The sequence below is a fragment of the Rhamphochromis sp. 'chilingali' genome (genome assembly GCF_963969265.1).
Source record: "Rhamphochromis sp. 'chilingali' genome assembly, chromosome: 2".
Taxonomy (NCBI): Eukaryota; Metazoa; Chordata; class Actinopteri; order Cichliformes; family Cichlidae; genus Rhamphochromis; species Rhamphochromis sp. 'chilingali'.
In genome coordinates, this window is record NC_137930.1 from 1,489,821 (window position 1) to 1,561,909 (window position 72,089).

At 41.5% G+C, this 72,089-nt stretch overlaps 1 protein-coding gene and 4 long non-coding RNA genes across 6 annotated transcripts; 1 reads left to right on the top strand and 4 right to left on the bottom strand.

Moving 5' to 3' along the window:
• Window positions 1-5,134: 5,134 nt before the first annotated feature.
• Window positions 5,135-11,238, bottom strand: LOC308392526 (uncharacterized protein). 2 transcript variants are annotated; one of them, XM_080875597.1, is made up of 4 exons: window positions 10,802-11,238; window positions 10,449-10,502; window positions 10,004-10,351; window positions 5,135-9,897 (listed from the first exon to the last, which is right to left on the bottom strand). In XM_080875597.1, exon 4 carries the CDS (start codon window positions 8,206-8,208, stop codon window positions 5,368-5,370), a length of 2,841 nt encoding a protein of 946 aa, XP_080731723.1. In that variant the 5' UTR covers window positions 8,209-9,897; window positions 10,004-10,351; window positions 10,449-10,502; window positions 10,802-11,238; the 3' UTR covers window positions 5,135-5,367. The 2 variants fall into 2 exon arrangements, with proteins under 2 accessions (XP_080731723.1, XP_080731724.1); XM_080875598.1 differs by having other exon boundaries at window positions 10,802-11,176.
• Window positions 11,239-33,794: 22,556 nt separating this feature from the next.
• Window positions 33,795-35,385, bottom strand: LOC308392584. Its single transcript, XR_013970838.1, has 3 exons — window positions 35,043-35,385; window positions 34,846-34,957; window positions 33,795-34,765 (listed from the first exon to the last, which is right to left on the bottom strand). It is a non-coding gene; the product is annotated as an uncharacterized lncRNA (long non-coding RNA).
• A 6,444-nt stretch (window positions 35,386-41,829) lies between these two features.
• On the top strand, window positions 41,830-43,360 carry LOC308393178. Its single transcript, XR_013970939.1, has 4 exons — window positions 41,830-42,017; window positions 42,108-42,176; window positions 42,273-42,335; window positions 42,450-43,360. It is a non-coding gene; the product is annotated as an uncharacterized lncRNA (long non-coding RNA).
• Window positions 43,361-57,930: 14,570 nt separating this feature from the next.
• Window positions 57,931-58,893, bottom strand: LOC308392533. Its single transcript, XR_013970829.1, has 2 exons — window positions 58,296-58,893; window positions 57,931-58,050 (listed from the first exon to the last, which is right to left on the bottom strand). It is a non-coding gene; the product is annotated as an uncharacterized lncRNA (long non-coding RNA).
• A 28-nt stretch (window positions 58,894-58,921) lies between these two features.
• LOC308388292 lies at window positions 58,922-59,762 on the bottom strand. Its single transcript, XR_013970076.1, has 3 exons — window positions 59,535-59,762; window positions 59,326-59,437; window positions 58,922-59,010 (listed from the first exon to the last, which is right to left on the bottom strand). It is a non-coding gene; the product is annotated as an uncharacterized lncRNA (long non-coding RNA).
• Window positions 59,763-72,089: the final 12,327 nt, after the last annotated feature.

Here is a 72,089-nt window from a genome sequence, read left to right on the forward strand (position 1 = left end):
TGCAAAAATTTTAGCAGCACAAACGTAGCACAAACCTTTGATACCACTTTTGTTGGATTTGAAGAAGGTGGGGGGGCCAACTTCACTCACATGTTTAATATTTCTGCTAAGTACTCTTTAAAATACCAGAATAGGGAGGATGGAGCAGGTTTAAGTTTATTAGATTGATCAGTATTGCTGCATCCAAACTACAAAATATTTTGGATGCAGTGTATTTTTTTACATACAGGTATAACATACACAAGGTAGAAAGATTAAAAAAAACTGTTTTATTGATTATAAGATACATAATATTGGATTCATATCAGTATCGGCAGATATCCAAATTTATGACATCAGTGTCGGACAAAGTGGTATCATGCCATCTCTAGGACAGACTTTAACAGGACTGTAATGACGAGAGTACGAATACGAGAAAGATACAAATGTGGGACGATAGTGAGGTTTCTGATATTCATCAATGTAGATAAGCTAATAATGATAGGAGCCCTAAAGAATTAATAAAGGATGTAAATGTAGATCTTTGTCCGCTTTAATAGCAAATAGGGGAGCGGATTATGGATATAATTTAAATTAAAGCTGCAGGCAGCCATGAGAGGGCTACAAACACCAGGTGGCGTTGGACCGTCTGATGTAATGTCACACTGATGCATAGCATGTGTGTAACCAGCAGTTAAAATACCATCCAGCAGTGGCGGTCCTAGCCTGTTTGGCGCCCTGGGCGTACACTCCCTCTGGTGCACGCGCACCAGAGGGCTCTCGCGCTCACTTCTCACGTTTCGAAAAAACATCGGTGCAAATTATACGTCTGTATCAGGATGTCTGGTGTTTTCGTGTTTGTTGTTTTGTTTTCATTTTGTTTTATTTTGCGAGTTGGTTATTAGATGCTGCTCCAGCCACCAGTGAATCCCCCACCGCCCCGCCCTCTCCTGTCTGCGCTGCAAGCAGCAGGCGCACCTCGCAAACGGAGGGCGCCCTTACTCCCAGCAAATGGGCGACAGAAGACCGATCGGTGCCTGTGACATTCCCAGTATGCGCTGGCTGATGTCGGGGCAGCATGAGTACCAGCAATTTGTTTTGTTTGGTTGTTGTCTGTTCATATTATATTTGCAGTTCTAGCTCCTAGTTTCACTCACTGTGTCTTCCCTGTTGCATGTCCATTCAGTCATGTCTCAGTGGGTCTTTGTATTCTGCGTGCTTCTTTTGTCTCGTTATGTCTGATCTGTCCCACCTGTGTTCCCACCAGTTTCCCATCCTCTCGTTATCCTGCCTGTGTATTTAACACATTAAATACACAGGCAGGTTTGTGTGTCTCCTGTTGAAGTTCCCCTCGCTGGTCTTCATGTTCCGCGTTTCCCTGTCTCAGGTTTTTATGTTTCATGTCTCGAGTCCCAGGCGTTCTGTTCCTTTGTGTTATTTCTGTAGCTTTTCTTAGTTAAGTCGCTGCCGTGTTCTGCCTTTCTTTGTATTTTGTCAGTCGTCAGTGCTGCCCTTGGGTCCACACTCTCCCCACGTCTGCATCACCAACATTGACGGTATGAACCAGCCACACCGTGGGGGCGGGGGGCATCATTTATTCAGTTGACAACCTATGTGACCAGTGGCTGAATCAATCCAGGAGGGAGTACTATTGTGCCGTACCAAGCCGGCTATAGCAACTCATTTCTGGCCTCTCTGGCTACTAGACCCACTCCATCCACTCAGACTTTCTTCTCCACCCCCAACTGCAACCGCTTACCTTCCTAGCCCACCAGCCCCGCCTTCGAGGAGGAGGCAGCGCCCCCCCACGACTTCAGAGCAGTCAGCTGTGGTGAGAGACAATTTTCCTGCTCCTTTTGAGACTGAAATGACAGACTGATTTCGTTCTGCTCTTCCTGGGCCTGGAGTTGCAAACCCCGAGTCTGTTAACTCAGCCTGATTCTTCGGGGTCGGTAAAGACGGACTGTAAATTTAAAGACTGTTTCATCTGAGCTGTTCTCGTCAGAATTTAAGACGTGTAGCTGCTAGACTGGCATCTCAAGAGACTTTCACTCCCTCCAAGCGCTTCCCCAGAGGCCGAGCTGCTGACCTCAGGAGGCGGTGCAGCCAGAGGTCTCAGCACCTGCTGGTTCCCTTTCTGTTCCCACTGGTGGAGAGTCCCCTCCAGCCGTCCGCGGCTTCTTCCCCAGCAGGAACACCACCGTCTGTTCCTGCTGGGGAAGGAGCAGAACTGGTCTTGCTTATTTGGTCATGTTTCCAAAAACATGTTTAAGGTTTATGCTAAGACTAGTTTGTCCAGAAAAATAAGTAAATAAATTTGCATTTTCTTGTCTTTGAAGCTCTCATGTTTGTAGATGTAACTAATTAACCCGATACTTTATTACTACCAGTGTTGGTCAAGTTACTTGAAAAAAGTAATCAGTAACTAATTACTGATTACTTCCCCCTAAAAGTAATCCTGTTAATTTACTGATTACTTATTTTCAAAAGTAATTAATTACTTAGTTACTTAGTTACTTTTTAAAAACACGATTTACAACCTGAATAGGTAATAAAGCGATAGATCTTTCAGCCCAATTCTACTTTTTCTGCATAATCCATCATACAAAATGTAATCAAATGGAAAAGTCTCTTTTTAAAACTTGTTTTATCAGTTTTAATCTTTTAACTTTATGCATCAAGCAAAAATTTAATTATATGCAACATTCTCTGACTGGAAGGAATTAGTTTAACATTTAAACCTATTTTCTGCACATTCCAGCACATAAATTTTTTTTTTTGTGTGTTTACACTCAGTCTTTCAAATAGATGCAAGTAAAACACAGCAGAAAATAAATAAAATCAAAGACTCAGCGGTCCTTTTGCTCTATTTTCACCTGTAAAGCAGGAGTTGGGTAGGCGGAGGTTTACCCTGGTGCAGGTGTGCCGCAGCGGTCAGTGGAAGGATACGGCAGTTTCTCTGTGAGTTTCCCATTATATCGCACTCGGTGCTTGTTGGAAGTTTAGGGGTTTTTTTGCTTTAAAAAGAAGTTTTCTTCCCACGCACAGCGGACACTAATGTTTTTGTCACTTTTTATGGAATCAAACTCAAAGTAAGGTCAGTACTTCCACGCTTTAAACGCTGCACGCTCATACTCTCTCTGCACTCGATATATGATCCACTGTTGATCTGCACACAGCTGTTGTCACGACCGTTACTCTTACGTCACTGTCGTGAGACATTCTCGCAAAAATATCACGGTTTTAGTAACGCAGTAACGCAGCCTTCCTGTGGGAAAGTAAAGGTAATCTAATTACCGTTTTTGCAATAGTAATCCCTTACTTTACTCGTTACTTGAAAAAAGTAATCTGATTACAGTAACGCGTTACTGTAACGCGTTACTGCCCATCTCTGATTACTACAGAATGGCATATCTGGGATTAAGGATCCCGAAGTGGAAGAGTTACGACAAGAATCCAACTGTCAACTTTTACAAATAAGCCAAACCGATGTAGGTAAAAGCTAGGACTCTGTATTTTGAATACTAAAGGGAAAAATCATGGAAATTTAATTTTCACAGTGGAGTATAGTTAGACATGTGAAATTATTGCATCTATAGTTGTTTCTAAATTGCTATGATCCAAAATATTTTGTAATTTCAGTATGCATGCCTGGACCCAGGGGTTAGCAGAGATGACCTTTGTGCAAGGGCAACGGGACTGTTGGTACGACAGGTGCAGCTGAAGAGAGGGTTGGCTGCTCGTAGATGCGACTGAGGCCACGACTCAGACAAAGGAGGAGATGCTGACAGAAGTGAACATTTTATAAATGTTTTCATTTCGACTTTTCTTTGACTCTAAGGTCTGTGTGTAACTAGTTAAAATCTTATAAAAAGATGGAAGATTAAGAGGAGGGCTAAAGTCTTTCCACATTAAACGTAAATAAGAAATATTGTGAATAAGAAATACGTTTCTAAGAAATCTGAAGTACTCTTTAGATACAGTGGTATGCTGTTAGCAGGTAGGTCAGGAGACGTGGATGACATGGAGAGTGTTGCAGTGTTTGTGGACGCGGATGTTACAGCTACACCTGATAACAGTTCTGTCAACCTCCCGATGACGGCGGCACCGGGGCAGTACGGAGGTTTTGTCAGTGGAGATGTTGATGTGTTTGAAGGTGAACTTACTGAGCCTACAGAGTGGACTGCAAAAGGTTTGTGCCATGTATGACACGTGTCCTGACACTGACAGCACATGTGCAGTCATTTCTCAGAATGGACAGCATGCACTCTCAGTGCACGCAGTGCTGTGGGTTTGGTCAGTGACAGGGAAGAAGTGTTGTTCTGCTGTTTGTGTACTAGAGACACATGCACCTGCTAAGGTTAAACCAGAAGGGGAAAGCCCAAGGCCAATCTCTTAGGTTGATGTCCGCAGTAGTGCCCTAACAGATCATGAGAAAGCAAAATGAGATTACTGAGATGCTTGTAAAACAACAGGTTGTCACTGCTTCCAGCAATAGAAATTCCTGTTTTTGGTGGTGATCCTTTGCATTTTAGATCCTTTCTTAAGGCGTTTGAGCAAGGAATAGAAACTAAGACTGATAACATGCAGGATAGGCTTTCTTATTTAGAACAGTTTACTACAAGATCAAGCCCAGATATTGTAGACACACCAGCTGCAAAGTAACATCTGTATGAGTGTACTCATACAGATGTTAAAATTCTGAATCTATATAAAATAAACTTTGTTTTTCTGAATGTTTTTAAATAAATGTTTTCACATCTTTATGTCTCAAAAAAAAAGAGGGGTGTGGTAAAGATGGTTTTTTGTTTGCCAAATGTCTGATGGGAAGACGGGAGGGTTAGAAAATTATTTTGACTTAAATGTCACGGCCTCTTATGTTCCAAACACCAAAAAAGTCCAAGAAAAGGCCGTGGGTGGCAACGGGAGGTTTGGAACATAAAGGCCGTGACAGGCTCTTTCAGATGAGAGCAGGCGCTTTGATAGTGTGTTTATTTTTATTTTTTAAATCCGGACCACTTCCGGATGATTAGCTGCTTGAAAAATAACATCGTCCAGTACAATGAGATGACTTTGGTGTGAGGGGAAACAAGGTCTCATCTTGAAATGATTCAGGAATGCCCTCGATGAATTTAATGTTTTTATTTTTCTCCCCCTAAGCTCAGAACACAGAGGTTGAAAGGATGTATAAACCCACACAACATTGTCAATAAGCTTGTTCAAAACATGTACACAGTTTTCCAATACAGATTTCACAAAAAAGGTCTTTCCAGAGCCACTTGGCCCGACAACCATACAGGAAAATGGCACATGAAGTCTGGGGTCAAACTCGATTAAAGCAGGCTGAAACATTTTTTTAAAAAACAAACAAAAACGAATAACAAAAAATCAATAACCAAAGGGTAAAGTCAGACCTCCTGGCAGCAATCTACGCTTGTCATAAACAACACGGAATTTTTTGGGAAATGATGAATTTTGTAGTGAAAAGGCTGATTTATTACGAACGATACTGTGCTGAGGGGCCTCAAGTGTAGACCCTCCTTCACAGTTATCAATGTAATTGTCAACAAGAGTCTTTACAGATTCAAAGTTGACCTTCTCGCAGACATCATGTGTTTGTGTGATTCCTTTTGCTTTCAAAACAACTTTACCTTTTCTGGTCATGTAACCATAACTCTTAGGTCCTGCTGCAACAAACTCTGTAATGAAATCATCCTGGTCTAACTCATTTGTTAGCTCGCCTAAATACCTCCCTGTTTCTAGTTCAGATTGATTTTCTTTAGTGAGATACACTACGCTATCAGTGTCATAGTAAATAGCTCTTTCCTGCAGCTGATCCAAGTAACTGTAGAGTTTCATACGCCCATATGAAGCAGTGAAGGCCGCAATGAAGATGTTATCTGTGGAGTTTGGGAGCGGAGTGCAGAGGTCACCATAACACCATTGAATAAGAGCCACATCATCACTGACAAAAGAGAAATAGCTCACTTTGTATTTTGGAGAGAACATGAGGTTAAAGAATTCCTCGGGGTCACTCACCAGTTTGCTCTGTGTGAGATTATTTCTCTGACCAAATTTTCCCCAAAAAGAGTTTAAACACAGTTTGGCCATTTGTCTTTTAGCAGGGTTTAGTTTTATGTTTTCAGGGTCTAAAGTTATTCCTTGCTTAGCCTGGTAGTCTTTAATGTAAAGCTGTTTAGCCTCCTCAGTTACAGCATCTGATGGGTAGCCTGAAGCTTCTTGTTTTTTGCGCAGGAAATGATGTACATAGTCTGTGAATATTGTGTTACTCTGTCTCTCAAAGTGCCATACCTCTGTGATTCGACCTATTTCATAACCCTTTTCTAATGCGAGGTTAAACTCGGGAGTGGTCCACACCCCTCTCAGTGCTCTATCCTCGTTACTATGGTTACAGGCTCCTTGTTGGTTGTTCATTTCAGCACAAGTGCGACAGAGAGTAAAGAGAAGTTTTCCTGATTTTGTTTTAAATGGTAAGACCGGAAAATAGAGCCGTCGTGGTGGGTAAACGGCGGCTTTGATAAACCCAAAGTAGTTTTTAGGGTGCTGAAAATTTCGAAAGATTATTTGAGGATGACCTAAGGGGTAACTACATGTACTATTTACATATGGATACAGGGATGTGACATCGACATAGTTGATTTTCTCACGGGGCCCGGCACTACAGCGAAGTTGTGCTGGGCTTGTACGGCCTCCACAGAGAGCATGGCGGGGGATCAAAGGCTCTGGTGGATCATAACGTTTGAGAAAGCTGATTACACTCTCATCACTACGTTTTAACTCGGTCCACTCATGCTCCCAGATTATAACAAGAGAGACATTATGCTCAGCTCTCAATCTAGCGAGCCTGTCTTGAGTGGTGCTGTTTAACTCTGCAAAAGAGGAACCTACCAGGGGGTTAACATCGGACTGATTGGAAAAACACTTAATACACCCATGGAAGTAGCAGCCCAAAAATTCCCACACGTATGTTTTACCATTATTTTCGGAATATCCATCTACATAATAACTACCGAGCTGTTTTTCTCCTTGATTGAGCGCATGTCTGATAAAAACACCTTGCGTAAACGAGAGATATTCGAGCCATTGAATTGAGGATGAGGAAAATGATTTTACCTGATTATGGTAATTTAAAGGACAGGGCAGGGCCAGAGAATTGGCAGGCATGAAGTTTGTCAAATACGTTTTAAGACAAGCGCTTGCAAGCGTGTTGCGACTGAAAGGATCTACTCCTGTCTCTTCAATAAACCCGTTTCTAAACAATGTGCAACCCCGAGCTAGAATTTCAACATCATTTTTACAGTATAACAGTGCCTGTTTCATGAAATTGAAGGGGCCAGAGCTGACTGAATCATACCATTTGTAAAATTCCTGTCTAATTTCTGATGTCATGCGCTCGAGACTAAATGCGGAAGGGGGAGGGTACGGCCCAACATAAGTTAGGTTTTGTTTGGAGCTGAAAGAATGAGGAAAAAAACCTTTAACACTATCTGAAAATCCCATCGCTTTCGGGATAGCTGACAATGGCATAGGTAGGAAGCATGACGAGTCTATATAACGTTGATTAAAGTCTGGGTCTGTAAAGCTGATCACTTTGGAACCTTGCATTATCAAGTTTGGTTTTAATCCTCGCCTAACTAACCCGCGAAGGATAATGTACGCATCGAAACCCTTTGCATTATGAGCGATAAAGATTGAGCCCTTGAAGAGGGGGCGTCTAAAATGAGCAAGAAAGTTTTCAACGCAATGCTCGCCCTGAGAGCTCCAAGATTTACCATCTGATGTTTTTGTACACACCAGAAAAGGGCTGTGCTCAGCGTGTTCGTTAACAAAAGTTTCAAAATCATAAAAAATCAACTTGTTATTATGTTTTGTTTCGCGTTGTAAAACCTGCATATAGCACTGATGTGTTTGATGATCACTAGAGATTTCCTGACGACAGATTTGGCATTTTCTCTTTTGGCATTTGTGAGGTTTTTCATGTGCTGCTAAGTAATATAGCCTTGAGCACTTGATACATTTCCTGTAGAGGTCACAGTTGCTGGCAGACCTTTCACGCCTCTCAACGAGTTTTTTTATGGCTCTCAAAACAATAACGAGATCTACAGGTGCGATTACAATCGGTACATACAATAGGGGAGAGGAAATGATCGTTGCAGTCAGGCTGCATACAGACTGAGCAACGAGCAGGGCAGAAATGGGATAACACATGGTTAAAGCCTATGTAACAATGAGTACACAAATACGCTGTGCCCAAAAATCCTTTAAGATTTTTGATAGCGTAGTAATGATTGTCAAATAAAAATAAACACAAGGCTTTTGCGCTATTCACTGTACTAGTCTGAAATTTACAAAGGGTGCGATCATGCTCGTTACGGTAAAATACTATAATTTTACATCCTAGTAACCTTTCAAATGTAATTATTTGATTAAACCCAACAGGCGTTTGATCATTTAGACCAGCTTTTTGTTGAATTTCTCTAGCTAATGTTTGTGCTTGATAGTCATTAAAATCGGGTTGCAGAAGGTGGGCAACACTTGTAGCAAAACACAACTTATTCGAGGGGTTATGGACCACGTATAAAAACCGTGTTTTCTTTTTCACAATTTCGCTGTCGAGTATGTGTTTAAGCAATCTTTTCCCACTGCCATTTGGGGGTGTAACAATCTGAGCTACAACCTCCAACGAGCCATCACACATTACTGACCAGTTTGACTGTACCGCTCTCAAGAATAAATTTTCAAATTCAGATAAATCATGATTATCACGTAAAATCACTGAAACATTATTTTGTAGCTGCTGGCCTATCAATTCTAACTGGATATAATCACCTGGACGTGCGTGAGAGAAAACCCTGTTTGATATTTCACGTGCACTAGACATTACGCTTTGATAATAATGCGCATAGTCGGGTATATCGTTTGGAGGAGGAAAATTCAAAATTTCTCTAATTTCAACGTTATTAAATTTATTTCTAACAACTATAGAGGGTTGTGCTGAATTACAGGCGCAACTCTGGTCTGGATTACCCCCTTGTTGAAAGGAGTGATCATGGTTTACTGGGTTAAGTGGCTCGTTCGCAGAGACAATGTCTGCGGGAGAGCTGAGTGATTGATGAGGATTAGAGTCATTGAAAGTGGTTGACAGCTGTATCGGGGGGCTGCGGCTGAGCGGTTCGTTGGGACACGCATTTTCTGGGGAAAAGACTAGCGAATGCTGGCTTTGAGAATCAATGAAACGATTTTGATTTAGCCTGTTTATTTGACTCAATAACTCTGGCGGTATTTGAACCTCATTTTGTATTTGGGCCAAAGCTTCTAAAGCTCTATTAATTGCTAAAAACGGATCAGAAGAGGAGATGTTTTGTGTCAGACTCATTTGTGAATGAACCGCGTCTGACTCTGTTTGGATCTCATCATGATCCAATCCCAAACTCAAAGAAATATTTTGAAAGGCACTTTCATTGGGTGCTAATCGGGCAAGAGCTAAATTAAGCAATTCTAAAGGATCATTATTATTGATCACCTCAGGTTGCTCACTGTTTTGTGAATATGTAATCTGAGAATGGTGTATATTTTCATTTAACCTAGCTAACGCTGTTTCTAAAGCAAGAAACGGGTCTGTAATATCTTGTTCCTGGTTATCCATTTATTTTATTATTATTGTTTAACAGGAATATATTAAAAGAACAAAAAACCACAAAAGAGAGTATGTTTGAAAAGCAAAATGAAAAAAAAAAAATCAAAAACAAAGTTTTTATAAGATGAGCTGAACTAATTCAGCGAACAGAGAGACCGCGCGAAGAGCGATTGAAGCCAGCTGCCTTCGGGTGCGTGTTCGCGTTGTCCTCGTTGTCCTTGCGATCCTGCGGGTCCTGCTGCTACTCCTTCTGAAACGCCCTGAGAATTTGAGGGTAAGATACAAACAGTAAAGTTAAATAGAAAAGGGTTAGTTTTTATTTTAAAAAAGAAATGAGAAAAAAAGCGAGAACCTAGAGAGACTGACCGTGATTGGGTCTCAAAGGCAGGCGCGGTGCATTTCGTGTGTCTGATGGCGGAGAATAAGAAGCGTTTCTGGGGCTCCGATCGGCCGGAGCATCGGGAGTGAGCTCGGAGAGCAAATCTTGCCTGTCCCCGGCGGACAGGCGCAAGTTTTTCCCAGAGGGTTGCGGGAGAGAACAAGCTCCGACGGGAATGGAACTGGGGCCAGATGAAGCAGGGCGATCTAGCGTAGAGAGCAAATGCTGTCTGTCCCGTGTGGAGAGACGAATATTCTTTTCTGTGGATCGCACAAGCACTGGTGGTGAAGAATTCGGGGAACTCGTACCAATAAAGGTGTCCAAGTCAGAGATATCTAGAAAGTTTGATAAAAATGAAAAAAGAGGGTAAATGTTTTGTTTTTCTTGTACAATTAGCTGTTAAGAAGGGGAACAAGAATGAACCAAACCTACCAATTCGATCGAGAGACTCAAAAAAAGAGGAGTTGAGCAGGTTTATCTCAGAGTCTGAAAAGAAATAACATCGAGTATTTACAAACGGGGAAAAAACAGTAAAAATATAAACATTATATGAACAAGAGTGAGAAAAAATGAGGTACCTGATGAGGCCATGATCGCTGCTATAGTTTAACTTACAAACGCACTTTTTAGCTCTGAGTGTTAGAGGGGAGCTTATATATGTTTTAAAAAGTGTATTCCAAGTGTTACAGAGCCTATTTGCATGGCTTTTTTGAAGATGAAAGGATTGACAGAATGGTAAAAAGGAAAATGCGAAAATGTAGTTAGAGAGCAAGATTAACACTTACCGAGTGATATGCACATAGGGCACGTGAAGGTAGTTGTTGATCCCTGGTTTCATGGCTGTTGAGCTCGCAAGCAGTCTGAGCGGCGCCAGTTGTTGATACCTCTGAAGTCAGATCTCTTCTGGGGGTTCGAAGATAGTCTTAACATCAGCGGGAGATCGTAAAATCAGACCTGGAGCGGATTGGCTAACCGGGGTGCGAAGGGAGCGGTGCAAGGGTTATGTGATTGGCAGCGGGGCGCAGTGAGGCGGAGTTGGTCTAAGGGGGGAATTTTCAAACGAGGTAAGCAGCGCATTAGGGAGCAGAGCGGGGAGCGAACAAGCAGGAAAAAATTGTGCTCTGCAAGAAGTTGTGGATCGGAGATTAAGAGCGAGGTAGAACTTAGAGTGTGGGTTGAATTTTAGAGCTTGCTAGTAAGAGGGAAGTTTTTGAAGAAAAAAGAATAAGGATTTTCCCTGTTATCGAATATAAGGTTTTTGGGAATAGAGGGGTAGCTAACAAGTTATTCTAGGGGTTTTGGAGAAATCGCGGAGAAATTTTTAAAAGGAGTTTTGGCTTTGTTTGGCTGAGCATGAAGGGAGCCGCGGGGCGCTGAATTTGAGAAAAAAGACTAAGGATTTTTTCAGGATTTCCCCTGTTATCGAATATAAGGTTTTGGGAATAGAGGGGGTACCCTAACAAGTTATTGTAGGGTTTTGGAGAAATCGCGGAGGGTTTTTTAAGGAGTTTTCCCTGCTTATGTTTCTAAGGAGGGTTAGGGTTAGGGGATCGCGAGTTTTTTCTGAGTATGAGTTTTATTCTAAATCTACAAATGCATATAAATCTAAATAAAGTTTTCCCCCAAGGCATGCAGCATGTGTTTGTGGCCATACTGAACGTTACAAAAGCACAAGTTTAACTAAACAATTTTAATATGGTTTAATACATTTTTAAACACATGAGCACGGAGCCCGAGAGAGCACGGTCCGGAGACACGGGCGCGCCCCCGCGCGCCCAGACACACAGCCTCGGGCGAGCGAACACACACTGACCCGCCACCAGATGGCGTTTTTTGAGCATAAAAAAAATAAAAATAAAAATTTAATTGCTTAAAGAAATAAAAGAATGCTATTTTGATATATAAGAAACTTTCTAAATAATCAATTATATTTTTATGAATATCATATTTTTATGAATATCATATTTTTATTACTTAATTACTTCCGGACTTCCGGAGCTCATGAATAATTAATGAGCTCCGGAAGTAACCTGTCACTTTTTTTGACGAAAGGGGTATAATATCACTCTCTGTAGCATACTGTCTGAAATATTCGACGGCTGCAATAATTCTTCAAGTGTTATTTTTTTCTTTGTATTCTAATTTCACCGAAGTTTACTAAACTCAACAAACTTAATATTACGTACCGGGACATTTATTCTCTCCTCATTTTCTTTCGCCGAAAATTTTTTCTGACAAACCATCCTACTTTGGCAAAACGTCCTACCGTAAGTAGTTTATGCACATTTCTGCTGTCACAGAGTAATTCCAGGCCAATTTAAGTAGGTATGACGGTTTGCCACCTAACTTTGCCCATCAGAGTATACTTGTAGCTCATATTCATACAGCCAGGATGGTTTACCCTTTAAAGTATGCTTGTAGGTAACATTCACAAAGGTAGCATGGTTTGGCACTTAATTTTACCCGTCAGAGTATGTGTCTAGCTGTTATTAACAAAGGTAGGATGATTTGCCACTGAATCTTAGCTGTTAAAGTATGCTTCTAGCTCAGATTAACAAAAGTAGGACGATTTGCCACTAAATTTTAGCCGTTTAAGTATGCTTGTAGGTGACATTCACAAAGGTAGGATGGTTTGGCACTGAATTTCGTGTTGTGCGCATGCGCAGAAACAACGGGTAGGATGGTTTGCCAGGTAGGATGGATTCCCAGAACACCGTCTTTCGTGCTTGGCTCTCCTACCTTTCCTAAGGTGATGCTCATAGTGCAGAAGCCGATGCTGCATTCACTTACACTCGGATATCTGAGCTTCACTGTGAAAACATGATCGTACATTTGATTGAATTTTATTGTTTTAGCTTCGGGGTGGCACCTGGGGTGGCCAGTCTGGTTGGGGCTGTGGCCCGTGCCCCCCCCCCCGCTGGACATGCCACTGAACTTCACACAATGATGTTAAATCAGTCAGTCTTGTCAGCTTTAACCAGTCAGTCAGTTCCCCATTCTTTTTTAAATTCTCACACACCAGAAACTCACAATCAGCTCACTCATTTAGGCCACAGACACGTTTTATTCAGTTTTCCTTCTTTCCCTTCATCATAAAACACGTGACATGTTGTCATGCACTTCACAAAACAAGTTTGTTCTTATGTGTTCAGTATTGTGTATCTGGGTGCAGGGTTCACTCGCACATCAAAACAGGAAACTCAGTGTTTTAGAGTCTCCAACACATCCCATTCACTTGTGCTAAAATTCAGTCACCTTTCCTTAATCTAATTATGATCAGCTAATTTGCATATCAGCTACCATCCCACCAAGTTGACAGGACAACAGAAATGCATGTTCAAAATGTTATCACAAAAATAGAATTTCCCTCATACAGTAAATTACTTGTGCTGCATCAGACAGAAAGCATCTCCCAATTTACTATATTAACAACTAAATTTATTGTCTGATCACTGGTTGTTCAAACCAGAATCTTTTTCCCCACAAAAGTTAAACTGTTGTCCTGCAGCCTACAGAGTTAATTTGTCAGCATTGGATAAATTCAGCATTTGGTAACAAGCTGATTTTCATTGCATGTGTGTGTGTTATTAGGCAGGTTTAATCGATGTCTGAGGAGCTGCATCTCCAGCAGAACATGTTGTTAAAGCTGCCTTTCCTACACACTTGTTTGCTATTATTTGATCTTTTTTTTTTTTTAAACTAATTTGCTATTAGTCCAATGGTCTTTGCATCACTTTTCATCACACTAAGTGACTTGGACAAGATGACAAGCAGAATCTCATGCTTAAGATGCCGTCTGGTCTTCATGAGTATCATTGTATGTGTATATGCATGTAGGGTTAGCATGGTTAATGCATTTTCTGTATGTTTTTGTGTTCCTCTGTCATCAAATTTTCATTATTCTCATCACTGCTTAAAACAACACACATCTCCCTGTTTTTTTTAAACTGTCCTTTTCTCCAAAACAGAAAGTAGCGTTACAGTTGTTTCAGACTGAGAAACACCAAACACTCTTCATGTTATCATTCATACTTCATCCACACAAATATTTTATTTCTTTTTGTCCACTGGGCAGGTGACCTGCAGAATCATGTCTGCCCCAGCTGGATACCTTTTCACACACACCGTGATGCCAGACACACTCACTTCTGCTTAGCGCACAATTTCACTTCATTCGTCAACGATCCACACACCACGTACTGCCCAATAAATACTTTGCAGTGTATTTCACCCTTGGACTTCTTTTACGTTTGCGGCAGGAAACGCGACTTACCCCAAAACCCAGGCTACGTGTACACAACAGATCACAGAATTCTAGTTTCTAGGTATGTGTCTGTGTGTATGCGTGTGCATGTGTGTGTGTGTTTGGGCGTGCGTTTGTGTGACCTCCTGCTCACCAAAAGGGTCATAAAGGCAGGACGTTTACTAAACAAGAAAACAGAACCCTCACATAGGCTGTGCCTGTAATAAAAGACTACAGCCTCCCCCACCATTCAACAGGCTGGGGAGGGGGTCACAAACAAAGGAATGTCCTTGACCATATGGTTTGAACCAAGACTTACAAGTTTAAGTACAATGATGGCAACATTTAACATTTGACTCCAACACTTACACTACCCCTGATCACCTCCTGTGTGCTTTAGTCTGTGTTTTCATTCGTTCCTTATCTGGGCCCTATTTCAGGAAGCCAGTTTAGAAAACTCAGAGTGAAAAACGATACTCGGGGTTGAGTAACCCCGAACTGTCCAACTCGGAATATTCGGTTTCAGAAAGGCTGATAACAATTAGTTCAGTCAACGCGGAGTTGCTTTAACCCCAAATTAAGCGCGCGCACGAGGATACATAAAGCCCTGATTAGTGGAGCACAGATTAAGCGAGTCACCATGGAGACGGAGGGAAAGAAGGCGCGGTCAATGTATTTTACAGCGCTTGAGGCCAAAATTCTGATGGCAGCATATGCTGATAACATGCAAATTCCGTGGAAAAAAAGTAACACAGCCTCAGCTGCAAAAGAAAGTGAGCATGCATGGCAAAACATAGCCGACAGAGTCAATGCGTGAGTGTTAATTTAAACATTGATCGAGGGATTTCCACCTATTCAACACGTTATTTTATTATATTATTTTATTTTAGCAAGTAAAAATGAAATATAAAAATATAGTCCAAACAGGTAAGGTGTAATTGTATTATGAGCCATAGTGCTTGGTCTGTGTGTCCGATGTAAATCAATTGCAGTTAGAGGCTACATTAATTTCCCCTCTGTAAGCACTTATTGAAATTATCTGAGCACATTACAAGTACATATTTGCTTACTCTGTATGCTCAAATGTGACCCGTTATAGCCAACAGAAAAAAAGCGGAGGCCTGAAAAACAGGTGGGGGTCCTCCACCACCACCACTCACAGAGGCTGAGCACTTGGCTTCCACATTTGTGATAATGTTGGCAGCATCACATATGATCTTCACAGTGCAGAGAACACAAATTAGCATCCATTACTATAATGAAATAATTTGTTAGTTTGAAATGCTACAGGGAACTATGTACCTGTACATTAATGCTGTGGAAAGACTTCCTGTTCACATAGTCTCCTTCATGTACTGAAGGAGCAATGATTGGAATGTGAGTGCCATCTATACAGCCAATCACGCCTGGGAACCGTGAGAATAAATGTAAAATTTAAGTAGTAGTTCAAGTATCACCACATCATGAATTAAGTTTTGTTCATCCTGATACCTGCAATTTTGTGGCATCCCTCTTTGATAAATCTTGTGGGTCTATGACCGGGGAACACCACAGACGAGTACAGGAGACGTTTCAGTGCAACTGTAACATTCCTGACTGCCCGACAGACGGTAGCCTTGGAAACGTGCTCAGCATCACCAATATTATACAGAAAGCTCCCGTTTGCAAGAAACCGAAGTGCGATACAAATAATATGTAATGAACTGTTGAAATCTCCCAATTCTTTGAATCTTTGGGCTGAAGGAGGGACAATACTCGGTGTATCAATGCTCAATCAACAATCATTTATTTCCATACAATTCAACAGTCAGAGCATTACAACGTCCGGACGGGAGAGATGCTACCAGAGGGTCAGGCACATGTCTCAAAATGGTGACGGGTTGCTCAGCTTTTTATAGTCTCTAGTGGCCCCCAGCTAGTCGTAAAAGCCAAAACATCACATTTTTTCTCTGTTACAGCGCCTAAGTTATGACCTCGGCAGTTGTTTCTCTGCTTTCTGTAAGGTGGGGGTGTGGAATGTGGTCTATCTATCTCCCCTGTCTTTAGACACAGAGTCTCCTGCTTACAACCTTCTCTTCATGATTCAACAATTAAGCATGTCAAGAAAACAGTGTAACACATTCCCAGCAGATCAAGGATACAGAGTGATGCACATTTATCTAATGAACTAATATGTGAATATGTTCTGTTAACTCAAAAGTATAATGAGAACTACACTACATACAGCTCACACACTCTATATTAAAGGGTATAATGTGATCTACAGCAGTATTCTAATTCAACTACTTTGATTACATATATAAGGTAACATATAATAACAGAATAATCTAATAATTCCCCCTTTTGATCTCTGAAAGAGATCACTTACAACATGCACTCCAGGGTCGCAAGGTCCAGGTTTTCTTGATCCTGAGGCCCTCTGTCCCCCTTTAACGGGTGGACCATATGTGGGATGACCTCTGTGTTCACGCAGTTCAGATGCAAGCAAAGTTAGATTTACAACCATAACAGCAGTTACAGATGACTCTCCCATCACTCCCCAATTCTCCCACAGCTTTATTTTGGTGCTCCAGTTTTCCACTCCCATTTTAATGCCACCTTATACCTTTCAAATGTACTTAGACTAGAACCTCTGTCTAAGGAGCTTTTAACCTTTATTTTTATTGCTGCAGCTACCAGTGTCTTCCAGTTGGGTGATTCTCAGCTTCTTTCTTCGACCTCCGGGGTTAGACCACCCTTTAGTCATTGCACAGTTCTGGGGATTATTCTGCCCCGATTTCAAACAAGGATCTGTGTATTTTGGGGTCACCGGCGTGTCTGGTGTTCCTGGTTTTCGCCAACCCCTTCATGGTTATTGCTGTGTTTGTGGGATCCATCTTCTCCAGGAGCCCAAACGTCATGACACTTGACCCCAGTTGCTGTCTCGGCTGTCCCTACATCTGTCTCTGCTGTGAAGGGTCCTCACATCTCCGTGTCCCCGTCTGGTGTCTGTTCCTTTCTCTGCAAGAGACAGAAAACCAAAACACCTCTCTCCCTAGCCTTGATAATCTAATATTGTTATCCATTGTTCTTCTAATGATTCAAATTTGGTTTAAAATATTATGTTCAGGACCTATTCTAATCATAATCTATGTGTGTGTAAAAGAAATCAAAAATTAGTGAACCCTTTCTAAGTCTAACACATTATAAGCTTAAGTTTTACCATAGCTAAATTATTAAACACAGAAATAACGTCATAAGATGTTCATAAAACCATTGTTTGATGTTCAAACTCAACTCCCCCTTTTTGACACACTCCCATGTGTCAATTCATTGGAGCTAGACAATTAAAAGAGAAGGTTGGTGACATCATATCTCAGAAAGTATCAGAAATTCTTCTCTCGAGTACCGTTGCTCCAGCCTTGTCATCCCTGAGGATCTTCGATCCCGAAAATGTCCCTTCTCCTCATGTAATAAAGTCTGTCATCCTTCCATGCCCTGGTAACTGGTCCATCCAGAGCTGTAACATTTTGAAATGTACATACAACAAGCCAAACCACACCTTGGTCACACCAACCCTTTTCTGCCCTGAAGATGTCCAACGCCATCTTAGTCTGGACCAGGGTTGTAATAGTTTTGCAATTTTCATCAGTTTTAATCAGTTTTTACCAATTCTTTGCTAGTTTAGTCTAGTTTTTATTTTCTGAAAATCCTTAGTTTCAATTTAGTTTTGTTTGTGTTTTGCAAAAATTAAGTGTAACAAAATCCCAGTTCCATCATATCAGTCATGCTCTTCTGGTTATCCTTGGGTGTTGAGACTAATAACTATTAACTCTTGCCGCACCGTGTGGTCCTAATTTTGGTTGAAGTGAATTGATAACCTTTTGAAGGCGATTGTTTCACACCTTTATTTAGATGTCCCAGTCCTGTTGTCTCGGGATGCATCACGCTGCCTTATCTGGGGTTAGCTGTTTTCTGGGGATGCGGGTTGAGTGGGTGAGCTCTTCAAGGAGGGGGAGTGTGCTCCCCCTGATGAGGTCTTCTAGGTAAGCTAGGTTAACCTTCTTGTGTGAGCTTTTCAAGTGCACTTTAAGGTTAGTGGGACTTTTAGTTTTATAAATGTCCCTCATGACCCCCTGATAACCCAGTATTTCATTTTTGCACACTGTAGTACACATTTTAGTTTTTGCTTGTAGCTCGCATACTCTACTTGCCACTCCTCTAAGTCCTGATGTTTCTTAGAGAGGGCAACAGTACCTTTAAAATTATATCACACGTGTGGGGGTGTGGCCTTGCCAATTGTTTTGCCCACCTTTTCAAAATGGCTGGCGTGCCCACAAGCACATTTCATGGAAAAAGAAAGGTAAGCTTGATATTTACATTTAAAATGTTTTGTTAAACTCAGATTTTTATTTTATTCTTTTTGCAAGTACCCCGCCTCGGTGGCGAGAAACTGTTGGTGTGGTCAAGTGGGTGCTCTGGAAACAAACGCTCAGGACAGAACAGTTATCAGTCATGTACTTCCTACAAATTTTGCATATGTTTTATTCCATATTGATCCTCTGAGTGTAATGGTACATTTTAATTTGAATTTATCCAAACTAAACACAATATTTTCTTTATTTACTTTGCTCTTGTTCTTTTGCAGTACCACATCCTATCAAATGTCCCTGTCGATTATATTCTACATTTAATAACTTACTATTTCAAGTGAGAACCTAAATCACGTGGACCAATGTTTATTATTGCATATCTCTATTCTGAATGTGGCCAGTCATTCATAGGTATTGTTCCATTTTGGCGATTTTCCTCTATAAAATTTAATTGACTTTTTACAGTGGCCTGCTATGGTTAATAATAACATATTCCAGTCATGAGTGATATCAATAGTTATCTCCACTGTAGCATTTGGCATTCCCAATAATATAACATGATACCTTAATCAAAACACAGTTAATATAGCACAGTTTTCTTGATGCAAACATCAGTAACTCAAAATCAGCAACCACAGTGTTAAGTCTGCAGTTCATACTTATGTGAAGCTAGAGTCTCCTCCTCCAGTCTCTCTTATCCTCCTGCTCCTGAAAAAACAAAACAAAACAAAGCGAAGCATCCACCCTTCTCTTGTCGGCTGGGTGAATTGTTTATTGGCATTTACTAATCCTAAAGTGGGTGCAGTCATTGTCTCAGTATCAAGTCAGTCAAAACTTTTAGTCGTCAGTCCATCACAGTCCATACACATTCATACCAGATGTTGCTGATAATGGAGTCTCACGCGCAACCTATTCGAGCCTCCATCACCAGCAAGATGACGTCATCATTTTAAAGGAAAACAATTCCTTGTTGTTTTTTGGGCCGGATTGACTCGGTGCAATCCTTTTAGACTCAGAACTTCTCAGTGTTCCCTATAAGTGAATTTCTCCCAAGCCAATTGCAATCATGGAGAAGCACACTTTGCAACTGTTTTTGTAAGAATATTTCATAGCGCTTTAAATCTCAATCTTTCAGGCCTGGTTTAAAGAGCTGATTGTTAAATCATAAACTCACAAAATATCAACATATCACCACCGGTGGATCACACCTCTCAGATTTTCTTATCTCAGTGCACTGTAACAAAACGAAAACAGACATAACCAACAAAATACTACTAAAATAACACAAACTAGGGCCCGTTGCAGACATGTCCAAGCATAAAACTATCCCTCTCTCGCTTACGAGAAAGAACACAAGCCAAAGCTCACTGATAACATCAAACTATAATAAATAATAAACTTTATTTATAAAGCACACTTAAAAACCAAGGGTATGCCAAGGTGCTTAACAAGTAAAATAGAGTATATGAGGAGGATAATAGAAATAGGACCAAAGCAAGTACTAAATATGCAAACAGATAACTGTCACTAATACATAGGAAAGCAACAGGTACAGAGCAAACAAGAATTTAAATGAGCATAAAAGTGCATGATATAAAATCATAAAAGAAATATTAACTAGAGGGAAAGGCAAGATTGAATAAGTGGGTTTTTAATCATGATTTGAACAGTGCAATGGAATCAGATGCGCGGAGGTCGAGAGGAAGGGTATTCCACAGTACCGGGGCAGCCAGAGCAAACGCACGGTCACCCCGGGACTTCAGTCGAGATCTGGGTCGGGTCAGAAGTAGTTGAGTGGCAGATCTGAGTGTTCTAGCAGGAGTATGTGGTTTGAGAAGTTCACTAAGGTAACTTGGCGCTAATTTATTAATAGTTTTGAAAGTAAGGAGTAATACTTTAAATTGAATACGGTACTTTATGGGCAGCCAATGCAGGCTAGCTAGGACAGGGGTAATATGGCAAAATTTCCTGGTACCAGTCAAAAGGCGGGCTGCTGCATTTTGGACTGTTTGCAGTTTAAGAAGAAGAGAAGAGGGAAGACCATAGTACAAGGAGTTACAATAATCCAACCTGGAGGTCACAAAAGCGTGAATAAGCTTCTCCAGGTCCTCATGCGGAATATAATGCCTAGCCTTAGAGATAAGGCGCAGTTGGTGGAAGCTAGATCTCACTACAGCAGACACTTGCTTATCGAGTTTGAGCGAGCTATCCAGCAGTACACCCAAGTTACTGACATAGTCACAAGAAAAACTAGCAAAGGAACCCAGGGCAGCACAGAGTTGGGCACGAGGGATTTTACTGTTGAACACCACAATCTCAGTCTTCTTATCATTTAAAACGAGGGAATTACTCAGGAACCATTCTTTGACCTCCCGCATGCATTCTTGAAAGTAGTGCAGGGACACAGCAAGGTCGTCAGTAAGTTCAAAATAGATCTGTATGTCATCGGCATAACAGTGGAAGGCGATATTGTATTTTTCAAAGATTGCGCCTAGAGGGAGCAAATACAATGAGAAGAGAATAGGGCCTAAAACTGATCCTTGAGGCACACCACAACAGACCGGAGCGGAGGAAGAGGAGAAGGTGCCTAAGTGAACTGATAAGGATCTATCAGCGAGGTATGATTTAAACCAGTCGAGGGCAGTGCCTCTAATACCCACAGTGTGCTCAAGTCTTAGTAATAAAATGTTATGGTCTACCATATCAAAGGCCGAAGAGAGGTCCAGTAAAACTAGGACCATAGAGCGTCCAGTATCAGTGATTACAAGAATATCATTAAGAAACTAGCGCTAAACAAAACCAAACAATCAACCAGAAATTCACAGGAACATTTTGCTTCCTGCCGGGACAATATTGTGTGGGAATGAGAAGCTCAGGTGCCGTAACACCTTTTGTTCCTCCTTGAATTAAAACTCAATCACAGAAAATGCCGTACTCCAACCTAACCTTACACTATTAATTCATCATTTTCACTCTGTGCCACTGTTCCTCATCAGGTCTGTGTGAAGCACAGCAAAGAACTCAGTCAAGGCCTTGAGCCATAAACAGACATCACGCACAGACATTGTTTTCATAACCAAACTTTTTTAGACCTTATTCCTAAAATCTACATAAATGCCTTCTAGGTGACATATAACACATTCTAAGTAATCAATGGCTCCTCATAAAAATTATGTATTGGGATGTTTGTGTGCAGCATTTTGCATATCAGCATAAGCAAAGCATTCTTCATTGCATCAGCGTGTATGTGTGTGTGCGTGTGTGTGTGTATGTGGATCACTTCTCAGTGAATCAGCATTCCAATGTGTGTGTGTGTGTGTGTGTGTGTGTGTTTGGGCGTGCGTTTGTGTGACCTCCTGGGCCCTGTTTCAGGAAGCCGGTTTAGAAAACTCAGAGTGAAAAACGATACTCAGGGTTGAGTAACCCCGAACTGTCCAACTCGGAATATTCGGTTTCAGAAAGGCTGATAACAATTAGTTCAATCAACGCGGAGTTGCTTTAACCCCAAGTGAAGCGCGCACGAGGATACATAAAGCCCTGATAAGCGGAGCACAGATTAAGCGAGTCACCATGGAGACGGAGGGAAAGAAGGCGCGGTCAATGTATTTTACAGCGCTTGAGGCCGAAATTCTGATGGCAGCATATGCTGATAACATGCAAATTCCGCGGAAAAAAGTAACACAAAAAAGTATCATAAACCAAACCTACGGACGTGTTTCGCTCTCGCGTTGCCAGCGTTCAACTGCACCGTGAAGCCAGCATCTGCTTTTCCTTAAATCAACTTCTATTTCATAGCCGGCAAAAGCCAGGACGTCACTGACACCATAAACAAAATAAACAAACCTCGACTTCAATGTACTGGACTAATGGCCGCGTCTTCAGAAGAAATTCTAACGTATTATTGCTACAGAAGCCAGTATTAGACAAAATTAAATGTGGAAGGTAAAGTGGCTGCAACTGGCTCAACGTAGTATGTTATTAGTATCTCGGTAGAAGCAGTTTATTTAACACACTGGAATTCAGCCTCAACTTATGTTGTTAGTATCTTGCGCCAAAAACCAGACACCGACAAATTTACTGTGAAAATACATGTGACTCAGCGAACAGATTAATTTGGAAAGCCCAATATGCACATTTGGTATTTATAATACAACAGGCTGTGCTTACCTTTTTATTTTAGGCCGGCCTTCTGTTCACCTCGCCTCACGATCTCACCAAAGGTCAAATCTGCACCTCCTCAGCACACCAAAGATCCGGGTCACACGGCACCAAGTTGTTGAAATCTCCCAATTCTTTGAATCTTTGGGCTGAAGGAAGGACAATACTCGGTGTATCAATGCTCAATCAACAATCATTTATTTCCATACAATTCAACAGTCAGAGCATTACAACGTCCGGACGGGAGAGATGCTACCAGAGGGTCAGGCACATGTCTCAAAATGGTGACGGGTTGCTCAGCTTTTTATAGTCTCTAGTGGCCCCCAGCTAGTCGTAAAAGCCAAAACATCACATTTTTTCTCTGTTACAGCGCCTAATTTATGACCTCGGCAGTTGTTTCTCTGCTTTCTGTAAGGTGGGGGTGTGGAATGTGGTCTATCTATCTCCCCTGTCTTAGACACAGAGTCTCCTGCTTACAACCTTCTCTTCATGATTCAACAATTAAGCATGTCAAGAAAACAGTGTAACACATTCCCAGCAGATCAAGGATACAGAGTGATGCACATTTATCTAATGAACTAATATGTGAATATGTTCTGTTAACTCAAAAGTATAATGAGAACTAAACTACATACAGCTCACACACTCTATATTAAAGGGTATAATGTGATCTACAGCAGTATTCTAATTCACCTACTTTGATTACATATATAAGGTAACATATAATAACAGAATAATCTAATAGAACTGAGAGCATGTCCGCGATGTGTCACATGAGCAATATTAGGCCTGAGGATGTTATTCAAATAAATTATAGATTGTGCTGAAAAACGGTAACGTTCACACAGAAAATCATCAGGAAATGATAAAATCAATCAATCAATCAAAATTTATTTATATAGCACATTTTTAAGACCGAAGTACACCAAAGTGCTTTCCATTAAAATCGCAGTACAAATAAAATCACAATAAAATATAAATTACAAATATATAAAATATAAGATAATTACATTATCTAAATACAGAGCCAGATGTAAATTACCCTAATTCGCCTTAAATGCCAGATCAAACAAATACGTTTTTAAACGTGATTTAAAAGACTGAATGGAATCTGACGGGCGAATATGAAGAGGGAGAGTATTCCATGGCCTGGGTGCAGCAACGGCAAAGGCACGGCCTCCTCTGGTCTTCAGCCGAGACCTAGGTTGCACCAAGAGCAGTTGGCCCGATGATCTTAGTGCTCTCTGAGGGCTGTACAGACAGAGGAGATCAGCTAAGTAGTCAGGTGCCATATTGTTCAAAATTTTATAAGTAAACAATAGAATTTTAAAATCAATTCGATATTTGATAGGAAGCCAGTGTAAATTTTTCAGAACAGGGGTGATAGAGTCAAACTTTCTAGTGCCGGTCAAGAGACGTGCTGCGGCATTCTGGACCAGCTGCAGACGCTGCAGAAGAGAAGATTGTAGACCCAAGTAGAGTGAGTTACAATAGTCCAGTCTTGACATAATGAAAGCATGGATGAGTTTCTCCATATCTTTGTGTGGTATGTAGGGTTTAGCCTTAGAGATTAGGCGTAGTTGATGAAAGCTAGTTTTTACCACATTAGAGACCTGTTTGTCAAGTTTGAAGGAACTATCCATGAAAACTCCAAGATTCCTGGCAGTATCAGTAAGGTAGTTAGCAACAGGCCCAAATGTGTCAGTCAATTGTCCCAGAGGCATATTTTGGTCAAAAACAATAATTTCTGTCTTCTTTCCATTTAAAGTAAGATGTAAATGTCCAAACACGCTCTAATCACTCTCTCCCGGCGGAGAGCTCTGCGGAGAATTTGGGCTTCAACATCTACTGGCTCTTCAAGGAAGGAGCACGCCATGTCTGACACTTCCTACAGTCAGGTTTCTGACAAAGAGGCGGAGAAGGTCAGGGTTAGTTGAAGTAAACCTGCTAGGGGGCAGGTTAGCTTCACGGAGTGTGTCGTCATAGTAACTCACTCAGAATTAATCTAAACTCGCTTTGTGAAACCGAAAACCCAGAGTTTTCGTTAACTCAGGATATACTTAGAGTTTGCACTAAACCGGCTTCCTGAAACAGGGCCCAGGTCGTCTGTTGTTTCACACCATGTTTCCAGGTCGCATGTATTCATGTCCAGGTTTGTTCATGTCAGGGTTCTTCATGTTGTGTTTTAGTTCACCCAGTTTAGGTTAAAGTTTAGTTTTGCATCAGTTTGCCTTGCCCCTTTCTTTGTACCCTTCTATCAGCCTTATTGAACTGCTGGAGTGATGATGTCCTATGACATCATCACTCCATAAGCCAATGAGATTATCACATGACAGTTTTGAATGGGGATATTTCTTTTGAACTGTTTTCAATTTAACGTAATATTTAAGTGTTTCTTAGTTTTAGACTAGCTGGTTAGTCTATTTCAACGTTTTAAACCATGTCCCAGGGTTTTTACTTCACCATTGATGGGGTTTTAACAAGCAAATAAAAGACAGAGCTTAACTCTGTAAAGATTAGATGAAAAATACTCAAAGGATAAATTCAATTGGTTTATTATTTTCTTACATAAGTTGAAAAAAGTAAAACAAGTAACTACAGAAACAACAAAAGAAAAGTTAAACAAGCAAATAAGTAAATGAAGGGGGGAAAGGAGGAGGGGAGGAAACCCCAACAACCCCCTCTGAGCAAGCACGAGGCGACAGTGGGGAGGAAAAACTGCCTTTTAACGGGCAGAAACCTCCAGCAGAACCAGGCTCAGGAGGGGACAGTCAACTGCTGGGACTGGTTGGGGGGGGAGGGTGAAAAACGAAAAAAGATGAAGAAGGTGGAGAATATGTGTTAGGGGGGACAGGAGAGGTGCAAGGTAAGATGGATCACAGGTGGAGGAGGACGAGGCTAAATCATCTGAATAAGCGGCAGAACCAGCCTTTTTTCTTCTTTTTCAGGTATTTTTCCATGAGCTCGTTCTCCAGGATAAGGGTTCTCAGCTGATCGTTTGTTTCTGCATTCTGCTGCTCGAGTTGCTGGCATCTTTGCTTCATTTCTTTTAAGGTTGCTTGTTTTTTTCTAAGCTTTTCTTGCTTTTTGTTGTGCATCTCTTCTAACAGCTCATTTTTTCTCTGGATTTCTTGACTCGTACGCTGCAGGTCTTCATGTATTTTCTCTTGTTGTTGCTTTTGTGCCTGCATTTCAATTATTTGGCTCTTCAAGTCACTGGACTTCAACAACATCTCCTTAATGACCGCTGAGTGTTTCCTCTTCATTCCATCAATCCTACACTGCATCTCTGAACATCGTTTTTCCAGTATTTCCTTTTCTCTTTGCAGTTCAGGTGTTTCACAAAGTTCTAGCAATTCTAGATTCCTTCTCTCAAAGTCCTGGATAATACGTTGTTCTTCTTCCTGTTGCTTTCTTTCTTCAAGAAGCTCTTTATTTTTGCGCTTTATTTGACCAAACCTGACTATCAGATTGTTGTACAATTTCCGTGTGGCTTTGAGTTTGTCCTTCATTTGTATTTCCTTTTCTCTTTTCAGTTGAAGTGTTTCCTCATATTCTTTATTATAAAATTCTTGCAATTCTAGATGCCTTCTCTCAAAGTCCTGGATAATACGTTTTTCTTCTTCCTGTTGCTTTTTCTCTTCAAGAAGCTCTTTATTTTTGCGCTTTGTTTCACCACACTTGACTTTCAGATTGTTGTACAATTTCTGCATGGCTTTGAGTTCGTCCTGCATTTGTATTTCCTGTTCAGTCTTCTGTTGGTGGATTTTTTCAATTGTTTTCTCCGCTTCATTGAGCTTTCCTCGAAGCACCTGGTTCTGTTTCTCAATGTTTTGGAGATCCCACTGTATCTCCTCAATATTAGCTTTCTTTCGTTGAAGCTGGGCAGATGTTTCTTTTAATTCAGCACTCTGTGTTCCTGATGAAAGAAAACGAGAAAAAATCTTCTCTCGTCCTTCATCAAACTTCACTCCCGAGCCCTCGTTGATCATTTTTATATCAGGCTGGCGTTGCTGTTTTTCTTCCAGGTCTTTATTTCGTGCTTCCAGTTGTCTGCACTTTTCCTCTAGTTGAAGCTTCTCTTCTTCAATTTGTTTAATTTTGTAATGTAGGTCAGATTTTTCCTTCTGACTTTCCTGTAATGCTCTTTGGACTGATAAGACACCATCCGTGGTAATTTCTCCTGGAGAGATTGGCCGCACAATTTCTCCTGGAGAGATTGGCCGGCCAGAACACAAAGGACAGGGAGCATAATCTTTTTGTCTTTTTTGGCCTTTTTGTGGAGGCATGTTGGAGCCCGTGCACAGTGACTCTGAAAAGGCTTAGAAATATTTCCAAATGTATCTCTGGTCGAACGTTTGAAGGCTGTGAACAAACTGATTAATTGCTGCTTCTGACCCCTATTTATAGACTTCAGATCAAAGGCAACAAAGTCCTTGTGACATCATCACTCCGTAAGCCAATCAGATTGTCACATGACATTTTAGAATGGGGATGTTTTGTTTTAAATTGTTTTCAAATGTAACTTTAGTGTTTCTTAGTTTAAGACCAGTTGGGCTAACACCCCCCCCCCCCCCCCCCACATTTAGTTGATTCACATATTAATTGCCACAAACATGTCAATAATAAATTTTATGATAAATGTTTTTTCATTATCCTACTTTTATAAAAGGAAACATTATTTAAAGCAGCGGTCCCCAACCTTTTCTGCGCCACGGACCGGTTTATGCCCGACAATATTTTCACAGACCGGCCTTTAACCTGCAACCAAATCTGCAGCTCCATACAGCAATGTTACGACTTGGATTATATCTTATAACTCATAACTCTTATGTTAGCTCCCTCAGTAGCATACTGTCTGAAATATTCGACGGCTGCAATAATTCTTCAAGTGTTATTTTTTTCTTTGGTATTCTAATTTCACCGAAGTTTACTAAACTCAACAAACTTAATATTACGTACCGGGACATTTATTCTCTCCTCATTTTCTTTCGCCGAAAATTGTTTTCTGACAAACCATCCTACTTTGGCAAAACGTCCTACCGTAAGTAGTTTATGCACATTTCTGCTGTCACAGAGTAATTCCAGCACCAATTTAAGTAGGTATGACGGTTTGCCACCTAACTTTGCCCATCAGAGTATACTTGTAGCTGTTATTAACAAAAGTAGGACGATTTGCCACTAAATTTTAGCCGTTTAAGTATGCTTGTAGGTGACATTCACAAAGGTAGGATGGTTTGGCACTGAATTTCGTGTTGTGCGCATGCGCAGAAACAACGGGTAGGATGGTTTGCCAGGTAGGATGGATTCCCAGAACACCGTCTTTCGTGCTTGGCTCTCCTACCTTTGCTAAGGTGATGCTCATAGTGCAGAAGCCGATGCTGCATTCACTTACACTCGGATATCTGAGCTTCACTGTGAAAACATGATCGTACATTTGATTGAATTTTATTGTTTTAGCTTCGGGGTGGCACCTGGGGTGGCCAGTCTGGTTGGGGCTGTGGCCCGTGCCCCCCCGCTGGACATGCCACTGAACTTCACACAATGATGTTAAATCAGTCAGTCTTGTCAGCTTTAACCAGTCAGTCAGTTCCCCATTCTTTTTTAAATTCTCACACACCAGAAACTCACAATCAGCTCACTCATTTAGGCCACAGACACGTTTTATTCAGTTTTCCTTCTTTCCCTTCATCATAAAACACGTGACATGTTGTCATGCACTTCACAAAACAAGTTTGTTCTTATGTGTTCAGTATTGTGTATCTGGGTGCAGGGTTCACTCGCACATCAAAACAGGAAACTCAGTGTTTTAGAGTCTCCAACACATCCCATTCACTTGTGCTAAAATTCAGTCACCTTTCCTTAATCTAATTATGATCAGCTAATTTGCATATCAGCTACCATCCCACCAAGTTGACAGGACAACAGAAATGCATGTTCAAAATGTTATCACAAAAATAGAATTTCCCTCATACAGTAAATTACTTGTGCTGCATCAGACAGAAAGCATCTCCCAATTTACTATATTAACAACTAAATTTATTGTCTGATCACTGGTTGTTCAAACCAGAATCTTTTTCCCCACAAAAGTTAAACTGTTGTCCTGCAGCCTACAGAGTTAATTTGTCAGCATTGGATAAATTCAGCATTTGGTAACAAGCTGATTTTCATTGCATGTGTGTGTGTTATTAGGCAGGTTTAATCGATGTCTGAGGAGCTGCATCTCCAGCAGAACATGTTGTTAAAGCTGCCTTTCCTACACACTTGTTTGCTATTATTTGATCTTTTTTTTTTTTTAAACTAATTTGCTATTAGTCCAATGGTCTTTGCATCACTTTTCATCACACTAAGTGACTTGGACAAGATGACAAGCAGAATCTCATGCTTAAGATGCCGTCTGGTCTTCATGAGTATCATTGTATGTGTATATGCATGTAGGGTTAGCATGGTTAATGCATTTTCTGTATGTTTTTGTGTTCCTCTGTCATCAAATTTTCATTATTCTCATCACTGCTTAAAACAACACACATCTCTCTGTTTTTTTTAAACTGTCCTTTTCTCCAAAACAGAAAGTAGCGTTACAGTTGTTTCAGACTGAGAAACACCAAACACTCTTCATGTTATCATTCATACTTCATCCACACAAATATTTTATTTCTTTTTGTCCACTGGGCAGGTGACCTGCAGAATCATGTCTGCCCCAGCTGGATACCTTTTCACACACACCGTGATGCCAGACACACTCACTTCTGCTTAGCGCACAATTTCACTTCATTCGTCAACGATCCACACACCACGTACTGCCCAATAAATACTTTGCAGTGTATTTCACCCTTGGACTTCTTTTACGTTTGCGGCAGGAAACGCGACTTACCCCAAAACCCAGGCTACGTGTACACAACAGATCACAGAATTCTAGTTTCTAGGTATGTGTCTGTGTGTATGCGTGTGCGTGTGTGTGTGTGTTTGGGCGTGCGTGTGCATGTGAGTGTGTGTTTGGGCGTGCGTTTGTGTGACCTCCTGGGCCCTGTTTCAGGAAGCCGGTTTAGAAAACTCAGAGTGAAAAACGATACTCAGGGTTGAGTAACCCCGAACTGTCCAACTCGGAATATTCGGTTTCAGAAAGGCTGATAACAATTAGTTCAATCAACGCGGAGTTGCTTTAACCCCAAGTGAAGCGCGCGGACGAGGATACATAAAGCCCTGATTAGTGGAGCACAGATTAAGCGAGTCACCATGGAGACGGAGGGAAAGAAGGCGTGATCAATGTATTTTACAGCGCTTGAGGCCGAAATTCTGATGGCAGTATATGCTGATAACATGCAAATTCCGCGGAAAAAAGTAACACAGCCTCAGCTGCAAAAGCATGCATGGCAAAACATAGCCGACAGAGTCAATGCGTGAGTGTTAATTTAAACATTGATCGAGGGATTTCCACCCATTTAACACGTTATTTTATCATATGTTATTTTATTTTAGCAAGTAAAAATGAAATATAAAAATATAGTCCAAACAGGTAAGGTGTAATTGTATTATGAGCCATAGTGCTTGGTCTGTTTGTCCCATGTAAATCAATTGCAGTTAGAGGCTACATTAATTTCCCCTCTGTAAGCACTTATTGAAATTATCTGAGCACATTACAAGTACATATTTGCTTACTCTGTATGCTCAAATGTGACCCGTTATAGCCAACAGAAAAAAAGCGGAGGCCCGAAAAACAGGTGGGGGTCGTCCACCACCACCACTCACAGAGGCTGAGCAGTTGGCCCTCAGCCAAAACAGTGGGCGCCCTGTGGCCGAAGGCATCTCTGCGGGGACATCCTCTGAGTTAATAACCCCGCAAGACACAAGTGCCTACATAAGGGGTAAATTCAAAATAATACATGATGTGCATACATCCTTTCTTCACAGTCACCTTTGCAGTGCGACACATTCATTTGATAAACTCTTTACCATAATGAATTATTTTGTAGTGAAGTTATTTTCCGACTGATTTTGCCTTCCCTCAGTCTTGGTTGTCTTTGAGAGCATAATGACAATGAAGTGTAAGGTGCTTGGTATGTTTGTTAATTGCCATTTGGTCCCTTGTAAGTTATAAGTGACCTGTATAAACCTCATATTCTATCAGTTGATGGTGGTGGTGTACTGCATCTGGTGCAGCCTCCTGTTGAGCCAGACCAACATGCAGTTGTGAGTAATACTCCACAGATTATATGAGTTTACAGTAGAACAGCAATGTTGTTTATTTCTTTACTACAGGAAAATAATGAAGAAACATTGACAGCTGTTACAGAGGAGGAAGCAACAGAGACACTTTATGAGGTTTACATCTTTTAATACTTTGTGTACAGGAAACACAGGCGACCAATAAAGCCAGTTGAACAAAACATCTGTTTATTCTTCTTTCAACATGTTGAGGTGATGGGTCAAAAGAAATGATTGTGACATATGGTGTCTCTGACTGCTCTTCCATCTTGTATGTCCGTGGGAGGGTCAGGATGTTCATGGTTTGGATCACTGCTGTTTGGTTCAGAAGGACAGTGTTCTCCTCTAATTGTGGCAATGTTGTGAAGAATCACACATGCCACAATAATGTCACATGCCCTTTCTGGGGTGACCCTGAGTCTTTGCAGGCACTGGAACCGGGCCTTAAGCATTCCGATAGTCATTTCAACTCTGGCTCTTGTCCTGCAATTAGCCAGATTATATCGCTGCTGTGGGCCCGGTTCAGGGTCAGGGTAAGGGGTAAGCAAATAGGGTAAACATGGATACCCCCTATCACCAAGCAAGTAGCCAGTGAACTCTCCTAAGACAGAAGGATACACTTCAGTTCAAATGTCCCTGAAGCAATTGGTCTTTATATATTTTAAAGTATTCTCAACTCACCATGTCCAAATTTTGTGCTCAGTGTACATTCACGGAATATTTGTGAGTCATGGACAGAGCCTGGCCACTTGGCTTCCACATTTGTGATAATGTTGGCAGCATCACATATGATCTTCACAGTGCAGAGAACACAAATTAGCATCCATTACTATAATGAAATAATTTGTTAGTTTGAAATGCTACAGGGAACTATGTACCTGTACATTAATGCTGTGGAAAGACTTCCTGTTCACATAGTCTCCTTCATTTACTGAAGGAGCAATGATTGGAATGTGAGTGCCATCTATACAGCCAATCACGCCTGGGAACCGTGAGAATAAATGTAAAATTTAAGTAGTAGTTCAAGTATCACCACATCATGAATTAAGTTTTGGTCATCCTGATACCTGCAATTTTGTGGCATCCCTCTTTGATAAATCTTGTGGGTCTATGACCGGGGAACACCACAGACGAGTACAGGAGACGTTTCAGTGCAACTGTAACATTCCTGACTGCCCGACAGACGGTAGCCTTGGAAACGTGCTCAGCGTCACCAATATTATACAGAAAGCTCCCGTTTGCAAGAAACTGAGTGCGATACAAATAATATGTAATGAACTGAGAGCATGTCCACGATGTGTCACATGCGTAATATATGGCCTGAGGATGTTATCCACATAACTTATAGATTGTGCTGAAAAACGGTAACGTTCACACAGAAAATCATCAGGAAATGATAAAATGTCCAAACGCGCTCTAATCACTCTCTCCCGGCGGAGAGCTCTGCGGAGAATTTGGGCTTCACGATCTACTGGCTCTTCAAGGAAGGGGCACGCCATGTCCGACACTTCCTACAGTCAGGTTTCCGACAAAGGGGCGGAGACAGTCAGGGTTAGTTGTAGTAAACCTGCTAGGGGGCAGGTTAGCTTCACGGAGTGTGTCGTCATAGTGACTCACTGAGGCTTCATCTGAACTCGCTTTGTGAAACCGAAAACCCAGAGTTTTCGTTAACTCAGGGTATACTTACTCAGAGTTTGCACTAAACCGGCTTCCTGAAACAGGGCCCTGCTCACCAAAAGGGTCATAAAGGCAGGACGTTTACTAAACAAGAAAACAGAACCCTCACATAGGCTGTGCCTGTAATAAAAGACTACAGCCTCCCCCACCATTCAACAGGCTGGGGATGGGGTCACAAACAAAGGAATGTCCTTGACCATATAGTTTGAACCAAGACTTACAAGTTTAAGTACAATGATGGCAACATTTAACATTTGACTCCAACACTTTCACTACCCCTGATCACCTCCTGTGTGCTTTAGTCTGTGTTTTCATTCGTTCCTTATCTGGGCCCTATTTCAGGAAGCCGGTTTAGAAAACTCAGAGTGAAAAACGATACTCGGGGTTGAGTAACCCCGAACTGTCCAACTCGGAATATTCGGTTCCAGAAAGGCTGATAACAATTAGTTCAGTCAACGCGGAGTTGCTTTAACCCCAAGTTAAGCGCGCACGAGGATACATAAAGCCCTGATTAGTGGAGCACAGATTAAGCGAGTCACCATGGAGACGGAGGGAAAGAAGGCGCGGTCAATGTATTTTACAGCGCTTGAGGCCGAAATTCTGATGGCAGCATATGCCGATAACATGCAAATTCCGTGGAAAAAAAGTAACACAGCCTCAGCTGCAAAAGCATGCATGGCAAAACATAGCCGACAGAGTCAATGCATGAGTGTTAATTTAAACATTGATCGAGGGATTTCCACCCATTTAACACGTTATTTTATTTTATTTTATTTTATTTTAGCAAGTAAAAATGAAATATAAAAATATAGTCCAAACAGGTAAGGTGTAATTGTATTATGAGCCATAGTGCTTGGTCTGTTTGTCCGATGTAAATCAATTGCAGTTAGAGGCTACATTAATTTCCCCTCTGTAAGCACTTATTGAAATTATCTGAGCACATTACAAGTACATATTTGCTTACTCTGTATGCTCAAATGTGACCCGTTATAGCCAACAGAAAAAAAGCGGAGGCCTGAAAAACAGGTGGGGGTCGTCCACCACCACCACTCACAGAGGCTGAGCAGTTGGCCCTCAGCCAAAACAGTGGGCGCCCTGTGGCCGAAGGCATCTCTGCGGGGACATCCTCTGAGTTAATAACCCCGCAAGACACAAGTGCCTACATAAGGGGTAAATTCAAAATAATACATGATGTGCATACATCCTTTCTTCACAGTCACCTTTGCAGTGCGACACATTCATTTGATAAACTCTTTACCATAATGAATTATTTTGTAGTGAAGTTATTTTCCGACTGATTTTGCCTTCCCTCAGTCTTGGTTGTCTTTGAGAGCATAATGACAATGAAGTGTAAGGTGCTTGGTATGTTTGTTAATTGCCATTTGGTCCCTTGTAAGTTATAAGTGACCTGTATAAACCTCATATTCTATCAGTTGATGGTGGTGGTGTACTGCATCTGGTGCAGCCTCCTGTTGAGCCAGACCAACATGCAGTTGTGAGTAATACTCCACAGATTATATGAGTTTACAGTAGAACAGCAATGTTGTTTATTTCTTTACTACAGGAAAATAATGAAGAAACATTGACAGCTGTTACAGAGGAGGAAGCAACAGAGACACTTTATGAGGTTTACATCTTTTAATACTTTGTGTACAGGAAACACAGGCGACCAATAAAGCCAGTTGAACAAAACATCTGTTTATTCTTCTTTCAACATGTTGAGGTGATGGGTCAAAAGAAATGATTGTGACATATGGTGTCTCTGACTGCTCTTCCATCTTGTATGTCCGTGGGAGGGTCAGGATGTTCATGGTTTGGATCACTGCTGATGTTTGGTTCAGAAGGACAGTGTTCTCCTCTAATTGTGGCAATGTTGTGAAGAATCACACATGCCACAATAATGTCACATGCCCTTTCTGGGGTGACCCTGAGTCTTTGCAGGCACTGGAACCGGGCCTTAAGCATTCCGATAGTCATTTCAACTCTGGCTCTTGTCCTGCAATTAGCCAGATTATATCGCTGCTGTGGGCCCGGTTCAGGGTCAGGGTAAGGGGTAAGCAAATAGGGTAAACATGGATACCCCCTATCACCAAGCAAGTAGCCAGTGAACTCTCCTAAGACAGAAGGATACACTTCAGTTCAAATGTCCCTGAAGCAATTGGTCTTTATATATTTTAAAGTATTCTCAACTCACCATGTCCAAATTTTGTGCTCAGTGTACATTCACGGAATATTTGTGAGTCATGGACAGAGCCTGGCCACTTGGCTTCCACATTTGTGATAATGTTGGCAGCATCACATATGATCTTCACAGTGCAGAGAACACAAATTAGCATCCATTACTATAATGAAATAATTTGTTAGTTTGAAATGCTACAGGGAACTATGTACCTGTACATTAATGCTGTGGAAAGACTTCCTGTTCACATAGTCTCCTTCATTTACTGAAGGAGCAATGATTGGAATGTGAGTGCCATCTATACAGCCAATCACGCCTGGGAACCGTGAGAATAAATGTAAAATTTAAGTAGTAGTTCAAGTATCACCACATCATGAATTAAGTTTTGGTCATCCTGATACCTGCAATTTTGTGGCATCCCTCTTTGATAAATCTTGTGGGTCTATGACCGGGGAACACCACAGACGAGTACAGGAGACGTTTCAGTGCAACTGTAACATTCCTGACTGCCCGACAGACGGTAGCCTTGGAAACGTGCTCAGCGTCACCAATATTATACAGAAAGCTCCCGTTTGCAAGAAACTGAGTGCGATACAAATAATATGTAATGAACTGAGAGCATGTCCACGATGTGTCACATGCGTAATATATGGCCTGAGGATGTTATCCACATAACTTATAGATTGTGCTGAAAAACGGTAACGTTCACACAGAAAATCATCAGGAAATGATAAAATGTCCAAACGCGCTCTAATCACTCTCTCCCGGCGGAGAGCTCTGCGGAGAATTTGGGCTTCACGATCTACTGGCTCTTCAAGGAAGGGGCACGCCATGTCTGACACTTCCTACAGTCAGGTTTCCGACAAAGGGGCGGAGACAGTCAGGGTTAGTTGTAGTAAACCTGCTAGGGGGCAGGTTAGCTTCACGGAGTGTGTCGTCATAGTGACTCACTGAGGCTTCATCTGAACTCGCTTTGTGAAACCGAAAACCCAGAGTTTTCGTTAACTCAGGGTATACTTACTCAGAGTTTGCACTAAACCGGCTTCCTGAAACAGGGCCCTGCTCACCAAAAGGGTCATAAAGGCAGGACGTTTACTAAACAAGAAAACAGAACCCTCACATAGGCTGTGCCTGTAATAAAAGACTACAGCCTCCCCCACCATTCAACAGGCTGGGGATGGGGTCACAAACAAAGGAATGTCCTTGACCATATAGTTTGAACCAAGACTTACAAGTTTAAGTACAATGATGGCAACATTTAACATTTGACTCCAACACTTTCACTACCCCTGATCACCTCCTGTGTGCTTTAGTCTGTGTTTTCATTCGTTCCTTATCTGGGCCCTATTTCAGGAAGCCGGTTTAGAAAACTCAGAGTGAAAAACGATACTCGGGGTTGAGTAACCCCGAACTGTCCAACTCGGAATATTCGGTTCCAGAAAGGCTGATAACAATTAGTTCAGTCAACGCGGAGTTGCTTTAACCCCAAGTTAAGCGCGCACGAGGATACATAAAGCCCTGATTAGTGGAGCACAGATTAAGCGAGTCACCATGGAGACGGAGGGAAAGAAGGCGCGGTCAATGTATTTTACAGCGCTTGAGGCCGAAATTCTGATGGCAGCATATGCCGATAACATGCAAATTCCGTGGAAAAAAAGTAACACAGCCACAGCTGCAAAAGCATGCATGGCAAAACATAGCCGACAGAGTCAATGCATGAGTGTTAATTTAAACATTGATCGAGGGATTTCCACCCATTTAACACGTTATTTTATTTTATTTTATTTTATTTTAGCAAGTAAAAATGAAATATAAAAATATAGTCCAAACAGGTAAGGTGTAATTGTATTATGAGCCATAGTGCTTGGTCTGTTTGTCCGATGTAAATCAATTGCAGTTAGAGGCTACATTAATTTCCCCTCTGTAAGCACTTATTGAAATTATCTGAGCACATTACAAGTACATATTTGCTTACTCTGTATGCTCAAATGTGACCCGTTATAGCCAACAGAAAAAAAGCGGAGGCCTGAAAAACAGGTGGGGGTCGTCCACCACCACCACTCACAGAGGCTGAGCAGTTGGCTTCCACATTTGTGATAATGTTGGCAGCATCACATATGATCTTCACAGTGCAGAGAACACAAATTAGCATCCATTACTATAATGAAATAATTTGTTAGTTTGAAATGCTACAGGGAACTATGTACCTGCACATTAATGCTGTGGAAAGACTTCCTGTTCACATAGTCTCCTTCATTTACTGAAGGAGCAATGATTGGAATGTGAGTGCCATCTATACAGCCAATCACGCCTGGGAACCGTGAGAATAAATGTAAAATTTAAGTAGTAGTTCAAGTATCACCACATCATGAATTAAGTTTCGTTCATCCTGATACCTGCAATTTTGTGGCATCCCTCTTTGATAAATCTTGTGGGTCTATGACCGGGGAACACCACAAACGAGTACAGGAGACGTTTCAGTGCAACTGTAACATTCCTGACTGCCCGACAGACGGTAGCCTTGGAAACGTGCTCAGCGTCACCAATATTATACAGAAAGCTCCCGTTTGCAAAAAACCGAAGTGCAATACAAATAATATGTAATGAACTGTTGAAATCTCCCAATTCTTTGAATCTTTGGGCTGAAGGAGGGACAATACTCGGTGTATCAATGCTCAATCAACAATCATTTATTTCCATACAATTCAACAGTCAGAGCATTACAACGTCCGGACGGGAGAGATGCTACCAGAGGGTCAGGCACATGTCTCAAAATGGTGACGGGTTGCTCAGCTTTTTATAGTCTCTATTGGCCCCCAGCTAGTCGTAAAAGCCAAAACATCACATTTTTTCTCTGTTACAGCGCCTAAGTTATGACCTCGGCAGTTGTTTCTCTGCTTTCTGTAAGGTGGGGGTGTGGAATGTGGTCTATCTATCTCCCCTGTCTTAGACACAGAGTCTCCTGCTTACAACCTTCTCTTCATGATTCAACAATTAAGCATGTCAAGAAAACAGTGTAACACATTCCCAGCAGATCAAGGATACAGAGTGATGCACATTTATCTAATGAACTAATATGTGAATATGTTCTGTTAACTCAAAAGTATAATGAGAACTAAACTACATACAGCTCACACACTCTATATTAAAGGGTATAATGTGATCTACAGCAGTATTCTAATTCAACTACTTTGATTACATATATAAGGTAACATATAATAACAGAATAATCTAATAATTCCCCCTTTTGATCTCTGAAAGAGATCACTTACAACATGCACTCCAGGGTCGCAAGGTCCAAGTTTTCTTGATCCTGAGGCCCTCTGTCCCCCTTTAACGGGTGGACCATATGTGGGATGACCTCTGTGTTCACGCAGTTCAGATGCAAGCAAAGTTAGATTTACAACCATAACAGCAGTTACAGATGACTCTCCCATCACTCCCCAATTCTCCCACAGCTTTATTTTGGTGCTCCAGTTTTCCACTCCCATTTTAATGCCACCTTATACCTTTCAAATGTACTTAGACTAGAACCTCTGTCTAAGGAGCTTTTAACCTTTATTTTTATTGCTGCAGCTACCAGTGTCTTCCAGTTGGGTGATTCTCAGCTTCTTTCTTCGACCTCCGGGGTTAGACCACCCTTTAGTCATTGCACAGTTCTGGGGATTATTCTGCCCCGATTTCAAACAAGGATCTGTGTATTTTGGGGTCACCGGCGTGTCTGGTGTTCCTGGTTTTCGCCAACCCCTTCATGGTTATTGCTGTGTTTGTGGGATCCATCTTCTCCAGGAGCCCAAACGTCATGACACTTGACCCCAGTTGCTGTCTCGGCTGTCCCTACATCTGTCTCTGCTGTGAAGGGTCCTCACATCTCCGTGTCCCCGTCTGGTGTCTGTTCCTTTCTCTGCAAGAGACAGAAAACCAAAACACCTCTCTCCCTAGCCTTGATAATCTAATATTGTTATCCATTGTTCTTCTAATGATTCAAATTTGGTTTAAAATATTATGTTCAGGACCTATTCTAATCATAATCTATGTGTGTGTAAAAGAAATCAAAAATTAGTGAACCCTTTCTAAGTCTAACACATTATAAGCTTAAGTTTTACCATAGCTAAATTATTAAACACAGAAATAAACTCATAAGATGTTCATAAAACCATTGTTTGATGTTCGGACTCAACTCCCCCTTTTTGACACACTCCCATGTGTCAAGTCATTGGAGCTAGACAATTAAAAGAGAAGGTTGGTGACATCATATCTCAGAAAGTATCAGAAATTCTTCTCTCGAGTACCGTTGCTCCAGCCTTGTCATCCTTGAGGATCTTCGATCCCGAAAATGTCCCTTCTCCTCATGTAATAAAGTCTGCCATCCTTCCATGCCCTGGTAACTGGTCCATCCAGAGCTGTAACATTTTGAAATGTACATACAACAAGCCAAACCACACCTTGGTCACACCAACCCTTTTCTGCCCTGAAGATGTCCAACACCATCTTAGTCTGGACCAGGGTTGTAATAGTTTTGCAATTTTCATCAGTTTTAATCAGTTTTTACCAATTCTTTGCTAGTTTAGTCTAGTTTTTATTTTCTGAAAATCCTTAGTTTCAATTTAGTTTTGTTTGTGTTTTGCAAAAATTAAGTGTAACAAAATCCCAGTTCCATCATATCAGTCATGCTCTTCTGGTTATCCTTGGGTGTTGAGACTAATAACTATTAACTCTTGCCGCACCGTGTGGTCCTAATTTTGGTTGAAGTGAATTGATAACCTTTTGAAGGCGATTGTTTCACACCTTTATTTAGATGTCCCAGTCCTGTTGTCTCGGGATGCATCACGCTGCCTTATCTGGGGTTAGCTGTTTTCTGGGGATGCGGGTTGAGTGGGTGAGCTCTTCAAGGAGGGGGAGTGTGCTCCCCCTGATGAGGTCTTCTAGGTAAGCTAGGTTAGCCTTCTTGTGTGAGCTTTTCAAGTGCACTTTAAGGTTAGTGGGACTTTTAGTTTTATAAATGTCCCTCATGACCCCCTGATGACCCAGTATTTCATTTTTGCACACTGTAGTACACATTTTAGTTTTTGCTTGTAGCTCGCATACTCTACTTGCCACTCCTCTAATTCCTGATGTTTCTTAGAGAGGGCAACAGTACCTTTAAAATTATATCACATGTGTGGGGGTGTGGCCTTGCCAATTGTTTTGCCCACCTTTTCAAAATGGCTGGCGTGCCCACAAGCACATTTCATGGAAAAAGAAAGGTAAGCTTGATATTTACATTTAAAATGTTTTGTTAAACTCAGATTTTTATTTTATTCTTTTTGCAAGTACCCCGCCTCGGTGGCGAGAAACTGTTGGTGTGGTCAAGTGGGTGCTCTGGAAACAAACGCTCAGGACAGAACAGTTATCAGTCATGTACTTCCTACAAATTTTGCATATGTTTTATTCCATATTGATCCTCTGAGTGTAATGGTACATGTACAATGGTACCCAGAACTGTCCAACTCGGAATATTCGGTTCCAGAAAGGCTGATAACAATTAGTTCAGTCAACGCGGAGTTGCTTTAACCCCAAGTTAAGCGCGCACGAGGATACATAAAGCCCTGATTAGTGGAGCACAGATTAAGCGAGTCACCATGGAGACGGAGGGAAAGAAGGCGCGGTCAATGTATTTTACAGCGCTTGAGGCCAGTAGTAATACGATGGCACTAGTCCAAGATGGCGGCCAACCAAACCGATTTGACCAGTTTCGTGTGTGTGTGCGCATGCGCGTTCAGGTGTTGGAATACCACAGGGGATCAGAGGGGTTATATGAGTTTATGTGTTTTTAACGGGGTTTTAATTTAATCAAACCATAGGGTTTTTAATTAAACTATTTTTATCACTTAGGTGTATCGCAACATTCAGTTATGCATGTGTTCTTAAAAGCAATTCTTTGTTTCTTGTTTCATTCTTGGCGGAGTGGAAGCTGTTTTGGTTCACAGTGCGCCTTAACAAAGAGGGTGTGCTCTAGTCAAAAGTGTTGGTAATAGTGTTTTAATCACACTAATTTTCTAAATCTGACAATGTCTCAGCTTGCAGTGAGGCATGCATTTTATTTTATAAATGGCACAAATGGGAATTTCTTCTGAATGGGTGATGTCAGCATGTTCACAAGCGTTTCATTTAATCAAACCCCTAGTTTTAATTTAACTAGTTTTTACACATCTACTGGGGTTTCTTTCCAGGGTTGATGCGATCATTTTATTTAAAAATCGGGATTTCGGAATGTTGAACTAAGAGTGAGACAAAGCCAGCCAGCTAGTTTTTAACACAGTAAATGTCACAAATAGCATTCAGTCCTTTAGAAAATAAATGCTATAAGCAGCCAGTATCGCTCTTTTCAAACTAATCGTCTTTTAAATACACTCATTTTGTGATTCCGGCGTCAACACCTTGCACCGATGCAAGCATTTTATTTATTTAAAAACGGATCAAACGGGCCATTTCTTCTGTAAGGGGTTTCATGGTTTCAGAGTAGTTTTTAACACAACAGATAGTCACAAATAACATTCAGCCCTTTAGAAAATAAACGCTACAGTGATACTTCTAAAACCAGTCGCCCAGACCCGCTCCAACTTTTCAACAGCTGGCTAATTGTTTGAATTTGTTCAGGATTGTAAAAGCCCACCGTGGGTATCACTAGTTGAGAGTACCATGCGAACAAGGGCCCAGCCTATTGTTTAAAGTGGCCGGTATTGGCTCTTTTTGTAATTCCTCGACAAGGTAAATGGGGCAGGTGTACCAGTCGGGTGGCGACCCCGCCTATTGTCTGAAGTATCGGTTCCTTTGTAATTCCTTGAGAAGACAAAAGCCCTGAAGGGTCTCATTTAAATTGATTGGCGACATACCTTTTCTTTTTGGAAACACCACCCTATATAAAAAACAGGCTCAGACCCATTTACGCCTCAAGATTCGCTGCAGAGCACACCATTTTCTTTGCGATCATCAACACTAACATCGTTCTTCGTAAACGGTAAGTAAAACAAAACCTATTATTGGATTTTTAAAAAGTGTTATGTTAACATATTATAGGATATTCAAACTATTTTTTTTCCTAAAACAAAAGCTTAATTTTTAGGAGTTCGGGAGAACGGCCCAGGACCCTTTTCTTCAGAAACGGGCGCTTTTACAGCTGGAACTAGTTCTCTAACAGGCACAAGGTGTGTACAGCATTACTGGATTTTTAAACGTATGTATGTTTTAAACTAGCGATTGTTTTAAATTATGTAATAACGTTTTTGTTTGATTAGTTCCAGGGTTAACAAACTGAGCAGGAAAACATTCAGACCCCGCGACCACAGAGCCCTACCTTACATCAGGTGTGTATACAACGCGATGTATAGTTGTGTATTTTTTTTTTTTAAAGGGGTTTAAACAATTACAAATGTTCTAAACTGACCGTTTTACACCTACAGAGCCACGCCAGAGAACCGTGTGTGTGGAGGAGCAGGACCATCCCGAATAACGCACACTACAAGGTAAGCATAGGCATATATAAATTAGATAAAAAGAGAGAGAGGGAGACACGGTTATTCAGTTTGAAATGGGTACATGTATAAAATGTTTTAACACATGTCTATCTATCTTCACAGACTGCAGAACAGCACCCCTCCTCATAATGATCAGGACACCGTACGATTCCAGACGTTTTTGGAATGTTTAAGCAGTATCGACCTCCCAGAACAACAAAAACCTGGAGCTTTGTGCAACAGTGGAGAGTCAGAACCGATCTTCATCAGCGAACCTGCAACACCTCCGAGTGAGTGGCTACATCGCGATTTCTCTGATGTTTTTGAGTACAGTATATCAGATTTTGATCTAGTTCATATACCCACCACCCCAGAATGTGTCAGAAATAGCGTTGATTCACACATAGATTTCGAAGAAGGCGGCATAACAGACTCTCAAATATCAGCGGCGTATGATGCTTACATAAAGCTTCCAGACGCTCAGCCTGCTGAACAGAGTCATATAGCCTCAATAGCTGATAAATTATGTTTGATTGAAGCTAGACTCAATCAATACCACCAAGAAGCACAGGTACAAAGGCAACAGTTTACCAAACTCATAAACAAAGTGTGTAGTACATTAGACAACATCTGCAGCAAAATTTCAAGTCCCTGACTTTTAAAATCCAGACCATGGACCCTCCAAATAAATTATTTAAACATAATAACGGAACCTCCACTCCTGTTAGATGTTTTGACTTAGAGACTTTTATGCAGTGGGCTGAAGAAACAGATAAAAAATTAGACGATATTATAGCTAGACTTAATAGGGTGCCTGCATCAGCCTCATCCGATACACATCCTTGTCAGACTGTTCCTACGTCTGCTATTGCTGATGGGGCTATTGTTGCTAATAATAGTGATAGTACAGCAGGTGTTGCTCGGGCCGTTGCTGTTACTGATGCTAACCATATAGCTTGTGCTGCTGGTGATTTTGCGTCTGATGCACAATCTAGCCGGGTCACCTCTGCTGCAGCTACTGCAGTTGTTATTGAGCCCGTTGTGCAGTCTGGATCCGGCAGCCGCTCTCAGTCACACATTAGAGAGATACCTAATTTTAATGCTCGCGAATTGCGTGAACGCCTTGATTTTAGGGGTATAAGTCTCGATCATCCAGAACAAGTGCCGGCGCGAGTGCGCGAGTGCTTAGCCAATGTGATAGACAGAGCTGTGGCGGGATCCCAACAGGGCAGTGTTCTAAACGTGGTCCTGCGTGGCCCCTCGCTGGCTTCAGATGTTCAGGCTGTTTTAAACGCTGATGATCGGTATGATCCGGAGCTGTTTCTCGATCAAATTGCACAAGTTATGCAGAGTAATGATGAATCTATCGGTGATGATGAATTAGAGTTTATTGTCACGGTAGCTCAGAACAGTAGTGGCGGGTCTCGCTTAAGACTGGCGCACATACCTTATGATGAGATTCTCTCAAAGAAAGGCAGACATTTATACACACCAAACAACACAAACAACAATTTGTGCTTCTCCCTATGCATAGCACATTCATTAAACTCATCATCCTCTGAGCATGAAAAACTTGCTACAGCTAAACAGATGCATGCTGAAGTAGGTCTATGCAACACACAGCAAGTATCATTCTCTGATGTCGGTAAATTTGAGAAGCACTTCAACATTAAGATTGTAATCTATTACCACACAGAAGGGCGTAAACGCCTGGAATGTTTTTACACACATGAAGAGCCAAACCCTAACACGTTGATGATGTATCTCCATAATCAACATTACCACCTGATTTTAAACCCGACTGCTTTTTTGGGGGGGTCCTATGTGTGTAATTTCTGTTACAGTATATATAATACACCATTACAGCACAGCTGTAAACATAGATGTAACACATGTTACACACTCTGTCAACATCACAGGGGACCCACAGTGAAATGCAGCGACTGTAACCGCATCTGCAAATCACAACACTGTTACCAACAACACAAATTACCTGAATTAAAACACAACATGATCCCCTGTGATAATATGAAACATTGCATGCACTGTGGCACCACATATAGAGAATCCAAGAAATTGCCACACAAATGTGCGCAGCCTGGATGCGAGCACTGCCGCGAACCTAAATTAGCAGGAGACTCCGACCATCAGTGTTTCATACAGCCTGTTGAAAAACAGAAGCCTAACGATAAATACATTTTATATGATTTTGAGACGCGGTACCACAACGGTAAACACGAGGCTAACTTTGTGTGTGCGTCTGATCTGAAGGGCAATAAGTTCACATTTAATACATTAAAGTGTGTGGAGGCGTTTGTGCAGCATTACAGACGCCCAAGGTTTCGTGGGTACACTTTCATAGCACATAATGCATCTGGCTTTGATAACTACATACTCCTCGAGTACTTTGTCAGACAGAGCATAACACCTAGTGTCATAATGAGCGGCAGCCGTGTGATTTTAATGCATGACAGGGACTATGACCAGCGGTGGATTGATTCGTTCAGCTTTTTGCCCATGGGCCTTGCCAAAATACCCTCTGCTTTAGGTTTTCAAGACCTGCAGAAGGGCCATTTCCCACACAGGTTTAATACGAGGGATAATGAGCGTTATGTGGGCCCGTACCCAGACCCCTCCTTCTACGGCTATGAGCACATGTCTGAAAGCGATAAGGTGCGATTCATGGAATGGTACCAGGTTGCCTCACAGAATCCCTTTGATTTTCAGGCTGAACTCAGGCGTTACTGTGTTAACGATGTTGATGTCCTGCGTAAAGCATGCAGCATTTATCGTGACACGCTACTGGGTTGTACTCAAGTTGATCCATTCATGTATACCACCCTGGCTGCATTTAGTATGGGTGTGTATAAAACGCTGTTTCTGCCTAGAGACGTGCTCGCTCTCACGTATGAAGGGGCATACGTTGAGCAGAACAAGACGTTTTCTAACGTCTCTATTGAATGGCTTCAATATGTGTCCCACACCACCAACAAAGTGGTAAAACATGCTCTCAGAGGAGGCGAACAGAGGGTTGGACCGTATTTTGTGGACGGTTTTGACCCCACAAGTAATACAGCTTATGAATTTGCAGGATGTTTTCACCACGGTTGTGTTAAATGCTACCCCGAGAGTGAAGTTAATCCTGTCAGCAAAGCATCCTATGGACTGCTGCATCGCATGTTTTGTGACAAAGTTGATGCACTGAGATCACAACACAGTGTGAGCGTAATAGTGATGTGGGAGTGTGAATGGGCTGCCTTGAAGCAGACAGACCCTGCAGTTGTGGCTTTCATGCATACGTACAGAAAGCCAGAACGCCTGAATCCCCGAGACGCCCTTTTTGGCGGTCGCACAAATGCTCTAAAGCTGTACCACAAGACTGCTTGTGATGAAAAAATATTTTACTACGACTTCACCAGTCTCTATCCCACAGTGCAGTCTAAAAAAGACTATCCTGTAGGACACCCTCAAGTCATTTACACCAACTTTGACAAGCTAGAAAATTATTTCGGCTTTGTTAAATGCACAGTGCTCCCACCTAAGGGTCTTTTTCACCCCGTCCTACCCTACAGATGCCATGGAAAACTGATGTTTCCACTCTGCAGCATGTGTGCTGAAGACCAGAACCAGCATACTGCATGCGGGCACAGTGACAGTGAGCGGGTGTTGAAAGGCACATGGGTCTCATTTGAGCTTGAAAAAGCTGTTGAGAAGGGATACAGGGTTCTTGCTGTTGACGAGGTGTGGCATTTCCCCAATAAGACCGACACATTGTTTAAAGACTATGTGAAAGCCTTCCTAAAACTCAAACAGGAGGCCTCGGGGTATCCTGAACATGTGAACACACCTGACGAACAGCAGAAGTACATAGACGAGTATTATGAGAAGGAGGGAATAATGCTAGACCCATCCAAGATTTGTGTAAATAAAGCTGTTCGTAACTGTAACAAGCTGTTGTTAAACTCGTTATGGGGTCGTTTCAGCATGAGGTCAAACATGGCATCATCTGAGCTCATTACAGACCCTTCCAGATTTAGCCAGCTAATGTTTAGCGACCAGTACGACGTGCGTCAGTTTTGTTTCATCTCTGACGACGTCGCAATGGTGCAGTGGCGCCACGCTGATGGTAGAGCTTCCCGTGTGAAGGACGTTAATGTCTTTGTCGGGGCCATGACCACTGCACACGCCAGACTCATGCTGTATGATTTGCTAGACAACTTGCAGCAGCGCGTGCTGTATTGTGACACGGACAGTGTCATTTTCACGGCACGCCCTGGCGAGTGGATGCCTCCTCTAGGTCCGTTTCTGGGGGATCTCACAAGTGAATTAGATTGTGGAGAGGATGGTGTGGAGGATTACATAGCGGAATTTGTTTCCGGTGGGCCAAAATGTTACGCGTATCACACAGCGCTGGGCAAGACCCAGGTGAAATGTAAAGGCGTAACACTGAATGCATTAAACTCGAAAGTTGTCACCCACGACTCCTTGAAAGGTTTAGTCCGCAAGTTTGTAGCCAATCAGACATCAGACGCACACCTAGTTGCCGTGTCTGATAGCATCAGACGCGATAAAAAGAAGCTTCATTTGAAGAATGAAACCATTGTGAAAAAAGTTAAAGTTGTTTACAATAAGCGCCGTGTGCTCCCAGACTTCACAACCCTTCCTTATGGATTTTAAATTAGAACAGCGGTTTGACGCCCGGTTGCAGCATCCGTTCAGCATGGTGGTCAGCGGTCCCAGTAACTGTGGCAAGACTTTTTTTGTTAAAAACATAATTGAAAACTCTTCCAGGATTATATCATGCAGCATTGATAACATTGTGTATATATACTCATGCTGGCAGACACTATATGACCAGCTTCTTAAGATAAGAAACATAAACTTTGTTAACGGTATACCCGAATCTCTGGCTGATGACACCCTTCTGCCTGCAGAAAAGAACAATTTGTTAATTATAGACGATGTAATGAACGATGCAGCTAACAATTTAGAAGTACAAAATGTGTTCACAAAGTATGTGCATCATAGGAATTTGAGTTGTATACATCTAGTTCAGAATTTGTTTATTCAGGGAAAATCCAGTAGAACCATTTCCTTGAACACTAATTACCTAATATTGTTTAAAAATCCGAGAGATAAATATCAGGTTATGCTTTTAGCCAGGCAAATGTTTCCGGGTAATACTAAATATTTTATAGAAGCGTTTAATGATGCCACATCCACAACATACGGGTATCTTTTAATAGACTATAAAGCCAAGACCCCGGACTATTTAAGACTCAGAACAAATTTACTGTCAGACCGTCCGGTTGTTTACATTCCAAAACAAAAATCAGCAAAGAGGTGAGAGGATGTCATCACGCATGCGGAGGAATCTGTCTCTGTTGGAGATGATATACAGGGCTCCTCCTACTCTACGCAGAGTTATTATTAGTAATTCAAACTTAGATTTTATCAATGCATTGTGTGAGATAGCCTTTAATGTATTGCATGGTAACATTCCACTGACCAATCAGCAGTACAAACAGCTAAAAAAGAAAAAAACAATAATCAGACTGATTGCAGACAAAAAAATAAAATCTTTGAAAAAGAGAAAGACAATCAACCAATCTGGAGGGTTTTTACTGCCGTTATTAGGGGCTGCAATCCCTTTCATAACCAGTCTGATAACAAACAGGTGAAAATGGAACATGTGCAAAAGATGTTTTTGGTACCCCAACACCAGTTGGACTTAATAAAGCAACAGCAGCAGCAGCAGCAAACAGGCACCATCAGACAACAGTCTCAGAACGAGTTGGACAAGGAGATGTTACAAGTGTTACAAGATTCTGACATAGATGTGTATGAGAAGGCTAAAAAATACAGCGATGTTCTCCAAAGATACCTCACCCTTGTGAGACAAGGTGCCCGTGAAAAGAATGTACTGTCTTTATCATTACCTGAACAATTTAACAGGGATGTGCAACCCCAGTCGGCGGACACATTGCCTGTTCATGGTGATGCCGGGGTGAGGGATCTTGTTGCGGAGAATGTTTTAACACACATACCTAAAAGGAGTAGGAGGAATGCAGAACTTATTCTATCAGCGGTGAACCGTTCGCCACACTTGATCTCTTACAATGACAAAGGCGAAATTGTTGTTGATAAACAAACCATCCCTGGTTCACACATTTATGATCTAATTAAAGCCGTCACAACCACACACACACCTTCTGAGGGTTTGAGACCTATCGGCTGGACAGAGTTTTTAAAAGCTTTCTCAGATTTAAACATACCGTTATCAGCCATATCTAACACAGGCATACGTAAGACCGTCGCCATGTATAAAACCGATCACACACTGTCTGAAGACTGCGGTTTTTTAAAACACACACCAAAAAAGAACACCCCCGGTGGACCGCTGCGACATAGTACACTAAAAAAAATAAAGAATAAAAAAAACAAATTAAAGGGGGGTCCTGTAGAGTGGTTGGATTTTTGAATTCAGTTTTTTTTTTCTTATTGCAGAAATTGTTTTTCTGCTAAAAATATTTGCTGTTTGGTGTTTTTCAACTGTTATGTTTTTTTTTCACTTATTGCTGCTAAATTGTTTTGTTTTATTTTCTTTTATTACTGTTAAATATTTTATGTCTTTTATTACTGGTTAATGTTTGATTTCTTTTATTTATGTTTAAACAAAGTATGTTATGAATCTATCTATCTATATATATATATATATATATATATATATATATATATGAGATTTGATAATAAATACCATTGACTCGATTAAATCATGCTCTCATGTTGTTTTTATTATTATTCTCATTAGTACATATCAGTATCCACATTGCACACACACATAATCACTGCATACAGCAACAGGTTGTATGTTGTTGACAAATCGACACACCATAGCATCATTACAAATTAAATCAGACCCATACATGTTAAGCAGGCGGGCATAAGATACACCATTTTGCATATGATATAAAAAAAATACACAATGTTGACTGCATGTGATGGAGAAGTCGTTCTGCACTTGTTTTCCTGAATATAAAACAGTGGAGCAGTTTTTTAGAAGAAACATCTTTATTGCTGGGGGAAAACTGTCTAACGAGTGACCAAAACTATCAAAAAAATAACCGCGTCTGTCTCTCGAAATATAAACAGCAAGCCAATGTTCCCCTGGCATCGTAGAAGGGTGTGTGTTTACAATACACATAGCAGGGAGTCTTTGAAGCCGTTCAGTGGTTAGCTGATCATAGGCTAACACGCCTAGGAAATGTGTGTTTTTATTGATAATGCTGCCGACCGCGGCTGATAGTTCTATAGTGTTCATGACCGTTTTTGTCTCAATAGTAGTCCAAGAGCACTTGTCTCATGTTAGATATTTCAATGACTGAATCAAATACAGAATAACACAAGAGGTTCACTGTACGGGGTAGTGGATTTCTGAAACGGGTTTCCAATCTCACGTTGTCCTTCGTCAGCTTCCAGATTGAAACAGAATAAAGTGTAGCCGTTACCAAAGTCGTCACGTGTTATGGCCAACGATCTGTCCTTTAAATGTCTTCCTGTGGTTTGTATCAGCTGGTAAAATTCTCTGATATAGTGTTTTCTCTGGAAATTTGGCTGGAATGGTTTAGCAGGATAAGCCTGACTATCAGCATATAAAGACATAAATTTTATATCGCAGTTTTCAAAATGAAATGGATTACGCTGGTAGGAGCCTGTGTATGCTTCATTGTCTATGAATGCAATGATGACAAATTTAGGTATCCTACCCATAAATAAATGGTCATTTGTTGATATTCTAGCCCCTGCAGGTATGGAGAAGGTCTTTAAAGATACTCTGTCTACCGTGTATTTTGCGTTTGCATGGTGCAATGCCTTGCTGTGTGCAAGTCTGACGCTAGGTGATACACTAACTTTCTTGACAAAGAGACTGGCTGAGACAATTTTAACTCTGTATGCATTGGCATCCGCTGTCATGAGAGCAAATTCGTCTTTAGAGCGCACAAATTTCAGCGACAGGTCGATTCCATTAAGTAACAGTTTTTCTTGAAAAAACAGGTCTGCATGTACTGGTGCAATCAATTCAACAATACTGCTATTTGCTGTGTAGCCACCTCTGGTCATCAGACCCTGGTTCTCTCCTTCTATAGATGTGTCATTCATGTGTGATGCTGTATCCTTACAGAATAACCCGGTGCTGAACTGTGTGTCTAAAGTGTCCTTATTATAATTGATAAGACATTCTATCACACCTCTGTATGGATATTGTTATGGTTCAAAAATATTGGAGATGGACACCAGAGGAAAAACCCACAATAACAACACTGGTCCGGTCGGGTTGAGTCAAACGATGATTTAATGATCACACACGTGGGAGATGGACACTGTATGCAGACAGTCTCAGATCTCAGTCTCAGTACACAATCGACTATTGTGTACTGGTCCCAACATACCCTCCGAGCTCTCCACCAGCCTATGATAAGTAGTATTTTACATATTTTGAGTCATCAGAGTTGTAGACGGCCATCCTTTTTTTTCAAAAATGCTGTGTTATCGGTCGGAAGTGTAACTTGACAAACACTTTGCCGTATAAAAAGGGTATGTGTTGATTTCGATCGTCTTTCAAATCAATTTCTATGTCGTCGATTAATGTCTTTGACACAGGTGTGTAGTGTGGGCTGTCAAATTGTAGAATAGGCAACCGGCGGTCATCGTCTGTAATATTTATAGCTCTTAATAGCCTCGCGTGGGCGTCACCCACAAGCTGGTAATCAACGATATCTGAATAAATAAAGATGTTATATTTTCCCCCGTATATGTCTGCGGGGTGCGGGGCATATGTGTTTTTATAATGAAGTGCAAACGGTTCTCCTGTTTTGAATCCTAGGATTTCTGCCAGTCTCCCTCTAAATGTGAGAATAGTCCCCCTAGGCCCCATAACACAGGCATGGTTACTAACGGCGTTGTACTGCATTTTAATGTCTCCAGTGGCTTGGTGCTGTTGACATTTAAAATTAAATTCTTTTATTATCTGTTCCACAGATGCATAATGGCCCACAGACAGTTCGATCATGGTTCCGTCTTTGACGGGGTCATGAATTTCCACTTCCGAATCTGATTGTGGAAAAGTCCGCCATATGCGTGGGTACTGTATCTCTATAACAGCGACCTCATATGGCTGATCCAAAACAATAGGTTTTGCTAGCTTTGTTCTAAAATTAGATATCTTATTACCCGGGTAAACATGTGATGAAGCATTCGAGAAGAGGCTTACATAGAAGCCTGCATTGTTGTTCTTTTTATTCATGCTTTCTCAGTCTATGCTCAGTGTTGAATGAATGTGTGTAGAGCTGCGTCATCTGAGTTAATTACGCCTCAACGATGTCTTTTTCTGGAATCCACAAATTAAAGCTGTTGGGCCATCCTAGCCATTTCACTAGCACCTGCTTTTTCCGACCCACTTTTTTTCTAGCCAATATATGTTTTCAATTTTAAATGTTTTGTTTTCATCAACAACCACACGTTGTATCTCAGGCTCATAAAATGACCCTTTCAATACCTCTCCTGCTAAATCCACTAGTCTGTACACTGGGGGCTGTCTCCCTATACGTTCCTTGACTGTGAAAATCTCATCGGTGTAGGTCTGCTCGTATCCTTTTCGAAACTTTCCTCTCAGTTTTGATATTCGTACAGTGTCACCGATATTAAATTTAAAGCGCAGTTCCCTCTGAGGCCTCGTTTTGTACAGCGCGTTGAAGACCGACTTCTCATTATCCTTATTCACCTCTGCCGGAGCCATTTGGATAGATCTGTGATAAGCATTGTTATATGCTTGTGTGAGATCTGGTATGATATCTACATATCTCCGGGAGTTGGCTGATGTTAAGTACTTCCACATTCTACCCTTGAAGCTACGATTGAATCTCTCGACAATACTGCATTTAACCTCGCTAGCTGTTGAGAAATGCTTGATATTATATCGCTTCATTAGCTGTTTAAAGGTTGCATTATAAAACTCTTTGCCTTCATCTGTTTGTAGTTTCACAGGGATCCTACCCTCACTAAGTATATCCTCAAAAGCAGCTGATACAACAGACCCTGTCTTGTTTGTTAGGCATCTAACCCATGCGTATTTTGAGAATACATCTATACATGTTAGCAGATATCTCACATTATCATTATCTGTCACATATTCACACATGTCAACCAGATCGGCTTGAAACTGTTTGTCGACCCCTGTCACCAATACTCTATTTCTGGGGAAATGGATCCTCGCAGGTTTATGGAGTGTGTAGGTGTCGTCTTGTTCTAAATAATGTTTGACCTGAGATAGTGGAGGTGTTACACCTGATGCCTCCCCTGCCGCTATACGTAGCTTATTTAAACTGGCTAACCCCGCAGGATGGGCTGGATCATGATATATTTTATGCAATGTGCTTTCCATGATTTACAAACCACAAATGACTATGATGTTGATGTTAACAAGTCTTTTTATTTAATTTTCACAAAGACACAATCACAGACAATGGATACTTGGACACCCCACATTAAACCAGATGTAACCCAGCCCAGTAGTTTCCAATCATGCGGAGCATGGCTGGTTTAACACGGCGGGCGCAAGTACTTGCATCTAGCAGGTGCCCAATGTTGTCATTAATGGCGCATACTATATATCGCTCTGATCTCAGTTCACACATGATGTGTTCTGCAACTCTGCGGATTTGTGTTCCAGACCCATCTGCAGTGGATGAGCGTACAAACAGCCGGATGGCAGGGATGAATCGGTCAGTCTGGAGCCTTATCATCACATCATCATAGTAGGTGTCGAAGAAATACTCAGACAATTCCTGCAAGCAGCTGTGTTGCACCTGACTGGGGTGGCCTGTTTGGCATCCGTAACATGTCTCTTGTATAAACTCATTCAAAGCCAACATTAACAGGTGGAGAGTTGCGAGTTTGATGTCGATTACAGTTTCATCCCACAGGTCTGATATGAGGGGGTCCTGCGAGCATTGTGGTGAGGGTGGTGGAGTCTGGGGGGTCGGGATTAGCAGCTCTGTTGATGGTGACTCCAACAGGTCCCACGAGGGCGTGTCATTCTCTGTAAAATGAAAACCACAACCTGTTAATTTGTCACATAGATACACACTCAACCCCACACACCCGCACATTAAACCTACCAGTTTATTGTTTAGCTGTCGGAAGGTCTTATGATTTTAGGTTTACACAGGGTACCAGGCAAACCAGTCTTCGGACAACTCGCCAGATCGTCAAAAACAAGGCGCTTTCTAATACTCTCGTACGCAGTGTTGAGTCTGTCCCTCTTGATCGCGTCATCAATCTGGCTAAACAGACGCGACAAACCTCTCCAGTCGCACCACTGTATAAAAAACAAGTCCTTAAACCATCTTGTGCGCTCTTCGAGGTTTAGAGGGTATGGATTTAACCTCCAGTTTTCAAGCCCTCTGGAAGCAATAAGACTATCCCTGTCATCACATACACTGAGAAAAATAAAGTCGTCGGGGTTGCGATTGAAACGATCAGCCTCAACCCTGTAAAGGGCCTGATGCACTGTTCCACTGGGAAACATACAGCAGCTCTGGGAAACCCACATTGTCCAGGTCCGCACACACTACGGTGCGGAAGAGCTTCCAGTTTTTAGTAGACATGACTTGGGCTTCCCCCCAAAACAATCCCTCACCACAATCTACACTAAGCACAACTGTCCCTTCGGTATATTTAATGGCATACACATACCCTTCGACGCCTCGATATTCTAACTTAAATACAGTTCCATCTGCGGCGTTTCCACAGCGTTGCTTTTTACGTTGAGGACCCCGACTGCATACTCCTGAAGACATACCTAGAGTGCCTGTGGCATGGGCGATGTCCTGGCTGGGTGTCATTCCGAGCTCCATAGGTCGATGCGTCGGGGATCCTTAGCGCGATGTGTCGGTGCTCCTCAGACCGTGGCGGTGATGCTCTTAGAATGTGAAAGGATCACTTTTATACCCATACAACCTAGCACATCCCACTAGGAGGAGTCGTTCCCGCCCAGAGGGTAAGAACACCTGAACGCGCATGCGCACACACACACGAAACTGGTCAAATCGGTTGTCAAACCGGTTTGGTTGGCCGCCATCTTGGACTAGTGCCATCGTATTACTGAACGCGCATGCGCATGTAACCCCTATAGACATGGTTACTAGTATTTTCTTGTTTTTACCTGGTATTATTATTTCCGACACCCCTTGAACACACTTTGATTTTCCGTAGTTCAGTGAATGCAACAAAAGCACGTTGCTGCATTAAGCTAGGCAAAACGGAGCAAGACACCGAGAGCAAATAACAAGCTACACAGTGAGTCTTTTGGTATAAAATAAGTGTTATAAAGTATTTTCAACAGTCTCTAACTTAAAGTTATGTACTTTTCAGAGGCCTTTATGTGTTTTACTCTCGACCAAAACCAGGCAGAGCGTGTATTTGTTTCTTGGGAATTCCGGTGAGTTACTAGAGATGATAAGTTAGCAGGAAAACTTATGCTAATTTTACATGTGGTAAACACTGCAACAGTGCGAATTCCGTATTGTCTAAAAAAAGCTAAAACCAGTCGGAGTACTTGAATCGTGTGTGAAATGGAATGTCGTATTTTATTTTATTGTCTATTTGATTGGGCATCTTCACAAATGTGCAAAACTAATGCAGGATGCACTTCTCTTTTAGCCATAAATGTTGTCCAGTGCCTTTTCTGCACTTTGTCATTTCAGTTATAGGTTAATACATGTAAATAAGTTATTTAAAACTAGTTACGTTACGAACATTTCATGATGTGATTACATATGCCTTAAAAAGGGGTATTTAAATACAATTGATTGTAATGCTGTAAAGCAATACAAATGGAATTCATAGAGACAGAACAATGTTAAAACGACAGTGTACTTGATTTTGAAAACTTTATGAGATCTCATTTTATTTAGAAAAACTGTTAAGAACTATTTTGTTTATTGCTCTGTACTGTATGTGCAGACTGGTTTTTTGTGATCCTGGATCTGAAGTGGTTCTGGATATGGATGGCGAGCCAGACCCTGTGAAAACTCTTGGCGAATCCAAAAGCAGTGTGGCCAGCTGTTCTGGATGCAGGAGCAGAGCTACAGTCTGAATTACTTCGAATCGCAGGATTTCAGATAAGCAAGAGCAAAAACTGCTTACTTCATACGGATTGTTTCTCTGGGAAACTATTGAACTCCCAATATCCTGCTCATCAGGAGTCAGGTCTAAAGAGACTACTTATTTTATTTTATTTTGTTGTTATTTTCAAAAGAGCGCTCTTCTCTGTTGATCTTCTGTTAATTTTCTATGCTGTTTACATTGGATTATTGCACCACTGTAACATTGTAATAAATCTGCCGGCTGTTCAACACTCAATTCTCTCAAATTTATTTTTCTCCTCTCGAATCTAGTCTATAAGTTTAACCCTACTATACTAAGCAGGTGTTACACGCACACGCACGAAACCGGTCAAACCGGTTGTCAAACCGGCTTGGTTGGCCGCCATCTTGGATAGGTGCCATCGTATTACTACTGAGGCCGAAATTCTGATGGCAGCATATGCCGATAACATGCAAATTTTGCGGAAAAAAAGTAACACAGCCTCAGCTGCAAAAGAAAGTGAGCATGCATGGCAAAACATAGCCGACAGAGTCAATGCGTGAGTGTTAATTTAAACATTGATCGAGGGATTTCCACCCATTTAACACGTTATTTTATTACATTTTATTTTTTATTTCATACATTTTATTTTGTGATGTGATGTGAGCGCAGGTGCAACCCAACAGGCCCCAAACGTTCCTGGCAGCAAGTAAAAATGAAATATAAAAATATAGTCCAAACAGGTAAGGTGTAATTGTATTATGAGCCATAGTGCTTGGTCTGTTTGTCCCATGTAAATCAATTGCAGTTAGAGGCTACATTAATTTCCCCTCTGTAAGCACTTATTGAAATTATCTGAGCACATTACAAGTACATATTTGCTTACTCTGTATGCTCAAATGTGACCCGTTATAGCCAACAGAAAAAAAGCGGAGGCCCGAAAAACAGGTGGAGGTCCTCCACCACCACCACTCACAGAGCCTGGCCACTTGGCTTCCACATTTGTGATAATGTTGGCAGCATCATATATGATCTTCACAGTGCAGAGAACACAAATTAGCATCCATTACTATAATGAAATAATTTGTTAGTTTGAAATGCTACAGGGAACTATGTACCTGCACATTAATGCTGTGGAAAGACTTCCTGTTCACATAGTCTCCTTCATTTACTGGAGGAGCAATGATTGGAATGTGAGTGCCATCTATACAGCCAATCACGCCTGGGAACCGTGAGAATAAATGTAAAATTTAAGTAGTAGTTCAAGTATCACCACATCATGAATTAAGTTTTGTTCATCCTGCTACCTGCAATTTTGTGACATCCCTCTTTGATAAATCTTGTGGGTCTATGACCGGGGAACACCACAAACGAGTACAGGAGACGTTTCAGTGCAACTGTAACATTCCTGACTGCCCGACAGACGGTAGCCTTGGAAACGTGCTCAGCGTCACCAATATTATACAGAAAGCTCCCGTTTGCAAAAAACCGAAGTGCGATACAAATAATATGCACAGAACTGAGAGGATGTCCGCGATGTGTCACATGAGCAATATTAGGCCTGAGGATGTTATCCAAATAAATTATAGATTGTGCTGAAAAACGGTAACGTTCACACAGAAAATCATCAGGAAATGATAAAATGTCCGAACGCGCTCTAATCACTCTCTCCCGGCGGAGAGCTCTGCGGAGAATTTGGGCTTCAACATCTACTGGCTCTTCAAGGAAGGGGCACGCCATGTCTGACACTTCCTACAGTCAGGTTTCTGACAAAGAGGCGGAGAAGGTCAGGGTTAGTTGTAGTAAACCTGCTAGGGGGCAGGTTACCCAGATAGCAAGGAAACATTGAAACAATGTTGAGTCAATATCAGGCTGTGTCATTGAATCAACGTTGAAGTGTGACGTTGACCTAACGTCACTCTTGCACCTTTTTTTAATGTTGAAACAACGTCAGGTTTTGATGTTGAATCAATGTTGAAACCGGACATTGATTCAACGTTATATTTTCTAATACTGTTGACATTGAAACAATGTCAGATTCTGATATTGAAACACTGTTGAGCTATGGTGTTGATTTTCCACCTCTTTCGCACAGTTGCTTTTTATTAAAACAACAGTTAAATCATGACTGGAAATCTACCTCTCTTTATAGGTATTTTAACCAATACTAAACTACTGCATGTTTCCATCAATACTTAAACCACCTAAACACATAATTGTACTTATTCCTCAAATTGGACACCCTTTTAAAAAAAAAACCCAAATGTCTCACAATGTATCATGTCAATATTAATATCCTAAAATAAGAAAGCATTGCATGTGATGTAACAGAGAAAAAACTAAACAAAAAAAGGTCAATAGGCATGTTTCGTTTGCTAAATACTTTATTAAAAGACAGTTTCCTATTTACATTTATATGATTCACAGAAGTTTGTAATTTTTTACTCTGGGATGGGGATGCATGATGTGCGTCCTGCACCACCCAAACGATCTGGGGCGTATCGGAGCCATTTCTGCACTGCTTGTGCAAAGACAAACTCGGACATAGAGTTTGCCCCTAACTGCTGCGTCAGGCCATCTAGGACAAAAATACACACACACACACACACACACACAAACAAAAAAAGTGAATTAGAGCACATGAATAAGCTCTTGTTAACTGTCTTTAAAACAAAATAAACATGGGGTCCTCGGGCTGTACAAACTACAACCCGAGGACTAAACAAGCCAAAGACCAAAGACTCCATCTCCAGATTAACCGGACATGAAAGTCTTGTTATTAAGAAGGACAAAGTAATATAGCAAAAAAACGGTAAAACTTACCAAATATGCATTTGCAGAGCGCTGTATCTTTAAATGCCCTTTTTTGCTTTGTCTGGTCCTTGGTTTTTTTCCCTGCCCAGTTTAGTACCGAGGCCAGCTCGTTTGTAATGGCATAAGCCATTACACGGCGGACTCGCACCTCCAGTGTGGTCCCTCCAATCAAGGCAAAGCGTCTCACATATAGACACATTTTAAGAGATGGAATTAGCTTGTCTCATGTCTTTAATGTGTATGCAAGTGCTTGTGTGTTTAATCAACAGGCCGTTGTTATGTATTTAAATCACATCTGACAGCTATTACACTTTATAGTTACAAAGTGTACATAACCTTTATATACTTACCATTGCCTTATTTGCCTCTTGTGATTGAAGAGCTGGCTCTGCATTGTTTAGCTCCTCAATGTTGTGCAAGGGCAAATCCAGAGGCAGTACCCCAGCATCTACCGATTCATTGCAGCCGGTATTGCGGATGGCTCTGACCTCCTCACAGAGTTCGTTAACAGCTCTCGTCAGGTCTGACAGAAAAAGATAATTTTTTTTAAGTATTTAAGAATACAGACAACTTGTCAAAAGTTTCCTTGTGTCACACACAGATATGTACAAAGACACTAGACAGTATTTTATTACCTGGTATTTTCACTCAAGGGGCCTGGGGAAACCATTTCTTTGTGGGCTGCTCATCCTCTGAGTCACTATATGTGTACAGGGGATTTGGTCTAAAGAAAAAAAGTTGAAAACGGTCATAAGTAATTACAAATGTGCTTTTGGAATATTTTTTCCTAAAGTTACAGTTTGATTTATAACAACACACACAGGAAACGGAGATGTGCAAGAAGGTACAGTATACAAGGAATTTTTGAAGTGCACAAGTGTACACGGTTTTGCATTTATAAAAAGTTTACAAGCTTCCACTTTTTGGACTATATTATGTGGTGATATTGCAGTATGCAAGCACCACAGATATGTATAAAAGACAAGATCATAAATTCTTAGCAATCAAAGATATGTTTGTGAAATAAAAAAAGTTTTACTTGTGCTTTCTTTTATGACTGGTCTGAGTTTCAGCTTCGGACTGAAGGTCAGACGTATCACAATGTTCACTTAGATATTTCTGAAGACTGCGTTCTGCTTTGTGAAATGTGTCTGGAAGTACAAACACAATGTATGGCCAGACATAAATTAGGACACGAAAAACTTGTTATTGTTACATTTATACAACACCAATCCAGATGATACCCACCATGGCTTATTAGAAGTCGGACTGGTGCATAGGTGAGCCATGTTGCACCAGGATGAACTCTCCTCTTTACTGCGTCGTGGATCCTGAATGTGTCTCACGGAGGATATGGAGGCCATGACAATTTCTCCCCATTTATCCATGAACTAGGGACTATTTCTGTACCACCAGTGCTGAACTGCACAATGCACCAGTCTTTCATTTTTATCTTTTTTTTTAATTTGGAGTCCTTTTTTGTCCTGTCTAGGATAAACAGGAAACAGATATTTACAATATATTTCATAGTCACTACAAAACTTGATCTATTGATTGAACTAAATAATAAATAATAGCTTAAAATGTATATAGGCAACAATTACAAGCAAACCCGATAAAACAAACTCTTTTTTTTTTTTTTAACATACAACTGCGTGTGTATATGTAAGCATTTAAACACTGAAGATAATAAAATTAACAGTATTTTGTCTAAGTCTGCCATTGTAGGAATTCATGGCACCGAGACAAAAACTTGGCGCACAGTGTGGCATCAAAATAGGCGCACACCTTTGACGCTGCGTTTTCTCCGTCTTCCTCGTCCACACGTAAATGCTAAAACTGAGTTTTCGAAAATATCCGCCCTGGCAGGCGTCTTTAAAAATCTCAGTTTTCAGTTGATGAAACGCAGTTTACGTGTGGACAAAAGGTGCAAACACATGTTAGGTGAGCGTGCAGCGTAAAGTTTGAATTGAGTGCGAATCGAAGCGGGTGCTCTCCAATCATTAAAAGTAACAAAGTCATTGAACACATTTATACAGTTACCTTTACGTTTATCAATCATATATCACAGATTTACAATTTTTTGTAGTACTACGCTAAAAAGCAACTACAGAGCGAAAGTCTGGGTCAAGCGCCGAGGCGACGGCAAGAACAAAGGAACCCTCGAAGCGTTAAAGCTAGCTTTGTAAGGGAATATAACGGAAAAGTATGAAACGAAAATGTTTTCTTTGTTGATAGACTTTGTTTGCAGTGCAATTTATTTGTTGCCGGATTGTAAGATGAAAGTAGACACAATTTCGGGCTCCCACATTTTATCCGAAACTTTACATTAACAAGTTTGTTTTTTTTTTTTTTTTACTGTTATTCAAATGCAACCATGGAAATAACGAATAGAACAAAAGTCATTCATTCTTACCTTATACTAATCGTGGTGCAGGCCAGTGCAATGCATGAACTGATGCCTTCTCCGGTCAATTCCGCTGAGAGTAAATCTAATGTCCCGCTCTACTGTACAAGACAATGGTTACCTGGAGGGACGTACCAATGTGATAGGGGTGCTGCGGAATAGTCCAAGTGGTAGCAGCTTTAATTTCCCGCTCAACCATAAATTGATGATTTTTCAACGTGATTGTTGTCACCTTGTCAACTATAAATAGATCAACAATCAACGATGACAGAACAACAGTGAATCAATGTTATTTCAATGTCAGTGTCAGGTTTCATCAGTATTTCAATGTTGTTTCAACATTGGTTTTGTGTTGACATTTCAATCCTGACGATTCTGATGGTTCAGATGGAAAATCAACATCTGTTCAATGTCTCCTTGCTATCTGGGTAGCTTCACGGAGTGTGTCGTCATAGTAACTCACTCAGAATTAATCTAAACTCGCTTTGTGAAACCGAAAACCCAGAGTTTTCGTTAACTCAGGATATACTTACTCAGAGTTTGCACTAAACCGGCTTCCTGAAACAGGGCCCAGGTCGTCTGTTGTTTCACACCATGTTTCCAGGTCGCATGTATTCATGTCCAGGTTTGTTCATGTCAGGGTTCTTCATGTTGTGTTTTAGTTCACCCAGTTTAGGTTAAAGTTTAGTTTTGCATCAGTTTGCCTTGCCCCTTTCTTTGTACCCTTCTATCAGCCTTATTGAACTGCTGGAGTGATGATGTCCTATGACATCATCACTCCATAAGCCAATGAGATTATCACATGACAGTTTTGAATGGGGATATTTCTTTTGAACTGTTTTCAATTTAACGTAATATTTAAGTGTTTCTTAGTTTTAGACTAGCTGGTTAGTCTATTTCAACGTTTTAAACCATGTCCCAGGGTTTTTACTTCACCATTGATGGGGTTTTAACAAGCAAATAAAAGACAGAGCTTAACTCTGTAAAGATTAGATGAAAAATACTCAAAGGATAAATTCAATTGGTTTATTATTTTCTTACATAAGTTGAAAAAAGTAAAACAAGTAACTACAGAAACAACAAAAGAAAAGTTAAACAAGCAAATAAGTAAATGAAGGGGGGAAAGGAGGAGGGGAGGAAACCCCAACAACCCCCTCTGAGCAAGCACGAGGCGACAGTGGGGAGGAAAAACTGCCTTTTAACGGGCAGAAACCTCCAGCAGAACCAGGCTCAGGAGGGGACAGTCAACTGCTGGGACTGGTTGGGGGGGGAGGGTGAAAAACGAAAAAAGATGAAGAAGGTGGAGAATATGTGTTAGGGGGGACAGGAGAGGTGCAAGGTAAGATGGATCACAGGTGGAGGAGGACGAGGCTAAATCATCTGAATAAGCGGCAGAACCAGCCTTTTTTCTTCTTTTTCAGGTATTTTTCCATGAGCTCGTTCTCCAGGATAAGGGTTCTCAGCTGATCGTTTGTTTCTGCATTCTGCTGCTCGAGTTGCTGGCATCTTTGCTTCATTTCTTTTAAGGTTGCTTGTTTTTTTCTAAGCTTTTCTTGCTTTTTGTTGTGCATCTCTTCTAACAGCTCATTTTTTCTCTGGATTTCTTGACTCGTACGCTGCAGGTCTTCATGTATTTTCTCTTGTTGTTGCTTTTGTGCCTGCATTTCAATTATTTGGCTCTTCAAGTCACTGGACTTCAACAACATCTCCTTAATGACCGCTGAGTGTTTCCTCTTCATTCCATCAATCCTACACTGCATCTCTGAACATCGTTTTTCCAGTATTTCCTTTTCTCTTTCCAGTTCAGGTGTTTCACAAAGTTCTAGCAATTCTAGATTCCTTCTCTCAAATTCCTGGATAATACGTTGTTCTTCTTCCTGTTGCTTTCTTTCTTCAAGAAGCTCTTTATTTTTGCGCTTTATTTGACCAAACCTGACTATCAGATTGTTGTACAATTTCCGTGTGGCTTTGAGTTTGTCCTTCATTTGTATTTCCTTTTCTCTTTTCAGTTGAAGTGTTTCCTCATATTCTTTATTATAAAATTCTTGCAATTCTAGATGCCTTCTCTCAAAGTCCTGGATAATACGTTTTTCTTCTTCCTGTTGCTTTTTCTCTTCAAGAAGCTCTTTATTTTTGCGCTTTGTTTCACCACACTTGACTTTCAGATTGTTGTACAATTTCTGCATGGCTTTGAGTTCGTCCTGCATTTGTATTTCCTGTTCAGTCTTCTGTTGGTGGATTTTTTCAATTGTTTTCTCCGCTTCATTGAGCTTTCCTCGAAGCACCTGGTTCTGTTTCTCAATGTTTTGGAGATCCCACTGTATCTCCTCAATATTAGCTTTCTTTCGTTGAAGCTGGGCAGATGTTTCTTTTAATTCAGCACTCTGTGTTCCTGATGAAAGAAAACGAGAAAAAATCTTCTCTCGTCCTTCATCAAACTTCACTCCCGAGCCCTCGTTGATCATTTTTATATCAGGCTGGCGTTGCTGTTTTTCTTCCAGGTCTTTATTTCGTGCTTCCAGTTGTCTGCACTTTTCCTCTAGTTGAAGCTTCTCTTCTTCAATTTGTTTAATTTTGTAATGTAGGTCAGATTTTTCCTTCTGACTTTCCTGTAATGCTCTTTGGACTGATAAGACACCATCCGTGGTAATTTCTCCTGGAGAGATTGGCCGCACAATTTCTCCTGGAGAGATTGGCCGGCCAGAACACAAAGGACAGGGAGCATAATCTTTTTGTCTTTGTTGGCCTTTTCGTGGAGGCATGTTGGAGCCCGTGCACAGTGACTCTGAAAAGGCTTAGAAATATTTCCAAATGTATCTCTGGTCGAACGTTTGAAGGCTGTGAACAAACTGATTAATTGCTGCTTCTGACCCCTATTTATAGACTTCAGATCAAAGGCAACAAAGTCCTTGTGACATCATCACTCCGTAAGCCAATCAGATTGTCACATGACATTTTAGAATGGGGATGTTTTGTTTTAAATTGTTTTCAAATGTAACTTTAGTGTTTCTTAGTTTAAGACCAGTTGGGCTAACACCCCCCCCCCCCCCCCCCCATTTAGTTGATTCACATATTAATTGCCACAAACATGTCAATAATAAATTTTATGATAAATGTTTTTTCATTATCCTACTTTTATAAAAGGAAACATTATTTAAAGCAGCGGTCCCCAACCTTTTCTGCGCCACGGACCGGTTTATGCCCGACAATATTTTCACAGACCGGCCTTTAACCTGCAACCAAATCTGCAGCTCCATACAGCAATGTTACGACTTGGATTATATCTTATAACTCATAACTCTTATGTTAGCTCCCTCAGTAGCATACTGTCTGAAATATTCGACGGCTGCAATAATTCTTCAAGTGTTATTTTTTTCTTTGTATTCTAATTTCACCGAAGTTTACTAAACTCAACAAACTTAATATTACGTACCGGGACATTTATTCTCTCCTCATTTTCTTTCGCCGAAAATTGTTTTCTGACAAACCATCCTACTTTGGCAAAACGTCCTACTGTAAGTAGTTTATGCACATTTCTGCTGTCACAGAGTAATTCCAGCACCAATTTAAGTAGGTATGACGGTTTGCCACCTAACTTTGCCCATCAGAGTATACTTGTAGCTGTTATTAACAAAAGTAGGACGATTTGCCACTAAATTTTAGCCGTTTAAGTATGCTTGTAGGTGACATTCACAAAGGTAGGACGGTTTGGCAGTTAATTTCGTGTTGTGCGCATGCGCAGAAACAACGGGTAGGATGGTTTGCCAGGTAGGATGGATTCCCAGAACACCGTCTTTCGTGCTTGGCTCTCCTACCTTTCCTAAGGTGATGCTCATAGTGCAGAAGCCGATGCTGCATTCACTTACACTCGGATATCTGAGCTTCACTGTGAAAACCGGAAGGTCGCCGGTTTGATCCCTGGGCTCTCTGTCCTGGTCGTTGTGTCCTTGGGCAAGACACTTTACCCTGGTGTTGGCCACAGGGGCCGATGGTGCGATATGGCAGCCTGGCTTCTGTCAGTCTGCCCCAGGGCAGCTGTGGCTACAACTGTAGCTGCCTCCACCAGTGTGTGAATGTGAGAGTGAATGAACAGTGGCATTGTAAAGTGCTTTGGGTGCCTTGAAAAGCGCTATATAAATCCAATCCATTATTATCATCATTAACATGATCGTACATTTGATATTTGATTGAATTTTATTGTTTTAGCTTCGGGGTGGCACCTGGGGTGGCCAGTCTGGTTGGGGGGATGGCCTGTGCCCCCCCAGGCCACCCCGCTGGACACGCCACTGTATAGGAGTACGAGGAAGTGAAACCGCTGCTCACATGAGCTCTCAGATCAGTCAGCTCTTTCCTGATGGGTCTATTGTCTCACTCACTAGTTAAGTCTTACTGAGTGTTACCAGCCAGGATCGAAGCCTGCATGTGGCTGGGCTCTCTCCTCCTGCTCTGGGGCATTTCTTCTGTTTGTTAAAGGTTTGTGGTGGTTGTTCTCACCAATCCTGCACATATTAAACAGCGTACATAACATGCTAACCCAATAAAAAGAGGTTATGAAAAAGGAAGTGGAATCTCTCGTTAGACGCTGTAGCTCATGGAGTTCTCCATGTCACTGCACATAAAAGCTGATCAAAGTCTAGGATGCTACAGACCTGAGCAACGGGAACGCTGTAACGCTTCCTGGCGCATCTCCTTTACCGCTCATCGACGACTGCATTGATGACATTGGACCTGCCGCATGTATCAGTAAATTTGACGTGTTGAAAGGATGATTAAAGTTCCTTTAACCACGAGAGCGTCAGAAATTTCTGCTCTTGTGACTCCAGGTTTCTCCAGCGCACCATCATGCCTGCTTCAGCTACATCTCAGAGGCTTGTAAACAAAGAATCAGCTAATGTGCAGAATATATCCTGATGACATCACTGAGGATCTCTCGCCGCCTCCTCTCTGCTGATGACCAGCAGCCACTGAGGCTGAGACTTCGGGTAAGTGAGGATGCAGTTCATAGGGCTTCATTTCCAGCTGCTCTGAAAGTCCTGCTGGGGGAGAGCTAACAGAGCCACAGTCTACAGGAGCCTGGCTGCCTACAGTGCTCTGCGTGGTGTGGGGTCGAGCTGCAATTCACCGACTCCGGTCTGAGGAGTAACTAAACACACAGAGCAGGGAAGCAGCTAGACCGTGCTGGTGTTTCAGCTATAATGCTGTGGCCATTTTTGCTTACTTCTTATGAATCATAATTTAGAACAGTAAGAACTTTTAGATTTGCTATTTAAATCTGTAATCTTGCTTTTGGAAAAGCCTCCCATTAATTGATGGATTAACGGATGGGGTGCGATGGAAACGACCGAGGGTTTAAGATTGAACACTTGGGAACAAATTAATTTAACTTTCATGTCCAAGTTGCAAAAATGATTGGGTTGACTTTAGGTTTAAATTTTAGCACGAAACAAACCTTTTTTTTATTTATTTATTTTTTTAAGAATCAAGCTGGAAGTGCGTTCTGGGACGAACCACCTGTTTCCACCCACGGCCTTTATTGGACTATTTTTTTTGTTTTGGGCTTATAAGGCCGTGACAGATAAGCTAGTACATCTAAAAAGCTCAGTGTGTGAAGAAAACTGAAGGCGATTCATCAGAACGTTTGGTCCACTGCTGTATTCTGTGCTAAGCCCAGGCTTTCTGCCTTCCTCCACCTAATCGTCCTCAGCATTCCCCACCTGCCATGTGGTGGGGGCAGAGCCGAGCAGGGGTGGGGGGCTGTCGGAGCTCTTCACATTTACGTCTGTTGAATAAAAGGTGAAGTGTGAGCAGACTTGAAAAGAGAATCATTCGTCTTTTCTGCTCTGAGACTTCCTCATTAAATCTGAAATGTGTGTGTTGTTGCTGTTCTGGCTTTTTCAGTGTGTTTTGTTTGAATGAGGAAGTCGTCGCTAAAATGAATCCTGCACAGTGTTCAATAAACAGCTGAAGATGCTTCTTTATTCAGTCCTCTATTTTTTCAACTTGAGCTGTGAGAGATGTGATTTTGTTCTCAGGACATTTAAGAGGTAATTCAGTGAATGCTCAGAGGCCGGCACAATACAGCAATCGAATTTACTGGGTTACAGTTTCAGACACTCTAGTTTTATTCTTCTAATCAAAATATTGGCTTTCATTATTGAATTTTTCTTGTGAGTGTGCAGTCAGTTGAGGGGAGGTATTGCACTTCTTGTTGGCCTCGCAAACACACACTGGCTGCAGTTCAGCAGGAGGCACTGTGAGCTGCTTCTCAGTGAATAATGTGAATGACATAAAACAACGTTCATGCTGCTTGGTGGGGTTTAGGGCAGGATGTCCTCCCCGACTATCCAGAAACCAGGAGCGCCCAATTTGGAACAGGACATCTAGAACCCAGTTCTAAATTTACCCCCCAACACTTTAACAGGTGTAACTCTGATGTGTCGATTGTGTTGCTTAATGATTAATTTGTGCTGGAGAATAAAGTAAATACTCTTCACAGTTTAAAAGACAACGCCACTCTGGGAATTTCACCCAGAGAATACTGGAAGTAACACTAATCACCAAGAAGGCAGTTAGGTTTGTTATACTCAGTACAGAGACGAGGTTCAATGGTAAAACAAGTTGACGATTTATTAATAATTATTTAAAACACCGTATAAAAGCACAATCATAAATATCCATGTACAGATATGCTTAAAAAGGTATTCAGAGCTGAGGCTTACCAGTGGAGGGGCAGGGATGCCACGCACAAACTCAAAAAGAAAACACACCAAGACACAAGTGCAACACAAAATCACACACTCACACTAATAAACTAAACAAGGCAGGTGTGTACACTCAAAGGATCCCACCACCCTCGTCTCCTCCACGTCGGCACTCCGCATCTGAAAAAAAGAATAAAGAAAATTTTAATATATTACAACAAAACTAATGTAGCGCTGGAGAATAACCCAACTGCATGACCACACTGGTGATCTGCAGCAAGAAAAAGGGCCTCCCACCAGTGGCGTAACAAAAATCCAAACTAAAAAACAACATACAATACAATCGGGTTCAAACTTTAAAATCTGGAGCAAACGGAATCGCCGCGTTGCTCCAACTTGCCGTCTGCCCGACTATAAGTTAATCATCCGGTCAATTAATATGTACGCCAGCTGACTCCCATAACCGGCATGCATATGGCCGCTGTCCACGCCGACGTCCACTTTGAAAAGCTGGCAGCAGCAGGAAAAGAAACCTCGCAACGGGAACAGACGGTCAAAGCAAAGCAGCAGCACTTCAGTTAGCGTGGCGTTGCCTAAAACTAAGGCCCACACTTCCTGCAAAGCATAATAATTACTATAAAAGAACAACAAAAGGCAGAGATCGTAACAAAATTGAATTACGTACTGAGTAAAGCGCGTCATGAAACATGAGCAGAGTGGCTCATAGGAGGCTTCCACAGCTATGACCTAAAAACAATATCTGTTTACCACCAAGTAAGGTAATGTACGCACTACAATGAGTACACACCTACCAGCCGCGACGGAGGCTTCAGAATGATCTCTGCAACGCCAAAGGGAAGTCAGGTGACCAAAAAGGAGATCACAGGTAAGCGATCCAGGAATGCTCAAATGGCCACTATTTATACTAATGCGCCAGGCTGAAAGTGACATTCATCCTGCCACAAACACGTGGAGGAGAGAGTCACTTTGTTTGGGGAACCTGGAACTTGATTATTGATTATCGATGCCTGCCAACCAATCAATTCTCCACCATCACCATTCCTGGAAGATCGCTCAGTCCTCTGTGGACGAGTAGGAGGGTTTAATGTTTCTCAGTGTATGAAATCTTTAGCATCAGTGATACATCTACATTCCTGATGCAGCTTTATTCCTCGAGTATTTTTTTTTCCTGTATCTGATCCTAAACACGGACACCCACGCTGTACTTGCAGACCTCATCAACTTTGTAGGTAGACTAAGCTTGTTTGAATTCATTTTCTAATATTTAAATACTTAAATCCTTTAACAGAGTCTACAGCTGAGAGAATACAAACTAAAACTGTTGGCTGCAGAGGTTTTAGAATAATCTGCAAGTGCCACGTTTCCACTCTTCCAGCACGTATGAGTCTCTGCTGGGTTTATTAGAGCAGCTTGTTACGCCGTACCTCACCAAGGCTACGTTCACACTGCAGGCGAAAGGGCATCAAATCCGATCTGGGTCACTTTCGTATGTGGTGCTGAATCCCATACATATCCGATGTTTTAGAAAGCGACTGCTGTTTGATGGCCATGTCGCATTAAATCTGTCTTTTACGTCACCGACACAAGACAGACGCCAATTATCAGCTCCGGAGAAGACATCGCGAACGCTTCCTGTCCAACCAGTGTAGATGTCAGTGAAGACAGCGTTGGAGAAACGTGAACATTTTCTTTGTTCTGTATAATCTGCAGATTCTGACAGAAATCTGCAGCTATCCTTTGAAGCAGCGCTCCTCTAAAACAGCAATAAGGATCATTATTAGGTTATTTACATTATTATGTCAATAACAAAATAACTTAAAGCAAAAATTGGGAAACGTAAAGTCTGAAGTCTTTATATTAAGGTCATCAGTCAAACAATACTGTACTCTGGGTCAGAACAGAGCGCGTTGTGTGTGACGTCTTCTTTTGCGCATGCGGCGCTTTGAGCGTTCACACTAGAGAGCGTTTGCTGTCGCATTTTATTTGTAGTGTGAACGAGCAGACAAAAACATCGGATTTGATCAAAAAATCAGAGGTCAAATGTAAGCAAAGCAACGCTAAGTGACGTAGAAATCACAGCACATATGGGTCGGCAACACATCGCTGGACTGTATGAGACGGTACTAAAAGTATGACCAATTATATGACTCAAGGAGGAAAAGGCCAGCTACTTCCAGTTTATGTAAGATGAAACCATTCATGTGGTGCTGCCTGTCATCTCGTTACTAAATATACAGATGACATCTTTGACCATTAACTTTGTCTCATCAGCTCTTACATGAAGTATCTTTGAGTGAATTCTGCTAAACGAATATTCTGTTTTCTCACTTGGAACCAAACGTGGCAGCAACAATCAGGTGCACATGAAAGGACTCGTCTATGATGAGCTAGGCTGAGGAATCGGTGTGCCAGAGATAAGACGGCTGTTACAGATGAATGGAGGGCATATGAGTCACTTCAGACTGTAATAAATCACACCGCGTGTTAGCAGTGGAGCTGAAACCAGAATCTGAAAAATGTGCTCCTGTCCACGGCCACCTGATGCTTCTTGTGCCTTTAATGAGTTTGGAAGGAAGGCTGACAGCGAGCTCAGAGCTCACTCACAGGATTGGCTTAAAATGCTGAGAAAACTGCAGAAAGAAAGAATGGATTATAAAATCATTATTTAATATCTGAAGCTGAAAGGCGAGCCCATTGAACCCGGAGTCTCAGGAAGACTTTGCTGCTCCCATCTCTGTCGTCTCCCCTTCAGCTTCTTCAGTTCTGAACTGAAGAAGCTTCTCGGATGAGAGGTGAAACGTCTTCAAGCAACTTAGACTTCTTCCTTAGAGTCGACACTCACATACAACAGCTTTGCCACCTCTCAGCACTCCTCTCTTACCTCGTCCTTTGTGGAGGAATGAGGAAGAGCAGGAAAGTATTCAAAGTCTCCTCGTCCTCTTTCCTCAGAGGAAACAGCAAACACCTCCTGGCAGTTTCACTCAGCACTGCAGCTGAACTTTCCCAGTCACCTGCCGACTCTTCCCTACCACTCAGCTCCTTCCTGAACTCTGTGCAGCATTAATCCTTCTTCTGCTTCCTCTTCTGGATTTCCAAATGCATCCTTTAGACCAGGGTTCTCAAACTCCAGTCCTCGAGGGCGGCTGTCCTGCAACACACCTCAATAAAATGAGTAGATCATTAGCAAGACTATCGAACTTGACTGCATGCCGAGGTGGCAACCTGTAACCCTACTCAAGTAAATAAAAGTGAAGTATGTGTTTGGACAAATGTACTTTTATTGCACCGTGTTCATTCACTCATGAGCTGCTGTAACATGAATTAAATGGCTGAATCACCACGCATGCAGTCACGTTCTATACTCTTGCTAATGACCTGCTAATTTTATTCAGGTGTGTTGCAGCAGGAACACATGGAAAAGTTGCAGGACACCGGCCCTCGAGGCCTGGAGTTGGACACCTCTGCTTTACAGTAAACTGATGTTGACAACATTCAGCGTCACCACTTGGATTTCCAGCTTCAGACTCATGATCCTGTCTGGTCCTCTCTCCTTCAGAATGACTCCCACACCCTTTATCTTCCTATATTCACCATGGCAGAACAGTAAGCACATCATACTGTCAGCTCTCTCTCTGCTTCCTTTGGCCTCGGTTTCCGTCGCACCCTGATTGATCCGATACGGAGATGTCATTGTTGCTGATCTGCATGTTTGTTCTGGCAAAGACGTTACATAAGCACAAGCCAGTGTGCTTATGTAAGCCCCCCATGGTGCTGGGTTATTTATGTGTACTAACATAGTATTAAACAAAGACATCTGAGATTTGTTTCACCATCAGCCCTGAGCTCAAAGGCCAACGTGAGTCAGAGATGACTGCAGCCGTCGAGTTCTTCACAGCAGGGACAGAAACGCTGTGCACGCTTCTCAGCTCCACTTCCCCAAATTGTCTCTTACTGTTCACTGTTGGGTCAAAACCAGAAACCATCACTGTGACAAGAATGGCACAAATAAGAAAAATGACAGTGGTGTGATGAATCTGTGCAAGTTTGTGTTTAAGTCAGATTGTTTTATGCGAGTCTCAGAGCTTCTCTTTACATTTTTACATACTGTAGATATTTTTGGAGCTTTTCAGCTCTCAGTGCATTAATACAGCCTTTATATTCCCAAAACAATATGCATAGCTAAAGCTAAAAGGAACTATTTAGTTATAGTAACTAAATAAATGACTAAGTGCAACAAACACAAAACATGCAAAATCAGTTTCTGCACATATGTTAGTAGACGTGCGGACATTAACTATCCTGATCCCAAGCTTAATCCAACGCAGCAGAACATTCATGACTGATATGGACGGATTGTCTCAGGCGTTCTGTTGGCTGAAGTTTGGCCTGTTTTTGGCGTCTTTGTCCCGTCATGTCATGCCCTACTCACCCTCATTTAGAACCATCACATTCTGATAAAATGGGAGGTTTGATCTGCAGGATACGAGCGAAAACTAAAGCAAAGGCAGAAGGAAAACGGAGACGCATTTAGAGTGAGAAATGGCCAGGAGGAGCAAAAAGGAAAGGCCGAAGCTTTGCAGCGAATCGGATCCTTTCGTATTTGCAGTTTTGCCGCTCAGTGGGCGGCCGAGTGTCAGGTCGATGGTTTCGCAGTCCCTCCGGAAATTTCTTCTG

Excerpts from the sequence above, each read along its gene's own strand:
- LOC308392526 (XM_080875597.1), bottom strand. The coding sequence starts at position 8,208 with ATGTGTTATCCCATTTCTGCCCTGCTCGTTGCTCAGTCTGTATGCAGC.